Genomic DNA, 72,089 nt, shown 5'->3' on the forward strand with positions numbered 1-72,089 from the left:
TTTTGAATGGTGTAGGCACCTCTTATTAGAAAGTCAAACATGGGATTTATCATTGTAATGTGTTGCCCCCCTGAGGCAGATGTTCATGTAAAACAGAAAGAACCTCACAGAGCACTCTATGTACTTACAGACAACAAATCATGTTTGGCAAAAGTGACAAACGCAGCATGTGGGAAAGAATTGAGTGGGCTGCTGCAGTGAGCTTAAACATACCATCCCTAAAGCGCACCATCATCACCCCTCTCTGCAGTCGCTCTGGCATCAGAGGACAGGATTGGAACTGTCTGCAGAGGACAACAACTTTGACAAATAAAGCCTATAGTCAAGCCTCCTGAAGTCCTGACTTTGACTTATTTTCATGGTTTGGTTGCTCTGCAGCCCCCTTCACAAAAATATTACTATTACAGCACAATTTGGGAGTCATTTATCAAATAAGACACAGGATTAATTAAGCCTGAGGACTGAATTAGACTCCCTCGTCACTCGTCAAGGTGTACCCTTGGCCTGGGGTTGGTGATGGGGGGGTGGGGGTTCCACACCGGTAATGAAGGGGGTTGGGACAGTAAGTTTATACCACGAGCAAGTGTTTAGTACAACACAGACTCATGCTTTTGTTCCCACTTTGTGTATGATGAACGACAATTTCTTTCAAAAATCCGTGGGGTGTGTTCATTACATATTAGCTTTATGTCACTATATTTACCAGACTGACACGTCTTTAGGCAGTTTGAAGTGACTAATATCCATTTCCTGCAAATGCATTTTTTTTTAGTTAAAAAATTAAAACCCATGAATATTTTCTATTCACACTGGCCACTGAGACAAATCGATACTACAGCTGGCATTACAGTCTTTCCTCTTCATTTTTTGTTGGAATATTTCATACCTACCACTCCAACACTGGCTACAGTTACATGATGTTTTTGAATTTGAAATAAGTTATTCATTTGGAATTAAAGTGTTCTGCTGCGTGTTTACATGGAAAATCGGTTTATTCGGCTTTAATCGCTTCTGCTTTAGGTAAGGGGGTTGGGAAGGGCTTGGATCACCAGGAATAAATATTTGCTCCCTGGTAAAGACAGTAGCTCCAACAACAGGTACAATGATAAACTTGGTGATATTACAGCCTGTGAATGCAGTACGGAGCAGAATTACTTTGTCTCTGGGTCTTAGTTTCAGCCGCCCGGTGAAGCCTGCTCCATTTACCGAGGTCTGTGTGTGTGGTATAAGTCTGCATGTTTATGTTTCCATCCATCCACTCTTTTCATTATATTCATGTCTTCTAAGGCTCTTTTTAAATAAATAGTCCCAGTTCTAGTCCGGTGTCATTGTCGGTCGTCACCAGCTCATCATTGCGGCAAGTCGTGCAAGCGCAGAATGACAGGAATTAACTTAAAGTGGAATTAAGTGTTTGCAAGATAGAGGAATTATTTAATTCAGAATTAAAATCAGAATAAGCCAGCCACCTATTTTGGATTTAAGTTGAATTCAGAATTAAATTTGCAATAGGAATTAAGTGTTTACAAGTTTAAATAGGATTTTATGTTTATTCTGTTTTAAAGAGGAATTAAAGCTCCCATGTAAACGTGATCAATAACAATAGGGACCAGAATAAAAACAAGGCTGCCCTGCTTGTTGTGTATTTTATTATTATAGCTTATGGCAAGTGAACAATCCCCTTCTCATGTAAAAATATATGACAAACACACACACACACACGACACATAGCGCATGTGTTCATTAGTCCATAGCATCCTGTTCCAGACAGGAAAGGGTCACGCTTTTGATGAATGGACTGGCATGTAGCCTCAGGCTAGGAATCAGCACCTCAAGAGGCCGAACACCCCAACTCTGAACGGAGCAGAGAAGGACAAGAAAGAAATGACAAAACGAGGGAGAGAAAGAGATGAATTTGGATTACCCACGAGTTCACACTCCCCTGAGTCTGGCATCCAGGATACATTAGGAATCTAATGCGCTATTATTCTCTATCGCCCCGTAAGCCTAAAACATCTGTCCTTGGGGTGTCTGCGGTAATAGACGAGGGCTTGCGGACCCTTCGCTAAGACAAGATATCTGCTTCTACAAGGGCCCTTGACGTTGTGCCGACTTAATCTGCAAGTACTTCCACAAAATTGACATTGCCTAGAGAGTATAGCAATCAGCACACAGGGTGTTATAGAGCATTTATATTTCAGCCATGCCTGCACAGATCATTTCTGGCCTGTATGATAAAGTGTCATTCTCTTATTTCTAACTTGGAGAATAGTTTTCTTTGTGACTTCAGATCCAAGGTCAGCAATAAAAAAGATTTTTGGAAGCTGTGCGAGGCAGAGAAAAGGGATTTCACTACCCAGGCAGCAGACCATAGGTTTAATTTGACGAATATTCACATCTTTTTATACACTTAAATATTAATCAACTTGTAAATAAGTCTTGTCAATATTGATGGGAGGCCAGAGGTGTAAAGAGTACCGTAATATTCTACTCAAGTAGATGTACTGTTAATTGATTGAAATTGTTATCAAGTACATGTAAGTCATACATAAAATACTTAAGTTTCATTAAAAAGTAGCTCAATTAAAAAGTAATTTAAATAAAAGTTACTAGTTACTTTCACCAACCATGTTTTTTGATATTAAATCTTGCCACGGTTCCCTTGCATACAGTAAACATCTCATGTATAAACTTAAAAGGAAGAGATGAAATCTTGCACAATTACAATCTGTATAAAATAAAAGGTTTGTCAAAATGTACAATTCTTTTTTTCTTTTTTAAATAAAATAACGCCAATGAAATAAATAATTTAAAAAAAAAACATATATATATATATATATATATATATATGGCTCTAAGTATAGCTAAATTTATAAACTCTTAACTGAGAAAATAACCTCCATTCAATGCTCTTTTGGCGCGGTGCACTACGTTTAATCTGATTGGTCGGCTATGATGTGATGCGTTTGATAGCTGTCTGGTCATTTCATTTTTTTGTAGTTTCACAATGTCTGTTGATCATTTTAAAACAAAAACTAAATTATTTTAAAATGTACTTCAGTGGAAGTAAAAATATTGTAATAACAAGAAACCATAGAAGGAGTCCAACTGCTGAGCAAACAATTCAACAAATAAAAATAAAACATGTTTTTAATCATTGGCGTTGGTAAAAAGAGACCATTCCAAAAGTACAGTGAGAAACTAATAGTAAAGGATTAGATTAGTGTGAATATTTCTATAGATCAGACATAGGCAACTGGCGGTCCAGGGGCCTAATGCAACCATTGGTCTAATTTAATGCGGCCCCCAAAGTAAACGTACAAAAGGACAGAAAGTAAACACAAAACAAAAGCAAGAATACATTAGGAATCTATTCCTACATCAGGAAAATACAGTAAGAGACAAGAAAAAAAAAAAACAGAAAATATTCCAAAAACACACAAAACTACAACAAAAAAAGCAAAACATGAACAGTAATACACAAAATTACTAAGAAAATATATATAATGAGAAAATGACAACAAAAGTACACAAAAACTAGAAAAACATGAAAAATTACTCAGCAAACCCACAGTACTCAAACGAGCAAAACGACAACAGAAGTACATAAACATTCCTCTAAAAAAAAAAAAAAAAACAAATGACACCATGAATACACAATATGACTCCAAAAAACATAATTTACAGGAAAAAAATACACAAAAGGACTACAGAAATGCACAAAATGCCTCACAATGAGCAAGACAAGAACAAACAGATAAAAACACCATTACTATACAAACTCTGTTCTTTCCTGTATTAAGGCTCAGATAGTTTATTATTCTAGATGTTGACATGAATGTTGATCATGTGGCCCTTCGATCAAACACACACATTTTTGTGGCCCCGCTGTGAAATGTTGCCCACCTCTGCTATAGATTATAGACAGTCATATTAAATTGGTTTCTTTCAATTAAAACAAAACATCAGCATCAAAAGAAAAAAAAATTTCTTAATTTTTGTGTCTTTGACATCAGAGAGCAATTGTTTCCACATGACCAAAAATGCAATATTCATGACACTCATTTTCAACATGAAAGCGCCGTTAATGGAGGCATAGTATTTGATGTTGAATTTCAACTAATTGAATTAAATCTAGTCAAAGAGCAGATACGTTTGTCTTAAAGGCTTTTGCCCCCCAAGGCCTGATTAGAAATGCATCCTATTAAATAAAAAGAGTATCTCCATTCATCAATTATTAAACAGAAAATAGCGTTGAAATACTACTATTAAAGTAATTTCTCATAGTTACACAAGATAGCCATCGCAACCACTACGCTGGTAGAATAGCTGAAATCCCATGGATCCCTGGAACAGTTTAGAAAGCAGACAATCTGTTTAAATATCAAGTCTTTACTAAAGAGATGAACAGATGGCCACACCACTGCTGTTTCTTTAGAGCAATTAAAAGTTTCTGCCTGTTTTTCTCCCGTCCCAACCTCCAAAGTACAGATTGCAAACATGATAAGAGGTCAAATATCTGCGAGGGAAAAAGGAGTGGAACAACTGTTTCCCCAAGCTGCGCCAGCCACAGCTGCTGTGCACCAGGACGAGGATTCACCTGAACGAGGACTGGCGATCACCCCACATGTACCGAAGTGAATAATTAGTGCATTAATTACCAGGCTTAAAATGAATCAGCGCGCTGGTCTCTTTCACGGGGCTACGACGGATAACAGGTGTTGAAAGTGCCTCGAAGGGACAGAGATTAAAGATCATTGTGATATCCTGGGCCTCCTTCAGGCGTAACTGTCGTGTGTTTCATCCATGTCGTCCACACCGAGGGTCATGTGGGGGCTTATTTTCCTTAGGCTAGGCAGTTTTGGGAGCCGTGTGTTTTGACAGAGAGTGAATGCTATTTAATCTGCGAGTGTAAGCCGTCCTTGAGCTTTCTGGACACTTATGTTCACATAACCTCCAGCTACGTGGATTTGGGTGGTAGTTATAGAATTTGCCACGATGCCTTTTTTTCTTTCTTGTAACGATAATTTCTGCATTGAAATTAAACGACAGATGTCAAAGTGATTTAATTCAAAACAACTTCCATAGTGATAGTGATTCTTTGATACCGTTCTCTGATTTCTGTGGCGGCCCGTTGGCTGCGTGTACCATACTTTCTGTTTTGACTGAAGCAATGAAGCAAGTGAGCCTAAGGGTGTTTGTTCTTGTAGGAATTACTTAAAGACACAACTTGTGCTTCCCAGGCCCTTTTCTTTCTGTGTTAGTTATTCAGACTTTCTGTGTGTTTTTGAAATTGCTACAGCAGGTGTAACACATTTTTGACCGGGCAAATAAAACATTTGTTTCCGATGCTTACCAAAGTAAATGAGAGATGTAGTAAATTGAATGCAGTGGCTATCCGTACAGCTATCCGTACGCAGCGCCCCTATTTGGCCAGTTTAGGCCACGTGATAGGTCAGTCATTGGCCAGTTTAGGTTGTGTGACTAAGACTAGACCTTACCCTAAACCGAACCCTAAAAATTGTTGCGATATTTGGTTACCTAACCTAACCCTAAGACACGACGTACTTGTACTTCGGTAACCGTACCAATAGCACCGGGGGTTGTTGGTACGAAAACTGTACATATAGACACTTTCTAAAATTAAATGAATGTAAATTACCTTGATTTTCAATGTATCTGTCAGCAGCAGTGTTAAGTTTGATTTAGTTTTAATCATTGTTTTTTTTTTTTAGACTAAAATACAATATAGTTCTAGTCAAAAAAGTACAGGATAATAGTTTATGCAAGCTTCCATTAGCATTGATCAACCTGATATGGGATGGTAAATACACACGGACATATTCAATGCGATCAATATATAAGACCACTTGATCACAATTTCTGATTGGACTTCGTCCCATGTGATAAAATTATAGTTAAATATAAATATATTTCAATACAGTTTTAGTTAACATGTATTTTCATTAAATTAGTTATAGTCTAGTTTTTGTCTCTTTGAAAAATTTAGTCGACGAAAACTATGACAAAAAATTTTTGTCGACAAAATGAACACTGGTCAGTGCTGTATATGTATCTACAGTATATGGGTATAATGACAAAAATTAATCAACCGATTTCTTGATTATTTGACAACTTTCCAAATTAAACTCATTGTAAACAACAATAAGTGGACGAGATAGTTATTTTTGGCACAACTCACTGATGACATTAAAAGGCAATGTTAAGAAAGTTCAACAATGGGATCGTCAAATTGATACTTTTGCACTAAACACAAGAGAGGGTTTAGACTATAGAACAGTCAGTAACACATAAACAACAAATATGAAAGTATTGCTTTTAATGTGATGATAGGGAACATGATTTACCAACCACTGTAGAGCAGAATATCCAATAGTGCCACACAAAGGGATTCATCTGGAAATAATAAATACATGTATGAGGTCTTTTCAACAGTGACTAGTATATGTGAATGTCTATGCAAAATCAAGATGAATGTGTGCTGGAAATAGACATCGGGAGATACGAGTTACGAGTATATACATGACATCCTACACTTTATCTTTCACCCTGCCCTGTTGTCTGATAATGTTGTATCATTAGTTTCAGTGACAGTGATTTAGCATGCAACCATCTACCCCATTGACCTGTGTTGTGTTTAAATGTAACCTTCTTTTAGCCCCCGCCATCATTCGTCACCTCTGAGCTGTCAAAAGCACACAAATTGGACACATGCTGCCATGGTCAGTGACAGCCATGGGCGCAAAGGTTCCTGCACAGCAGTAGCAGTAGCAATCAGCTGCATCCTTCACATTTACATGGTCTGGGAAGGTTAGCAAGTTGTTCCTGAAAGATTACCACCTCTAATTTCTTTGGGGAGGGTGGGACCTTGGTTTGGCTGCCAAGCCCGCGTTGCAGGTCAGGGCTTCATGAATCCTGAGCGTTAACTAAAGACCCAGGAGCAGGACAAGGCACTACAGAGGAGGCTGGTTGTGTTACTTTTACATCAGTGGACAGCAAGTCATGCAGAAATGTACCATTAATCTTTTGCAAGATCCTTATGATCCATTGTGATGCAGGTCTGGAAGGGTTATTCAGGTACACTTCTGATGCATTTCCTACTGTTAAAGGGTACCTCTAGTAAAAAAGTATTTTACAAAAAAATTGTTTAAGGTCCAGCTATTTTTCACCCATCTCCATTTGTTCTAAGAAAACCCAAAAAACATAGTGGGGTTTATTTTCCCAAACTTCCAGAGTTTTAGCCCTCTGAAAAGTCAGTTTAATGTCTCTTCTAAAAACGGGCTGTTTTAGGGCCTTCATGCATATTCATCAGTGGGTGTGTCTATATAAGCAGACTCCACACAACAGCTGATCACTATAAAAACAACACTGAGATTGTGCTTTTGATGGCAACATAATTATTATTTAGTTATCTAGGTCAGAGTTGAATGGTTTTCTTACTGTATTTTGGCCATCCTCCAAGTCTCTCCCCCATCATTCTCCCCACACGCATCTTTCTCCTTCTCCCGGACCTGCTGAGTGTCAGTGCTTTCCACGTTTTTATGATCGTTTTCTCACCATCGCAACACTCAATAGTCCACTTAGTTCCACACATGCTCTGGTCGAGTTTGCACTGCTGCGCTCTGCTATGAGCTGCTGGGAACTTCAACATCAACTCTCGTAGCGCCATTTTCTGCCTCGTAAACTCTTTTCCTCTCCCTCTGAACTCTGCCCATCATGGGTGATCTCTCATCCAAATGTGTGCTGCTGCCACCTACATGGCACCAGTTGGTCACTACATCATGGTACAACAGAGCTTCGTCACACTGTCTCCTAGCAACCCCAGCCGCAAAACACAATTCACGTCTATAGACGTGAATGGCACTCAATGAATTAGGATAGTGTGTTGTGTTTTAATATAAACAAATATATATTCAATAAGAAAAATAATTGACTAAAGAAAATATTTCAATTCCAGGCGACCCAAGGTTGCAAAACACTGCCTTAGTTGATGGAAATTATTATTCTTATGAGGACAGTGAGGCCAAATGTGGAGCAGTTTGATCTCAAGTGGGCCCCAGATTTTAGGTGGAAAAAAGAGAAAATTCCACATTAATGTGCCCTAACTTGCACTTCCTCGTGTAAATAATATATAACAAATATAATACATTTTGTGAAATTGCAGGATTTTAGAAAAGTTTAGTGGTCTTTGAACAATTATTAATTAAAAATTACTTTCATCATGTGATATATGTATGGGAAAATTGTGAATACTGGAAAATATTGTAGTTTCATTGAATTTGTACATTTGGAAGGACTGAGATACAATCTATACCTGTATTATTTGGTATTAAACACAATTAATCATGTTTTCTCTCATGCACACTTCCTTGTGCAGGCCGAATTGGATGCTCTAAAGGGTGAAATACAAGAATCCCAGGTATTATTATTAACATTCAGCATCGACTCTTGTTTATAGCTATTAGATGGTTTAACCATTCAAACCCATTTACAACAGTTTTATACCATACAATTTATTTCAAATGTTTGATTAGATGAAACTGAAAGAACACAATAATTCCTGACGTTGTTTTATCTAAATTGGTTTACAATAAAATGGCCAATTAAAAACAAATTCATTACTTTGTTAATAAAGCCAAGGACTGACTCAAGGGAACACTTCATTGGAAGTTAATTAAGCAGCCTGGTGCTATCAACTGTTCTGTGCAAATGTACAGTCAGACTATAAAGCTGTTCTGTGGCTGGTTTTAATTTTATATTTGCATAATAAGGAGAGAGAGAGCCATGTGTTTAGCTGCCACATGCAAATGCTACACTTGTTTAGAAAATGTGCCATGTATTTATTTATTAAAGTGATGCACAAGCAGATTATCATCATACCTCACTGGGTAGTAATCCCTAATGTTTGATTTTCACTCGTGAGTATAATCATGTATTAATGCTGTTGGTGCACGGTGAAGCACAAACACTTATTTACATTGTATGTATAAATATGTTTACTGTATATGAGCACTTTGCACAGCCTGCTATGGGGCGCCAATTGTAAAGTTGCGCATGCGAAAATTAACAGTTTTTTTTGCAGCGTTTAGCAAAACACGTTTAAAAAACATGTGAATTTCTTTATGTAACTTATGACAAGATTTACAGCAATATTTGTGATATTTTCTTTTCTCTTAAAAATAGAATGTTAAATATTAAATCTAAATGTTAACTATTAAATGTAAAATCCAAATTTTAATATTAAATCTAAATGGTAAATCTGAATATTAAATGTAAATCTAAATGTTAAATCCATCCATTTTCTGACCCGCTTGTTCTTGTTTTTCACGGGGGTCTACCGTTGCCTATCTCCGGCTTATACTGGGCACTAGGTGGGGGTACACCCTGGACACCCTGTTAACTTTAAATCAAAATGGTAAATCTAAATGTCACTGGTGAAACTAAATTTTGACCTAATATTCAAATTCACCAGAAGTCCCAAATTAAAGCACACATTTAACTTTTATATTTAGATATATCATTTAGATTTAACATTTAGATTTGATTTTTACTGAAAAAAAAAAACTACACATCTTAAATTTCACAAATATTGCTGTACATCTGGTCAAAAGTAAAACAAAAAAAATTCAAATACGTTTTTTTAAACTTGTTTTGTTGCTAAATGTTTATTATAGCATGCGTAACTTTATAATCGGCGCTCCATAGCCTGCATCTTGAGTCTGATCAAAGGCAAATAAAAAAAAAAGTCTCCTCAATGTTCTCGCTCGTCTTCATTCAGCTTTTCTGAGGTAAATGATGCTTGAACACGAGGAAGCAGCGCTCATTGTTAACCATACGATTTGGTGCAAAAGGTCACCGCTGTGTCTCAGGGTTAATATCAAATGTCCAAACAGAGACTAGAGGGATTCATGCATATTAATGACACCACCTTCTTTCTCCCTTGTGCAAAGAAGAACGAATGAATGCCAAACCTATATTTTCCCTCTTCACGTCACAGTGAATACACACTTCTATCAGCGTAAAGATCATCTGTGAATGAGGACTTGCACTGATAAACTTGATATTCTTGCTGGGGTCACATAGACTCAGTGGTGGACTGGGACAAAAATTAAGCCCTGGTGTTTTCTGTCCAGACCAGTCCACTACATTATCAGACACCACGTAAAAGCTGTTATTAAGTCACTGATGATAAACATATTTATGTCTTCATTTTTATTCCCCCAGTAAACCTTAAAAGGGGGAACACCTTTTTACCCATTTCCATTTTGCAACTTCTTTTCCCCATTGTTGCCCCTATTCAAAAAGTTCTGACACTTTTTTTTAGACTTTAGTTACATTTTGCAATAAAGATTACTTGTTTTCCTATTTTTTGTCCCTTTTTCTATTCAACACTTATTAAATTTTTGTCCTTTGTTTCTTTTGGGCCACTTTTCATCAAAATAAGCTGACTTTTGTGCAATAAATATCACTTGTTTCATTTTTCATTACCGTTTGCCACATTTTGCTCACTAAAACTACTCTTAGTCATTACATACCACCTGGTTCCTCTTTATTTGCCCCTTTTTTGACCACTCTTGACTGCTTTTGGCCCATTTTAATCACTTTTCACTCTTTTCTTGCCACCTGTTACCATGTCTGCCTCTCATCGCTAGTCAAAAAAAAAAAGAAAGTGTGTATTTGCACGGTTGCCGTACGGACAAACCCCGGTGCTATTGGTGTGGTTACCAAAGTACAAGTACATAGCGTCTTAGGGTTAGATTTAGTCACGTGACCTAAACTGACCAATGATTGACCTATCACGTGACCTAAACTGGCCAAATAGTGGCGCTGCGTACGGATAGAATGTCGGTATATTGATATGGCAACCGTACGGATAGCCACTGCCAAAAAAAAACAAAAACAAAAAACAGGTCGCGGACCGGCCCACTTCTGGTCAACCCCTGCATAAACTGATATGTTCTTTAGCTCACCCAGTGTTTATATCCATAAACATGACAGCAGTAAATGTAGATTTTAAATCTGTTTTTCTTAGTCGACACGTCTCTTTACATTGACAGTGAATGGGATCACTCCCCTCAGCTACAATGAGAAATATTGTCTTTTTGCTGCTCAATTAAAAACCCGTGGATGCCCAAGGCCAACCTAACATTGTGCAGAAGCCTGAATGCTTTCATGCAGATTGTAGTTTTCTGAACAAATGTGCAAAACACAACTAAACTATCACTTTATGCAAGAATTAGCAAACAGTTATTATATCTATGACATAAAAGGCTCCATGCTAACATGGAGCGAAATAATAAAATATTGAAATGTCTATGAAACATAAATGTGAATTCTTGCTACATCTGTCTCTTGCTAATTGAGTTGCTACCAAGAATGTTAGTACTCTGGAGAATAATTTGTCAGTGCAAAACATCGAATGGACCAATTTATTGATCGCTGCAGGCTGTAGAGTTCCAACAGTCTTTGATCAACCTTTTTAGGTCAGTGTCTCTCTCTCGAAAATCAGCATGGAGAATTACACAGCAGAGAAAATATTTCATCTTTTCTAAAGACAAGGAAAAGTATTCTTGTAGTTACACTGTTTGGTTGTAATGGTGAATAAATTCTTTAGAGGGCTTGAAGGCAGAAAGTAGAAGCCTTTGTGCACAGTATTTATTGTTTTGTGTGGATGGTAATTTAAACATTTATTGTAAAAAATAAAAAAAAGTGACGGAAAGAGTAATTATAAGTTTTGCTGCTTCTCATCCCTCACTGGATGTAAGACACGCACTGACAGCTACCTGCTCCGACGCCGAAAATTAAAAGTGCGCTTCAAAGAGTTTTGTGCTGGCTGTGGCTTTGAATTTTTGAAAACCATCTTTCTGACAATAAATGTGCCCGGGATTGTTTGATATTTTTGTCAGGTGTCAAAATTATACTTCGCCTTAATAAACTTTTACTGAAAAACAAGAGTTCTACTGCGTGAGACATGTGTCCTCAGATAACTTAGGTTAGTTATCTGAGACAAATCTCTTTACATTAACAACGTGTGTACAACATTAATATACATATTTGTGTGTGTGTGTGAACCGCAGCAGGGTGTGTTAAAATTGTGAGTGCGTGAGGAAAATCTTTGTAAACAAAGAACAACTGAAGAGTCTATGGTGGACGCAGAGCAGCTACAATCAAAATCTTAAGTTTTTGACACATCCAGAGTATCTTTTGCCATTTTACTGCATCTCACCTTCTATGGTTTGATGCACAATTAAAACTGCTAGGGACAATCATTTTTAATCAGATATAGACATAGGCTGTGTTCGAAATTGCATACCAACTCATTAAGTCTGACGTCAAAATGAGTATGTAGAGCGTTCACATTAGATAGTATGAAAAGATTGAGTACGTGAGAAATACCCGGTTGTATACAATATCGGGACATTTTTTAAGTATGCACAGTGGGCACACTAGTCTTACTCAACCGCCCCATGATGCATTGCGAGCGGAACATAAAAATCGGCCTCGGACCCGGCTTCAAGCTAAAAATCAAACAAAGAGTATCTCTTCTCATCTTCCATTAGTTTTGTGACACTGTGGTAAATAGGGCTCTTGTTTTGAAGTCAACCGGAATTTTTGTCAGTAGCACAATGGAGGGTCTTTATAGCTCAAATCAGCACATGTTGATATTCAACTTCTTCACTTAAAAATAATTTCAGAACTTTCAAAGGTGGAAAATCAGTGGAGATATTTAGCCTCAGTGTGCTTCAGGTTTTGGTCGTTATAGATTCCAAATGCATCTTGGGAAACTTGAAAGTATACTTCAGTGGAAACTCCTCATCCTAATCATACTTATTGAAAATACTCATTGAGTTTGTAATGCATAGTACGGAGTATGTCATTTCAAACAGAGCCACAGTGTTGAACTCAAATCAATAAATCTGAAATCTTTAGCTATAGAAAATATGTAGAAGGCTGAAATTGTGAGTCAAAAGTATGTTTTGATCTCCACTTTAAATACTCGGTGTATTAACATTGTCGGGAAAGTTTTGTGCATTGCATTGTTGGATTTGGAGTCCCATAGACGGATGTATTGAATTGTTTTTACTTCATTCTTGGCTGTATTTTTTGTTTGTCTCCAAAACAACTGACTTTGACACATTTCTGGCGTTTTCTCAGACTGAAACCTGAGGCAAAACAATGGCGGATGTTAAGGTCTTAAAGAGGCCTTGCTAATGCAGTCTAACTACCATGTGCCTGTACTACAAAGCTGGATATCTCTCCGTTAGCGGGCTTCAACGAACCAAACATTCTCCGTCAGAGAGCAGCTGTACTACAAAGCAGGATATAAAGACGTTCACTTAAGATAGATAATTTCAGCCTGGCTAGGTGCATGCTCTAGTGAAATGCGTGCAGATTGCAATGTTAGACCAATCACAAACACAGAGAAACTCATTAAATTCATTAAAAATATGAAGAATCAAAATTCATAATTCAGACTAAAAACAACACTGTTGCGAGAGAAAAAGCAGGAAGGAAGGAATGCAGGAATTGATGACTGTTAATGCAGAAATGAGTGGAATTATACAATATTCATCAGAGAAAACTCTGATGAGTTTCACTTTATTAACAAAAACACACTAGTATCACAAGTAAATAAACCCCAAACCATTAACTGTCTGAATATATGAGAATCGTTATTATGCAAAACACGCATCCTACCTTTTTATCGTTGTTATTAAAAACAACAATCTTTATAATTCATCCTTAAAATAAACAAAGACTGACAAGAAACTGAATTTTAAATATCAACATACGGATACCCTAAAATAAGTTACATTAGAACTGTACCGTGAATACTAAAAGCCCTACTACTGGTATTCTTCTAATAATAACATGGCTGAGAGTCTATATACAGTACATGCAGATCACCATTTTATCCCATTCATTAACTGAATGGTCCCATGGTCACATGGTTGGAGATTACACTGTTTCTAGCAGAAAAACTGAGACATGCATTAAAAATAGCTGAATTGCTTTAATTAATTTAGAAAGAGGAGACTTAGTAGTGGAGGTCTGGTCTCTGGCGTACCTCAAAAAATGCTGTCTCAACACCCTGGCTCAGTTGAGTTGTGCCCACATAGTGTACACTGTACATTCCAAAGTATTCCATCGTGAAGTGAATGTATACACAGAGCAGTTGTACGCTGGTTGTAAACCAAGGTACTAGGTTGTGCAGAGAAGCACATCATTAGCTCACACAGTCTCACACATGCAGCAACGTCTCAGAGGACCTTTAATTTAAGTAGGAAAAGTCTGTTCCTTCGCTGTGAGGTTAAAGAGTGGGTGACAAGTGGAGAAAATCACAGCAGAATGCAATAATTAGGAAGACCTAAAAGCATATTTATCAAAGGCTATGCCATATGGGAATTATCCTGGAAAGGATCTAATAACGACAGAACAGGTTAATAGAATAAAAAGCCTTGACCAGAATGTGTGCTTATACATAAAATATCAACTGGATCTCACATGTAAATGGATCATTAGGAAACACATATTAAACCTAATGGCAAGAAGATTGTTAACAATGGAAGTGACCTTCATATGGGTTGACAGAGGCTATTGGCTTTTTATGTTCTCTTTGATTAGGATGTCAGAGACTTTGACTTCCTTTAATTCCGTATAATTTTGTATAAAACGTTGGTTCAAATCAAGTAGAATATGTTGAAACAAGAGCTCAGAGAACGCAAACTTCTGCCAAGTGTCAAATATCAATTTTTGCCAGATATTCCCAGTTATCTGGATCAGTGATCCTTGTCATGGGACCATGATCATTCACATTTTAAAAACTATAGAATAACAAATACAGTACGTCCCAATGTATATGGCACCCACAATTTTTGGGGGGAAAATCATGATGAAATGCGCAATCTAGATCCAATCTGTACGGACCTTGATGGTGTAATAGAGGAACTAACTCAACATAAGAGGGATTTAATCGAATTTTTGAAATTTTACCAATATTAGAGAATTAATCCAGAAATGGTATATTGATGGGGACCCCTCCAAAATATAATGGAATCTTCTTGGTCTATCTTTGGATAATAATCCAAACAAATAAAATATTACCTCCGTAATGAAAAAAATGTAAACAGTAGGTACTCAGGGGGCTTAACAGTTGAGTGTGAGTGTGAGTGTAAACAGAAATATAATATATATAGGGGCCAAAATTTTCATTAGGGGCACATTTAGGAAAAAATATGCCCGAGCCTGATACTTTTTAACATATTGTTTTCAGGAAAAAATGTACCCACTAAAATATCAAGTGTGTATTGCTTAATAAAGCAGGAAAATCTCAGCTTTCTAGTTTTGCTATTTTTTTTTTTTTTTTTTTTGTAATGCAGGTTTAATTGAGGATTTTCAGCACTTTTTCGTTCGCTTTCCACTCCGTTATCATCAAACGTATCTATGGAAACCTACGAACAAAATTTTCAAAAAAGGCAATGAAGGAACCAGTGAGTTATACCACAGTTTGTGATGGCTAGGACCAACTTTCATGTTCTTCATTCCACTCCGTTACCACAAAAAGGTAATGGAGTGGAACGACCTTCATCATTCGACCCCATATTTAACAAAAATTAGGAAGAAATCATCACTGCTGCTATGCTGGTATCGCACAGCTAACATGGAAAATGAAGCTATTCCAACCTTTAAATTCCATGTCTTTCATCATCCCAAATGTGCCCCTAATTAAAATGTTGCTTTTACTGTACATCATTTTTATACTATAGTCTATTTTTGCCAAATGTTGTGGGGGACTGATCCTGGTCGGCGGCCCAGGCGTGACAACTGATTGAAATGGTGTCAATCACGTGTGAATAAGCAAGCCTCCGTCCCGGGTAGTGTTGACTGATGGCCCTTCAGCGGCGATTGAGACAGACGGAGCTGATTGAGGGAGCTTATCTTTATGTTGGAGCCATGGAAGTGTTAACAGGATGTGATAGGCTGCGTCCGTCCATTTGAGCTGGGGAAATAAAGCTGTTCAGCTCGGCCTGACTCGCCATCATTCACAGGGGTAATGGTTTCTGTCTGGCTTGGAGTCATGCCCACAGGTTAGTGAGGACACAATATGGCAAATTTGGTAGAAGAAGAGGTTTAGTGACAATTTTGATATACTGTTATTATGGTAAATAAGGGGCTCGGTCAATGGAGTGGGAGGGTACGCTCTGAGGTGGACAGGGACTGGCCCTGGCATTTTGTGTCCAGACCAGCCCACTACATTATCAATGACACCATGTAGAAGTTTTTAATTCAGTGATGCTCAACATGTGGCTCTGTATGTCATGTCTTCATTTTAATTATTATTCCCCCAGAAAACCTTAAAATTGGGAAACATTTTAGCCCTTTTTACCTATTTCCTTTGGTCGATTTGCAACTTCCTTTGTCTCATCTTTGACCCTTTTCAAAAAAGTTCTGAAACTCTTTTCAGATTTTAACAATGCCTTTTACCAATAAATATCCCCTTTACTCTATTTTTTGTCCATTTTGGCAAGTTCATTTTGGCACTTTTGTCACTTTTTGTCCAAAGAAGCTATAACTTTTGCCCAATAAATACCACTTGTTTCCTTTTTGTTCCACATTTTTTCCATTTTTCACTATTGTTAGCCACATTTTGCCCTTTTTTGCTATTGTTTGCCATTTTGCCCATTTAAGCTACTTCATACCCATTTTTTGGCCACTCTTGACTGCTTGTGGCCCATTCTAGTCCTTGTCACTCTTTTCTTGCCACGTTTTTGCCACTTTTGGACTATTTTTGGTCACCTGTTACCATGTCTGCCTCCACTCGCTCTTCAAAAAATTTTTAAAAAAACAGGTAGCGTACGTACTGGCCCACTTCGGGTCGATGGTCCATCGGGACAATGCCTGGCATGCTAGATGGCCAGTCCACCCCTGGGTACGCTCCTGTTCAGCTAGAACATTGTGTGGACCCCAAATGGCTCAAACCACTTATTTTACCTTGTAGGATACACTCCAGCAACTCACAAAAGTGATCAGAACATGTGGGATTAGAAAAAAGTGCCAAGATGCTTCAGTTTGGAGATAAAGATCAGTTTACACCTTTTAGACCAGGGGTGTCGAACTCATTTTAGTTCAGGGGCCAAATACCCACCAGTTTGATCTCAATTGGGCCACAGATTATAGGTGGGGGGGAAATTATACAATCTTAACATCATTGTGCACTAGTCTTTAATAACAGTTCAATTCATTTAAAAAAATATTGACTTTGTTACCAGTTTTTTTCTGTAATTTAGAGGAATTTTGTGGAATTGTTAGTGAGAAATTGCAAGATTTGTGTCCACAATTAGCAATTAAAAATGACTGAATTCATGTTGTATAAACAAAGTTTATACAAAGGAAAATGCAGGCCCCTAAAATATTGTGTAGTTTCATTAAATTTGTGAATTTGAGATATCTACAACTGGATTATTTGGTAATTTAAACAATAATTCATGTTTTCACTGTCATTTTGACTTTATCCTGCGGACCAAATTCATTGCTCTAAAGGGCCGGATTTGGGCCCCGGTCCTTGAGTTTAACACATGTGCTTTAGACCTTTGATCCACTCTTTTTTGACAAAAATCCATACATGGTCTAAACATTGTTATTTCATGAGATTATCATACATTTGAGTTGAAAACAATGATCCCTTTCTTTAATGGAAAAATAAATAGTTAAAAAAAAAAAAATTTAATAATTGTAGTGATGATTTATGGGAGGATCTAAATGGATGCTATGGAGTGTTTGAGAGGAAGCAGTCAAAAGATGTGGCTGCACTCAATTATCTTCATTAGGATTAATTAATCAATTCAGAAAGCACATCCAAGTCTCAGAGGCGTCTTTGGGATAATTGTTCTCATTGACTTGAATAATTATTTGTTTGCTGATTTAATTATTTTGCGCATCTGGAGAAACAAATGAACGTGTGTGTGTGTGTGTGTGTATACATAACAATCCACTTTATTTTTATTTTTTTTCCTAAAGGTAAAAATGACAGTGTGCACAAAACCATAGGACTGAAATGTAAAAGTAATTTATATTAACATCTAATCCAATTTGAGTCATTGTTTTTTTTTTTTTTTTTTTTTTGGTTTGTTATTGTAGTTTTATATTAACCTAAGCAGTCAAGTTGACATAAATACAAACTTCCAAGAATGAAAGGCTAATATTTTTCAGACAGGAGGTTAACTCTGGTTTATAGCAACATATTGTGCACATTCAGTTTAGTGTCATGTGCTTAAAAAAAATTAAATAAAAAATTGTCAGAGTTTTCAGTTCACACTCAGTCTGAATGGGACCTCACGGCTACGGCAACAAATAGCACAAATTACGAAGAGCCACTTTAATGGCACTCACTACTATTTATCATGCTGTTTTAAATGTTTTTCTCATTTGTTTCCATTAAATATTTCATATTCCCTTAAATATTCATTTAACTTCCTCTTTAAATTTTTTACCAGTCTCTTTGCAGATGTGTTCTCCATGCCTCGCTTTTAGGCTTTCCAATCATAAATAATTATTCATCTACACCCAAGAAGAGATTGCATAAAACATGCACATGAATCCCTTTTTTGTCTTTTCTCATTAGTGATATACTTCGAGTAGCCTAAATACTTCCCGCAACCCTACTTATTTAAATTGGTTTGAGAACCTTCCCAATGATTGTGCTTTACAGCTAGGACACAGCCTTGGTTTATGATCCTAAACTTAGATTTCCCATTGTGTTAGAAGGGTCTGGTATAGGGTCTTCATTTTCATGATACACACTCACATAAAAGTAGACAATGCTGCCTTGGATTTCACTAGGAATTGTAGTTATACTGTATATTAATATCGCTTTATTATGAACCATCTGTAAAAACACAAGGCATTTGAATTGATTCATTGTATTAACATTTAACCTTATTCTTACTAACATTATTTCTTGCCCTTTCACAAATATTTGTGAACTGTTTGGAAAATCTCGACAAAAGGATTAAAAATAAATAAATAAATAAATAAATAAATAAATAAATAAAATGTATTCTAACACACAAGGGTATTTTTTGATTAATGTTTATTAAGGAATACTTTAAGGTAATTTTTCATAAACATGTGGACATTTTGTTTTTGCTTCATTATTATTATTATTATTATTATTATTATTATTATTATTATTATTATTATTATTATTATTATTATTGCTATTATTGAATCATGTGTTCTTTTAAATATAACTCATTAGCTCTGCAGCACCACAGTGCAGGGGAGGAAGTAAAGGAAGCCTAAAACTTTCAAATTGCCTGGATTATCCTTCAATAATGAGGCCTAATGTTCCAGCAAAGTAAATAGCAATGTGTTAATTAGAAATGATAATGAATGATCTGCAGCTCTGAGAGCCTCGGCCCTAATGTGTCATTATCAAAGCTCTGGTTGCATTTTCATTTTCTTGATGGATTACAAGTGAAAATAGCATAAACCATGCGTTCATTGTTGGGAAATGTTGGTGTTTATTTTTTTATTTTATTATTATTATTATTTATTTTTTGTGTGTGCAGAAAACCACATTTCTAGATTGCAAATGTATATACAGTATATGAACAAATGTAATAAATACAGCAACACCACAAACAGAAATTGGACTAAATATTTTTAATAGGCTGATAGGGTATAGGTATTTTATCCCTATCTTTATTTTATTTTATTTATTTTTTTGAAAATGCATTATTCTTTTTTAAAAGTTTTGCTAAAATAGAAAACGACAGTGTTTAGGTGAACATGTGCTTCCACCTAGTGGCAAAAGTCTGTCACTTGAAACATTGTAATTTTATACCTTTAAAGCTCATTCTTATCTTTTATTTCTTGAGGAATTAAAAAAAAAAAAAAAAAAAAAAAAGATGCCCTCATAATGTGTATTATTATTTTTTAGTTCACTCCAATAAAAACTGTCATAACGCATTTTCAATTTGTGAGTAATTTTAAGTTATGACTTCATTTGTTGTAATCAAAAAAAGATAATGAAAACAAATGTCCGATTTATTTAAAACGATCGATCGATTGTACCGTAATACATGTAAAGGAGACGTACCACAAAACACCTTGAAGTCCATCAAACGCCGAACAAAATGTTGACTTACTCAAGAAAGTGAAATAACAAGTTTGGATTAAAACAAATGTCCTTCTGTCAGTATGTTGTCAAACAAGTAAAACGTGGTTTTCTCAAACGATCCATAAAAACCCAACCTTTGTGTTAACTTGTTTTGAGGTATGCTGTTGTGCATCTATTGGTCACCAATGATAGTTAGTGACCTACTTCCGGTATGTAGCCGGTGACGTTGACTATGAAATGTGGGCAGGAAAATCAGTGTCAACATGGAAAATTCGTTTATGTAAAGAGAAAATGTCGAATAAACTTCAATTTTTTTTTTTACTATTTATTTGACAGAGACCACACAATTCAACTTAGATATAAAAGTTTGCAGCTAATGTGATGCACAGAGTATATAGCTAATTTAGCTAATGCTAGCTCACGACTCATGTCCTTGGTTAATATTAAAGTTAACATGATTTAAAGTGGTACTATTCTTGCACTTTTACGGATAAAGTAGAGATTCTTATTTGTTTTAAAGATAATATATTTGTATATTTGATCATATATTTGTATTATTATTATTTGTCTATTGTAATGTGTGCACTTGTATTTAATCCTGTCTTTTACTTCATTATGTATGTTTTCTTTTTCATGTTTCTTCTTTTCATTTGTAGTATTTCTCGAGCCTCTGTAACAAAGTCATTCCCCCCTTTGATAAATAAACTATTTTTATTTATTTATTATTTAGAAATCAAACATTCAGCTATTGTAGTTAATTAAAGATGATGACATTTACTGCTGATTTAATGCAATACAAATATGTATACGATTATTGATTGATATATAGTTTATCATTGAGGGTTCTTATTTGATTTATTTGGTATATGTATATGAGTTGTTTAATGTGTATTAAGTTTAGTGTTTAAAATAGAATTATTTGTTAATTATTTAGATTTTTTTGGATTTTGCTTTCAAACTGTCTTTTAGTGATAATCTGACTGTGACAGTTGTTTATATCTGATTTGTCTCATCGCTTAGTTACAGTTTGTGTTTTTGATAGAATTTAAAGTTTTAATTAAAATAAGATGTTATGAAACTGAAGTTGGCCTGACTGTGGATATATTTTATTAAAAGGATTATTGAATATGAACACATGAATAATAATTCACATCAACGAAAGAAAGAAAGAAAGAAAGAAAGAAAGAAAGAAAGAAAGAAAGAAAGAAAGAAAGAAAGAAAGAAAGAAAGAAAGCACACTCCACTAATATGAAAGCCATAAAGACTTTTGATTTATGTGTTCTCTTCAATATTTTTATATCATGTTTTATTCTGAAGCTGTGCCTCTGTATGTTTTCCCCTGGCAGTTATTGCACTATTTGTATTGTACTGTTTTAAATGTTTGAATAAAGTTTGAAGCAAAAAAAAACCACGGAAGTGAGCCATCGTTTAACTAACATACCAGCAGATCCATAACACCACTCTTGTGGCGCTCCGCTGGAGAACAGAGCGACCCGGAGGAAGGAAGGAAAGAAGCCGCTGAGGAGGATCAACTGCCGGCCGCTGTGTCGCATTTAAAACCAACGCCATTTGTCACCACAGAGTTCACAGCGGAACACTTTTAAAGAAAAGGAATTCCCCGAGAGACTTTTACACCCTTTGGTTGAAAAGATGTGTTGTTTTTCGGCGGGGCTAGCTGTTAGCAACTCTTCTCTTTCTTAGCTAGCCTGCTAGCCTGAACTTCTGAAGGAGTCCTGTAAAAGTCTGCTTCCAGCTACTCATACGTGAAGGAAAGTGTCCAACTCTTCTCTCTACCACTGGACTGACCAGGACGGACTGATAATGGCATCGGATGTAATTGAGAGTGAAGTGGTGTTAAAGGGTGTAAGTGATCCCAGGCTGAACAATAGCAGCCCGGATTGTGTCACACCCAGCAGGACTCACGCTGATCCGGGACACAGGGTGGCTTCTAGCCCCTCATCGTCCGGGGTTTCAGGGGAAGGAGAGGAGGACGATTTGAGCGAACTACAAAACAGCAATTCTTCTTCCACAGTGGGAAATGGCGAGGAGGTTTCCCCAGACAATCTTACCAAAACAAGTAGGAGTCCAGGCCATGTTTCCAAAGAGCCGGGAGAGAGCACCTCCACACCGGTTAGAGCCCCACAACAACCACCGCCTGGCCCCAGAGGAAGGTCTGTATCTGTAGCTCTACATCACTCAAGTATGGCAAGCTGTTTTACCATTTAATCTGTAATGTTTACTAGTTGCAATTTTAGTTTTCACTAGTAGGAATTACTTAATTTTAGATATGTGAAAAACCATTTTGACATGTTACAAATATATTTTGACATGTAGTAATTACATTTTGACTACTTAAAACTCATGTACAGATATCAGTAATTCCTTTTTCATATGTAAGAATAACAATTATAGAATGTGTACAATTCAATTTCCACATGTTAAAAAAATAAAAAACCCAAATTGTAACTACTGAAAACGTATTTTCCCATTATTACTAGTTGGAATAGAATTTTAAATATTTAAATTTAAACAATTGCAACTAGTTAAAATTATATTATGGATATGTGGACTTGGAATTGTAACATGTCAGAATGGAATTTTTGATATCTGAAATTAAATTTGAGTGAAAGTCAATGGGACATTTCAACTAGTTGTAATGAAGTGTTGGATATCTACAATGGTGATTTCCACTAGTAAGATTTGAATTGTTGATATCAATAATTAGAATTGCAACTAATCAGAATTATATTGTGGATATGTGGACTAGAAATTACAACATATCAAAATTGAATTATAGTTATCTACAATTACAAGTACCACTACTTATTAAATGTTAAAACTGCTTGCCATATTGGAAGCAATCTGTGCTTTGTTTTGTTCCACTGTTGGGACAAAGTTATACACTATGGAGGCCTGTTTCCAGCCACTTAAAAAAAAAGTCCCAATGGCAAGTCATAATTATAAGTTAGTAAAGTCATAATTATGAGATACAAACTGAGCATTTGCAGCAGTCAACTCTGACCCTTACCATTTTTAATGACACTTTGAATAACAGTTCATTCAAAACACATAATTTATCTTTTTATTCAGTTCTTAGAATTCAACACATAGGACATAGTGTAGAAAATAGTGGAAGTACATGAATACGTCTTTATTGCAAAAAGGACACATTTCTGTTTGTTTCTTTGCAACTTTACATTAAAAAGAATTTTCTCATAATTATGACTTTCTATCCCACAATTATGACTTTCTATCTCATAATATTGACTATTTCTCATAATTATAACTTTTTATCTCATAATTATCACTTTCTTATATTTTTACTTTCTCATAATTATGGCTTTCTATCTTGAAATTATGACTTTCTATTTCATAATTATGACTTTCTCATAATATTGACTGTCTTTTTTATAATTATAACTTTATTTCTCATAATGATGATTTTTTGTCTCACAATTATGTATTTATATCTCATAATTATGACTTTTTTGTCATAATTACTTTCTCATAATTATTACTTTCTCATAATTATGGATTTTTATCTCAAAATTATGACTTTCCTTCTCATAATTATGACTTTCTATCTCATAATTATGACTTTTTCCTCATAATTGACTTTTTATCACATAATTATTACTTTCTCATAATTATAACTTTTTAATCTTGTAATTATTATTCTCATAATTATGACTTAATCATAATTATGACTTTCTCATAATTATGAATTGACTAACTTCCATATATACCCTAAAGGCAACTGAGCCTGGTTGTTTTCATCAGAGCAGCTGACTGATTTCTTTTTAGGTTTGGTAAAGTTATGGTTAACAATTCTTCAGGAAGGAGAAACAGCAGTTTGCATTTCCTTACTGAGCATGTGCAGATTTCCTTTAAAAATCCCTAAAGTATTAGCTGCTGCTGGTGGTCATTTTTCTCCAACAGATTGCTCTATATTTTCTTTTCTCCAACTAAAATGTATAGACACAAACATGTACATAACTGGTTATCAAAATGCAACTCACAAATCTAAAATCTATAGCATCATGTTCTTCACCCCAGATTATCTACCTACTTTAGTAGAATAACGCTCTTTCTCTCTGTGGGTTTTTATCTTAGGTCAGACAGAAATTGTCCACTTTGGTGTTTCTTCACCTAAAATAAACCAGATGTTTGCTGGTCCACCAGTATAGACATGTACAATGGTGATTTGCCTAATTTATGTTGGCTAGTTGAGTTCAGTAACACTTTTTTACACATTCCAAATCCCACTGAGGCTTTTGAAATAAGGAAAACCATCATATATGGATGGGTAACCTGCTGATACTAATGCAGAGAAAATTGGTTCTACAGTGGCGATTAGGGATGTAACGATTCACTCAACTCCCGATACGATTCGATTCACGATACTGAGTTCACGATACGATTCTCTCACGATTTATTTTACAAAATGGGACTGTAGACAATTTTTTTGGGGGGGGGAAAAAACTAGACAATACTGTACTATTTTCCTTTTATTTTTCATTGTCAAAAGAATTCCTTGATAAACTATTCAAAACAATGCAATTTAACTAAAAAAAAATCTTGAATGAAATAAATAAAGGAATAATACAAATGAAAATGAAGCCTATTAATTTAAATTCTGGTTCTATAATAAACAATGCAAAACTGCATAATAGTTCTTTTTCTTTAAAAGTGCAACTGAAAATGTATTTTGTGCCTTAACAATTGGACTTTAAAAAAAAAAAAAAAAACCGTGATTACACTGATTTACGTCGTATTTGTTTGGACCAGCAGAGGGCGCTGGTAACACAGTGGTCGTTGGCATGCAGATATCTTGCAGTGAAGAAGAGAAGCTATGCTAGCAGACAGAGCTAATAGAAAAACGTGACTTTTACAGATATTCAAGTAATATTACAGATATTCTTTCGGTGCTAAAGGGGCAATGAATCATTTATTAACATATTTAAGAGTAGAAGGCGGCCAGAAAGAAAGCATTAGCAGACTCCGCCCGCCGCCTACACTTGTGGATAGCGCCCTCTGCTGGTTAAATAAAGTACTGCGATTCAATTATCAGAAAATCGATATCAACCGTGATACCTATGAATCGATTTTTAACTGCCTTACGATTAATCGTTACATCCCTAGTGGCGATACCCGGGGGACGGACGCAAATCCAAACACTCCTGAATCTGACAAAGTATTCTCATGCAGCTCTGCAGAAAGTCTGGTAATGAGCTCGACACATTCTCCCACTAACTCCTTCTAACCATGGCCAGTAGAGCAGAAACCATTAGGCTTCCCCATGCAGAAACCAAATAAATACACCAAGTTCTAAGGATTATGTAAAACAGTCAAATCATGTATGTGACTATTTGCTCTCTTGGTGCAGTAATTGGAATTTAATTACTCAAACTGTCTGATCATTTAGTCTTTCCTGTTTAACTGGTATTTAGCTTGTGTTTTATGGTTATTCTATGCATTCTGTGCACTTGAATATCAACTTTTCTGTAGTAAAATACCAACCATAATTAGTGCCACTAAGCATACAGGGACGACTGAAGTGATTTTCTATGAAATGTTGTGTACAGCATTCCCAACCTGCTTTTGTCTGTAGGTGCACGAATAGAGTCATGTATGTGATTAGTGCATCAAAGAAACCTCTGTGCATTAGAGACACAGATACTGTGGCTGAACCAGCCTTATCTGGGTTATATACTAAACTAAGCTCTCAACCTAAGCTTGTAAGCCATTCATGAGGCCATTGATCTGATTATGTGGCCAGTTTGCGGTGATTCTCGGACTCGGTACCAGTCAAGTCCCGTCCCTCCATGCCCTGTCAATCCATGTACCGTTTGTTCTTTGGTTATTCCGTTTTTAAACCAAATCAAAATAACAAATAAACGGTGTGGTTGTTTTGTTTTACAACTTTATTAAACCAAAATACAGAAAAATCAAAAACCTGTTTTAAAAGGAAATCTTGTTCTGCTGTGTGATATTTGAATATTTAAGGGAAACAAGGACGAGAGCTTCATGTTTTAAGCTCACCACACAGAGTGGACCCACAGACGGGTGCGGACAGCAATATATAAATGAGAAAATTAAAAAAAAAAAATGGGTGTTATGAAAAGCATGCACATGATAAGTGATTAAAGGAACCAGAGGTGGTGTAATGAATCTACTGGTGCTCATTGTTTTTTGTGATCAACTTCCGTGTATGTTGGCGGCTGCTGTTAGTGGCTAGCAGTATTAAAATGTGCAAATAAGTATTTTTACTGCCCTCAAAAAACCTGTAATTGTTTTTGCAAAAGTGTCAAATGGTAGAAGTGCTAACATCTTTTGTTCCTCACAGTCGATAGTCAGTCAACTGTTTATTTTAGATACTATTTGTACTGTTACACCATAAAACAAAACATAAATGTGAGCTAAAACATCCCCAGACTGCATGAAAACATGAGCAGGACCAGAAAACTTCTGAAATAAATCCTAAACAGTCCTATTGTGTGTGGAGACCTGTGTGCAGCGAACTTCAGTTCTTGCTCTAATTTTCCCACAAATATCCAAATAACTCACAAACGGAACAAGATTTAGTTTTAAAACAGAAAAATGCTGCTTATATTTTCTTTTTTTTTTGTATTTCTGTTTTGGTTTTCAGTTGGTAAAACAAAATAACCACACCATTTATTTGTTATTATGACTTGGTTTTAAAATGGAATAACCAAAGAACGAAGGGTACGTGGATTCCTGCACTCTATAGCTGCAGCTCCCTGTGACCCTTGGTAGGGATAAGCGATATTGACAAAAAAAAAATTATCCCGATAATTTCTGGTTTTATTACGATAACGATAAAAATCACGATAAATAAAAACTATAAATAAAAAATAATAATAAAAAAATTCAAAACTTAGTGTAAACAGGTTCTTTACAAACACAATAATAATAAATGTGAATACATCAACATTAGACATTCCATTTTATGGAATATATTTGTGCATGTGGGTCACTATTAGTGTTATTGTATGTAATTAATTTATTTCATCATTTGAAATAAAATTATTTTCTTGTAAAAAAAAAAAAGCACATAAAAAGCAAAAATAACTCCATTAGTGTTTTTACTGCTGCTAAATCTTGTTTCATTTATCTGATAATGAGTTACATAAAGTCATGATTGATAAATAACTCTGATTTCCTGTAATTAAACCAGATCAAGCTGATGATTTAATCATTCAGTATATTTAGGTGTAATAATCTCAATAGTTACATTAGTCTAATGGGACCAGCTTTGTCTGTCAACACGTGAAATATAATTAAAAAATATTGCGTTTCACAAATTGGGACGGATTAATAGTGACATTATTATTGATGCTAACATTTATTTCACACAACGTGACATGTTTAGCTTTTATCCTTCCATAGTAAAGTGTTAAATCTGACCATAAACAAATCTGTGGCTCTCTGTGGCTTTATGACAGTAAGACGTGTTTTTTTTGCTTGGTCTGTGTATCGGTGTGTTAGCTTAGCATAGTTAGCTTTAGTTGAGTTTCGAGTTCATAATTGTTGCTACAGGTTCATCTCTGTCCCTGTGTTTGTGGAATTTTGGGTGGATCTGACGGAGGAACTTGGATTGGTTCCCTTTGTTGGATGGTTGTCTGGTTTTAACCAAGTAGTGGTCCATGATGTGTCGCAGCACGGCAGCTTCAGGTAGCTGTGACGAGCACCTCACACACACACAGACGGCGGTGTGTGAAGGTGGCAGTGCACGTCAGAGCTCCACAGAATAATAAGTTGACAACAAACGTGCAGTTTTGGCCTGTGGAACACGTTTTTTTTGGGGCGTTCTTGGCTAAATTGAGGGACAAATGGCCCGTGACCCTCGCTAATTTCCGACATGGGAATTTATCATTTCTATCGTGGGATGACAAATTCTTACCGGTGAGAATGTTTTTGACGATAAATCATAAACGATAAAATATCGCACATTCCTAACCCTTGGCTGGATAAATGAGGTAGAGCAGAGAAATAAGCAATTGAATTTACTGATATCGAAAAGTTGTTGTATAAAGCATAGTTCAGTTCAGTCAGAGCTAAGTTGGAGCACTTTGATCCTGTATTGCTTTGAGTGTAGCTAATTCTTTTCTTCACAATGACACGATTATCGGGATAATTTTTTTAGTCTATATCGCCCATCTTTAATGTTTCATCAAATTTAACCCAGAATTGTCTTTCTGATCAGACTTTATTTTAAATAAAACTATCAAGATTTATATCATATCTCCATTTTGACAAACAACTTCGAGATACGAGTTTTGGTCCATATCGTTCATCCCTAATACCAATGTGGACCGGTAACATCAGTGGGCTGATAATATTGTCCAATTCTCTTAAAATGTGCAGAGGGAAAGCAGTGAATAGAGCAGGTGTGTGGATGTTTGGAGAAACTCACCATAATAACCAGGTTTTAGTGTGTTTAGGGCAGGCCGTGCTGTTAATTTTTCCCTGAGTGCTGCCTGCAGGGATGACAGACTGTGACGTACTGATTAGAAGCAAGTGATTGAGTCACTGACGTGCTTCACCTTCACCCTGTTGCTCTTTCTGCGTTTTACTGCTGGAAATCATATCCACACTGTACAATTTGAGATGTAGAGAATCATAAACAAGCAACTTTGTAACTGATAGGGTTTTCTTTGTCATTTTGGAGTGGATCAAAAAAGTGCACTGTGAACACAAACCAAATTATCAGCTGTTCTGCACCTTTTCGTCCAGAGTCGGGGACAATAACTGTGTGAAAGCAGCCTTGGTGGATCAGTAGCCAATGAAGGGATTGAAAACGGTGCCTAAAGTATGTCAGGTATTCTCAGAGCCATTTGTAACAGGCTTCAGCAGCTGCTAATGCTGATTTAAGATAAAGGGTAATCAAGATAGGAGGTCAAACAGGAAAGGCTGATTCACGTAATCATTTCCTTTTGTCATTAAAAAAATAAAATAATGAAATTGTGTCCACTCCCAACTGTCAAGTTAACTTTTTAACTAATTTGTACAAGATTAAGGTTGGAATCTCAAAAACAGGAAACAAAAACTTGCTCATGACTTCTGGTGGATTAGCAGAACATTTTCCCCTTGTAATCCTTAAATAATTGCACAAGTTATTGTTGTAAAACACATTCATCAAACAAATCATTTGTTTTGTTCACACGACTCCAAAGCGTCTGTAGCAAAAAAAAAAGAATAGTTCATGAGCAATAAACAATGGATGATGGTTATATAATTATTATTTTGTGTTTACGTTGCAGCCTGGAGCGCCAGGAGTCAGTCGCTACGACAGAAGCTCGTTTAAGAATGGAGGGAGTGGAGCTCAAGGAGGAGTGGCAGGACGAGGATTTTCCACGGTATTCACAATCTGCATGAATCATGCTACACAATTTTGTAACACACGTTTGTGTTTTAAAAGTCTGATAATCTGCTGTTGCAAAATGACCTCGTGGTTTCATTGGTAGGCCACTCCCAGAGGAGGAGGAGGAGCTTGAAGATGGACTATTTGCAGGAACCTCTGAAGAGGGAGAGCCTGGTAATTAGAACACAATAATAACAGACATGGTCATTCAGCCATTCATTCTTTATTTTGATTCTGAAAAAATGCAATTTTTTTGTATACTATAATTTATCAGTAAATACGTATATTTAAAAAAAAAAATGTAATTATACCAGAATATAGCTGATTGTTAATTTTGTGGCTTTATTTTTTAGGATTAAGTTTAAACATATTTGTTAAGACAAGTAATCAATCAATTTTTATTTAATTGTTTTTCTCCCTCCCAAAAAAACTCATTAAAATGTTTTCAGACATTCATTCTTTATTTCGATGATAAAAAGCATTTTAGTTTATATACTATTGTTCATCAGTAAATACGTATATTTATTTATTTATTTTAAGTGAAATTATACCAGAATTGTTAGTTTTATGGCTATGTATTTTTGGGTTAAGTTTAAATATTTGGTTTTTAAATTTCAAGTAATCAATCTATTTTTATTTTATTCCCCCCCTCCCTCCAAAAAAAAAGAAATAAATAAAAATGTTTTTTTTTTTTGTATTTTTTGGTTTGTTACAGAAAATACATAAATTATACCACGATTTTTTGTTTTTTTCATTGAAGGGCCAAAATGAATCGCAGTGGAGGGGAAAGGCAAATAAATTAATGCAGTGGGCGCAATACATTTAATCAAACCAGGAGCTGTTTGCGGTGACTGTTTTATGCGCTGAAAATAGTACGACCCACGAGCAGGTGCAAACTCACACACAGATCATCGCTGCCCTGAATGTTGACACAAAACACAGTGGAGATAGAAAAAAAATGATCCAGTCATAAGAAAATAATTAAAATAAAACAATAGTCATTATTAACAGCCACTGAATAAGAAAATGCAGAGTAAATTGTGAGGGAGAGAAAAAGCTGGACACCCGAGGAGGCGCGTGTGGAGTCTGGTGTGGCTGTAATGCAGAGGGTCGCTGTGGGCGGGGCTCCATGGATGTCGCTCCGGGCGCACCGCTCCAATGAGCTCCTGTGTCTTAGATCATCTTTTTTATATTTAAAAAAATATTAAATAAACAATTTCAAATATTGGTAGCGGGCCAAAACTAATTTTGCTTGCGGGCCAACTTTGGCCCACTGGCCCCAAATTGGACGGCCATGCAATATACTGTACAGTAGAAATTACATAATTGATTTGGAATTGCCCCGCGACCCTGATAAACGGGAATTGGCGGGTTTGAAGATGGATGGATGGATTTGGAATTGTTACGACAATACAAATGAATGATTTGGCACATTTTATTCTGATACATGTCTCAAAAATAATGCTATGCAATAGAAACAAATTGGTTTTCATAGAACAAGAAAGTAAAGGAGATTGCTGACCTCAAGGTTCTACCTCAAAAACTGAAGCTTACATTTTTCGTCTAGTCAATTTAAATAGTTTTAATAGAAACAGTACCTCTATGATATGCATGGGATTTGTCCTCTGCTTTGCCTCGTGTATTATCGTTGACCTGAAATATTCTGTCATGACTAAATTGTTCTCACAAGTTTTCTAACTAAGAGTTGGTCGTGGCTTCCCCTCAGGCTACGCCATGACCCACGGTAAGAAGGCCAAGAAAAAGCTGGCAGCCCCCGATATCAGCCTCACACTGGACCGCAGCGATGGTTCCATTCTCTCTGACGAGCTGGATGAAAGTACAGAGTTGGATCTCGATGACATAGAAACACCTTCAGACAACAGCAATGAGTTTGAATGGGAAGGTAAGAAGGAATTAAAAGTCACGTCTTGGCTTCAGCACATAGTCGTTGACCTTGAGGTGTAGATTGATAACAAAATCCGTGTAAAAAGCCTTTCTGATAAGATACATGTGATGTTCATTTTGGATAATTTACTGTTCCTTTTGTTTCATGGAGCTCGATAAAGTCAGAAGTGTAGTGAAAGTGTGCTTTGTTGTTCTTGTGTTTTCACACTGCTGCCTTCCACTTTCCCACATGGAAGACTTGTTTCCATTGTGTGCCTGGAAACAGGCTGCAGGCCTGCAGCAGGTTTCTCTCTTCCTGTGGTAAGGTCTCTACTCTGGGTTGACCCTTATTTCTTTCAACTATGAATCAGTCGCCACCATGTTGTCAAGATCATTTCATTAATTATTAAAGGAAATCTATTATTTTCTCTACTTTCATTTGATTTTCGTCCATTGTTCCTCAGTGTTTTTGATTTCCACAAAAATAAAAGGGCAGCTTTTGTTTGTGTCCTCCTTGGAAATGGTGGTATACAATAACACACCAGCAGCTCAAATGGTTTTGTGGTTTATTAAGACAAAATGTCACAATATGAAATACAATTACATTTCCTTAAACCAAGTTATCTGACTCCATGTACCCTTTGTTCTTTAATTATTCCGTTTTTAAACCAAATCAAAATAACAAATAAACAGTGTGGTTATTTTGTGTTACTGACTTAAAACCAAAACCAAAATACAGAAAATCTAGTCAAGATGAGCAGCATTTTTCTGTTTTAAAATTTAATCTTCTGTTTGCGTAATCTCACCACACAGAGGGGACCCACAGACGGGGGCGGACTTTAGCTCTGCTGCGTTTGATAAAATGCTCTTGTATCATGATTCATGTTGTCCACCTCACACCGATGGCAAAGAGGTGTAATTTGTGTGTTGATAACGTTTTGTTAAAGAGTTATTGATTCTGGAAGTCTGAATCTGTGAATATCTGCCAACTTTACCTAACAGTGTTATGATCTAAATAGTATCCATATAAACAGGTGACTGACTATCGACTGTGAGGCTGGTGTGAGGAACAACAGATGTTAAAACGTCTACCATTTGACATTTTTACAAAAACAATTACAGCTTTTTTGAGGGCTGTAAAAATATATTTTTTTGCATGTTTTAATACCGCTAATTACTAACGGCAGCTGCCAACACACGGAAGTTGATCACAAGAAGCACCTGTAGATTCATTACACCACCTCTGGTTCCTTTAATCACATATCATGTCCATGCTTTACGTAACTACCACTTTTTTGTTTTGATTTATTTATGTATTAATAACGTTTCAATTCACCAGTTCATCAGTAATGTAACTAATGTGTTGCTCCTTTTATTGTCAGGGAGTCAAAGTGTACCCCAGTCTGTGGGTCCCCTCTGTGTGGTGAACTTAAAACTTGAAGCTCTCATCTTCGTTTCCTTGTAAATATCAAATGGAACAAGATTTAATTTTAAAATAAAAAAAAAAGCTGCTTGTTTGGTTTTTTTATTTTTTCTCTATTTTTGTTTTGGTTTTAAGTCAAGTAAACAAATTGTTTATTTGTTGATTTGATTTGGTTTTAAAATGGAATAACCACAGAACAAAGGGTACACGGATATATCTGCCATCGTCGGCATAGGTCTAGGTATGGATAATAATCTAACATTAGCATTAAGACCACCCGTTTTGAAACTGTATCATATCTTTCCTTCCAAAAGCTTTTACTGAAACTCTACACATTCATATGAATGATCTGCAGCTATGCAGCCCCGTAGACCACTCTCAGAACCAATATTATCATCTTCAGCAATATGAATTGTCTGTTGGTTTGGACCACATGCCTCATCTCTCCACACGCCTAAATCACATTTGAGAGTGAACTTTTCATTGTTTTCACTTCGTGGTCCATCTCAATCTCTGCTTAGAAGACACTTTAGGACTCAGATATACTAAAACACGGCCTCTCCGCGGACACGTTGGCCCGTATCCAGACAAGCGTGCGCTGACTGCAGTGTTTGCCCACGTCAACGTCAGCATCCCCTTTTTGGCTGGATTGTTTCGGTGGAAAAAGCCGAAAATGGCGGAATTTTGGGTGCATCACTAATGATAACAAAAATGCACCTCTCACCTCCAGGATTTCCAACAGTGATTTGTGGCCACCCCACTGTCGCTTTTTGACCACCCCTGTAAAATTGACCTGGACACGCCCCTGGTATCATCTTGCAAAAGTTACACTCTAAGCTATCATTTAGAATTCTTATTAATCTGACAGGGGTGACGGTTGTTATAAATTTGTCTCCTGGTGTATTGCTCTGCTAATCAATATTACAGTGCTTTCAAAAGCATCTACTTTTAAAAGCTCTATTCAGTTGTCTAATGGGATTCTGTTGCACTCTTTTGATTTTTTTTTTTCAGTGCATGCTGTATGTCCACATAATTATTTCCACTTTTCGTAAAGACTGCACCACATAGTGATCAATAAACAATATGCAACACACGCAGCACTGCAATCAGCAAAGGATGCATGGAAGCTCTCGTGTTTTTCAGCAGTGGCGCTGTTGTGCTGTAAGTGGAAAGAGTCCCCCGACTCTTGTGTTGTCATTTTTTCTCGTCACTTGATAAGGTAATGTCGAACTGTCCACGATGAATGTATGAAGACACAAAGAATCAGTTGTGATTATCAGATTTGATTCATAAAAATGGCATGCTGTTGGGATGCAAAGGAATGACGTTTGAATAGTTCAGTGCATTAAACTGAACGCTGCAAAGTGAATGACTGGGTGATTTTAAAGGTTTACGTTAAATTGGCTGCGACAGACGTCCAGCAGATGTACAGTGTACATTTTCAGACATCTTCAGAGGTATCAGGAGAAACTTCCGTCAAATCTAATGGCCTCACATTTCAAACCAAGCGCCATCAAATGTCTCGACTGCCTTAAAACATGACATGACGTTGTATTTGAAAAAAAACAGAAATTCACATGACGTCATCAATATGTGCTGCTTTAGTAAGTTGGAAGCTGTTATTTTATGTATTTATTTTCAAAGGTTAAGCAATGTTTTGTTTAACTATGTATTTATTAATCAAACAATATGTTGACATACAACTTTTTAAAAAATAAAAGGAAAGAACAGCTTTTTAACTTACTTTGTCATGTATACTTTCGGTTCCTTCAAAATAAAACCGATGTCATGTTTTAAGGCCTGAAGCTGTTGAGCCTGATGACTTTTATTTTGAAGCCTGAGGCCGTGCCATTTGACGGCGCTTGTTTTCATCAAGTGTAATTGAAAGTTGAAGTGCAATAAATGTAATTTGACTGAGGTTTTGCTGAGTCATGAGTCCATTTGGTATGACAAAGGTTCTCCTGATACCTGATACCTCACTCTGAGACCTAAGGATGTCCTGAAATGTACACCGTACAGATGAGAGATTCTCACTGCCCTTCGCTCCCCCCTCAGATGACCTCCCCAAACCAAAAGCCACAGAGCTGCTGCAAAAAGGCATGGAGTCGGTCCAGGAGTTATCAGCTATGGAGGAAAGGGAGGAGGGTCGCCGCTGGAGGGTGTTTCGCATTGGAGACCAGGAGCACCGTGTGGATATGAAGGCTATTGAACCATATAAGAAAGTTATCAGTCATGGAGGTCAGTGGCATTAATTTTATAAGACTTTGAAAATTGATTTTCTATGAACAGGTTAGGAATTGATTGTAGAGGTTTGTATTAGGGCTGGGCAATATGGACCAAAACTCATATCTCGATATTTTTTTTCTCAAAATGGCGATGTACAATATAAATCTCAATATTTTTAACTTGATAAAGTCTGACCAGAAAGACAATTCTGGGTTAAATTTGCTGAGGAAAAATGCCTCACAGGCTCATTTATTAACAAACAGCTGCACAATATTTGCCACTTTAGTCTTTTTCTCCTGTAAGAGACAGCACGTGTGAGTGAGTTCTGTAGCGTGGCTAGAGTGGGGCTCACTCATACACACACACAAACCCATCTACACTCACACCCCTGACTCAACGCCATCTTTGTCCTTCCTGTATATTGTATAAATCCAAACAAGTAAAAAAAATATATATCGTCATTTTCTATGTCGCCAAAATAGAAAAGTCGATATATCTTGAATCATGATATATTGCCCAGCCCTAGTATGTATATTAAAACAATAGCACAATAAATGATTTGTTTTGTCATTTTGTCAGGTTACTATGGAGATGGATTGAATGCCATTATTGTGTTTGCCGTGTGCTTTATGCCTGAGAGCAATCAGCCCAATTACAGATACATAATGGACAATTTATTCAAGTGAGTGTTTGTCTTATTTTCCATTTGCATCTTGAGCGCACATTTCAGAGGCAACAATGTGGCCCCTTTTGTGTTTCAGGTACGTCATTGGCACGCTGGAGCTTCTGGTAGCTGAGAACTATATGATTGTTTATTTAAATGGGGCAACATCACGGAAAAAGATGCCAACTGTCGGCTGGCTCAGAAAATGTTACCAGCAGATTGATAGAAGGTGAGGCGTGGTCGGGCCATCAAATTAAACCAGGTTTGCATTCATTGTGTGAGCCTTGTTTTCCAAATGGCTTTGATAAATAAATATTGACTCTTTTTCTCAGGTTACGGAAGAACTTGAAGTCTTTGATAATTGTACACCCATCCTGGTTTATTCGCACGCTGCTTGCACTCACAAAGCCATTCATTAGGTAGAAAAGAAGTTTTTATTGCATTATTACTTTTTATCCAAGTACTTTAATGTATCTTTGAGTCTCACATTACCTGCTTGTTTCTTACAGCTCCAAATTCAGTCAGAAAATTAAGTTTGTATACAGCTTGACGGACCTGGCTGAACTGGTGCCGATGGAGTATGTGTCTATACCTGACTGTATCAAAGAGTAAGTATTTCAACATGTGGACCAGTTAATGAGTTCTTTCAAATGTACTCACAAGTTCCTGTAAGAAACTGTGTGAATTAGCAACTTATCGAGTCACAGTTCTAATAGAAACCTGAGTTAGTTAAAGGGTACCTGTAGTGAATTTTAATTGTAAGATATATTAAAAGATGATATATTACGCTAGAGGTTTAGTCGGGAAACTTTCTTTAGAACAAACCCAGTTGACACAGGCTGTGTTTAAAATGTCATACTAATGTTCTACTCATTTTAAGTCTGTCATCAAAATTACTATGTAGTGCATCCATATTAGTCCACCCATATTACTGTGGGTGCTCCGATGCACAATTAGAGCTCACAATAGCAGCTTCATACACTTTAGAAGGAGTCCCAACAAAACACACATCCTTGTTTTGTCCATAGTAATAATTAAAACTATATTAAAGGAAATGTAGAGAAAAGCATTACAAAATATAAATAAAGAAAAGAAAATCAGAGCAATCAGGACACAGGTTTACCAATGTAAACACTGTGTATAGGAAGCCTTGACTTCACATCTGTCCGAGCATGGCTGCTCCCATTGGATTTTATTTTAAGGTAGTTAATCATGCAAAAAAAGTACTTTAAATGAGTTTTTTCTAAAAAGAAATAAAATGCATGAATGTGCACTTGTGTTTATTTGCAATTACAATAAACACATTTTATGTTAAATACATTTCCATTACAGGTATGCTTTAAGGTGAGGTTAGATTTCCCTCCCTCTCTTTGTCTGCCTCTATATCAGTTAAACTGTCCCACAATGGGTCATCCAGGGTACAGGTTAGAGGCATAATTATTATTCTGCCTAGAGATAATTCCCTGTATCTAAATGAAAAACATAATTTTCTGTCTTGTAGCTTTTATTCCGATTAGTTGTAACATAACCTTATACATTGCTTTAATATAGCTTTGAAGGGGAACACCATTTTAAGCAAATTGGCTTAAGTTATGCATCACTTTTCCTTTTTAAACTTTGAATTTTGTCACCTGAACCAAAAGTTATTTGTTTTCCAGTTCAGTGCAACTCCTCAGCTGTCATGATTCCTCAGTATCTGTCACTGGTTTGAAAGCTTCAGATCTTTTGCTGGGAATTTCTGCTTCTTTTTCTTCTGTTCTGCTCCAGCTCGACATCGGGCGGATCTAATGGCACGTTCACACTAAACGCGTCTAAAGCATCAAAAGCGTCAGGTGTACAAAGACAATATATGGTGGACGCTCTCCTAGGAGCGTCAACAGGTCCCGCTGCTCGTCCCGCGCCTCCATTTTGAAGCTTTACATGCGGTGGACGCTGCGCGTTTTGAGATTTCAAGCTTTTGACGTGCGTCCGGCGCCTCCAATGCAGCCGACACTAGAGTTGGGATTGTTGAACTTTTTGGGCATATCGAGGCGCGTCGACCAATCAGGAGCTTTCCCAAACCGTGACAAATTCAGAATGATGGAAAATAAACACTAACCGAAAACAGATGGACAGGCGCTCTTCTGCTAGAATAGAGCGCCTGTAGTTGGTGTCCTGGTAGGAGATGCGAGCGCCGATGCGGGTTGTCAAACTGGGCATGGGAGAGACAGAAGAAGTGCTGAAAATGACTCTGATCCGAGCACAGCTCTGGTGAATCCAGAAATGGCGCCAAGGCGCCCTTCGATGACGTTGTCTGGCTTTATTTATCAAATTAAGCCAAGCCACTCTCTGGGGAAATGTAGAGCCGATGAACGGGAGTCGGAGGCTGCTTGATCAGCAAGAAACTCCAAACTTTATTCTCCATTCAACCACACTTCTCTATAGCCTCTAACATCACAGTGCACACACTGAGTCACACCAAAATACATCCAACTGGAAACACAGCCTTCTGAACAAAATAATGTTCCCCACCACTTCACAGTCACTGGGTGAATTATAAACAAAACTGATTGCCACAATATCATCCATTGTATGAACACCACCGGCAACAGAGAAGCCCCTCCCCTAAATGCACTCAACGGACTCTCTTCCAAAGTTGTTTGGATGTGCGTCTAGAGCGTCTGATTCAATGAGCTCTAGGGGTATGAGGCATGATTTTGATGCCCGAAACGCGTTTGGTGTGAACATAGCAATACAGTTTCATGGGCTTTATGAAGCAGCGCTAAAACTTAGACCGACTGAGCGCCCTGTGCAGCTTTTCTGGATTTGTGGTTTCTGCTGGCTGTGTTTGTTCCCCTCCTGAACCTCATTTCCCTGCCCCCTTTTGAAGGTTTGACGACGAAAAGCATAAGAAAAGCCGTAAAAGGTATATGCACTTTCACCGAGGGTCAGTCTCTGCATTCTTTGCCTCTTATTAAACTAACAATGCAGTGATCAGTTTTCTTTTTTGTAAATGCACCAAGACACCTGATTTTTTGCACGCTTTTCTGGTTCAAAATCCACTTGCGCTTTCTCACATTAATGTGAACTAATTCAGGATGCACAAACTTAATAATCTATCTTTATGATTCATACTTTCTGTGTGAAATTAGGACAAATTTGGTTTTCTATAGTTGTTACATCATACGATGGTATGTTGTCTTCAGGGTTGGGATCAATTACATTTTTCAGTTACAGTTGCACTTTCAATTACCCATGTTCAATTACAATTACAGTGACCAGCATTTTTTCCAATAATTTTTTATCCCGAGCCTTTAATAAATAACCTAATAAAAGTTAACTTTCCTCTTGTGTTAGCTTTCTGTTAGCATCTCTTATAATAACGGTACATAGAACTGTAACATGGTTCCACAGTTTTGCATTAAATTATAATTAACAATTTTTATAGAATTTATTACTATGATTGACAGCAACACTACAATTGTTTCATTATTGTAATTATTGATCAATTATGCGATTAGAAATATAAAGGACCCCAACCCTGGTTTTCTTTGTAGAATTTATGCTCATAAAATCAAACCATCAATGCCTTTTTTCAAAAGATATAGTTATATATATATATATATATAAAGTATTTGATTGCATCAAATACAAGCTTTTTATCAGTCAAGGTAATTGGATGGCAAATAATGGTTTCTATTTACATTTAGGGTGTTACAGCAGTGTCACTTGGAGCTTGTAAAGTGGTTTCTAGTCCAGTGTGACTATAGAAGCTGATGGCACTTGTGCTTTTTACTGTGACAATTTGGAAATAAAGCATCTGACTCTGATATCAAGCTCCAGGTCCTAAACATGAAGCGGTAAATTGATTGATAAAGTAGTTAGTTTAAGGCATCTGAATGGAGTTGCACATGGAGGCACCACGTGTTTGCTTTTCTTGTGTGTTGTTCCACCTCCTTGGTTCTCACTGGCTTTCACTGAACACTCGGCTTGTTCACCCTTGTTTGCATGACTCACTGCATACCCACTCCCAGCTGATGTTTGCTAATAGACCCTTGTCAGCCTTGCTTATGCACACAGGAATATTTGGTTCTTTGTTACTGAGAGGGTAATGAGTTGTGTTTGCATTGCCGAGGTGATGAGTTTCCAGAAATGAGATTAGAAAAGCCTCCACAACTTAGTCAAATAGATTCCAGCTGTAATTCTATCGTAATCTAACTTTATTACACCTAACACGTTGATAATAAAATCTCTCAACTCGGTGAAACTTAGCAGTCATCCATCTTTTCCCCATCCATCATGTCTACAGGAGAAGGAGCTGCAACGTTTCTAATATGTCTTAAGGACATTTAAAGCTGCTGGGGACAGTAACTACCATTTACCATTAAAAACATAGTGTACCCTCATGCAGTGGTTCTCAACCTTTTCAGCCCGTGACCCCTAAAATAAAGGTGGAAGAGAGCGGGGACCCCCACTGTAGCTGAAGGTGGTTGAACACAGACATGAACATTGAAGAACAGCCATGTGGAGACAGGGTCATCTATAAGGGGGAATAAAGGGGAGAGATTTTTGGGTCCATCCATAAAGTCAGCAGAATGATGGTCCATTGTTCTATGAATCTGTGATAACTACATTTATTTATGTATCTGAATAATAACCATTGTTACCCAGGAAGGTTATTTTTATTTGTGCCATAGTATATAGTCATCTTAAAGATGTAAATCATTGTTTTAATCATAAATAATGGGTTAAAAGTTACCAAAAATGTTGGAAAAGGTGGAGAAATGGGATTTCAAAAACTACAGAAATTGGTTAAAAGTTGCAAAGTTGAGTGGAAAAAAGGGTTCAAAGTGTCAATATTGGAACAATTAGTAGGAATATGTAGTTTAAACAGGCAAATAATGGGCATGACAAATCATGAATATGGTTAAATTGGCAAAAAAAAGCATGAAATATGGTGAAAAGAGGTTAAAAGTGACAATAATGGGTCAACATATGTGACATTAGGTGGAAAAGTGGTGGAAAGGGTTTCTAAGTGCCAAAAATGTCTTGAAAGTGGGAAAAAAAATGTGCAGAAAAGGCGTTGAAATTTGATGAAGTGGCAAAAATGGGAATAATGTAGCAAAAATGCATTAAAAGGAGCAAAAATATGGTAAGAAAAAGTGATGAAAATAGGTTTAAATATGACAAGTTTGGTGTAGTTGCAGAAAAAGGGTAAAAATAAGCAAAAATTCAAATATTCCTAGTTTTTTTAAGGCATCTGGCGACCCCCTCCCAGTGTTTTGTGACCCCAAAAGAGAAAACCTGAGAGATTGAGAACCCCTGCTCTCATGGATCAATACACTGAAGGCATTTATTCTAAAAAAATGTGGGAATTTACTCGTGAAGGTTGAAATAGTCACTCGGAAGATTGTTTTTGACTTCTTCATAAGCAATCGGTTTGTTGACAAACCGTCATGTGACTTGGACTTTGTATAAGTTTCGTGCATTGCGATGTGGGATTTTGAGTCCTGTAGGAGAATCCAGAACGGGAAAAGTTTCTTTAAGAAGTGTTTTACTTTATTCTTACCATCATTTCTTGTATTTCTTTACCAGAGAAGACCTGTCCTGCTTTATCATGTTCCCCGTGAAATACTGTACGTGGTCTCTCCTATTTCATTTGTATTTGGGTATTTCGGTGGAAGACACAATATCAACATCCCCCATTGGTTTGTCAGCAACTTTCAATCCAGAAGTGTCACTTTTGCAGCGGTTGTGGGGTCACACTGGCATCTGTAGTGAATTTTGGATGATTTATTGTCTCCAGCAGCTTTAAGGATGAAGCAATGCAAATTTATTTGTATAGCACATTTCATACAAGACAATTCACAGTGTGGTTTACATGATAAAAATTTTTTTTAACAGTTTCAAAATCAATAAGAACATTAAAATCAGCAGTAAAAACATTAAATCAACAATACACAGGAGAGAAATGAAGAGTGCCTTTAACTTGGATTTAAAAATGTTCCCATGTGATGCTGACTTCAGCTCTGCTGCAGTTTGTTCCACTTCTTCTTTGCAGCATAACAACTAAAAGCAGCCTCACCATGTTTGCTATGAACTCTGGGCTCCACTATCTGACCTGTGTCCTTAGATCTGAGAGATTAAATCAAGAGAAGAAAAATGTTGGAGGTTAACGTGAGCCTATTGAATACGATGGTTTTGAACCAGATCATTTAAAAAGATTAGTATTTATAACCCTGTGTTTGCCCTGACACACCTTATGCCTTGCCAAAAGGCACTCCAAATCTTCTCTTTTTATAGCATGCTTGCATAAAAACTATATCAGTCAGTCATATTTAACAGTAACTGAAGGCCGGTTAGGAAGTTGTCACTTTAAAACACTTGCTTGTAAGGAATTGACTTTCTCATTTTTAACACGTGTTCACGGCTAATGCTTTAACCAGTAGTAGATGTGGACAGTGTGTCTTTGTGCTAAACTAAAGCTGTTTCTAAATCTAGAGATGTAAAGAGTTCTGATATATCCTCTACTCAAGTAGAAGTACAGTTACTTGATTGAAATTGAACTCATGTACAGGTAAGTCATCCGTAAGATTCTCCACTACAAGTAAAAATTAGCTCAATTAAATAGTACTCAAAGTAAAAGTTTCTAGTTACTTTCGTTTATTTTTGGTAATAAATCTTGCCATGGTTTCTTTGCATACAGTAAACATCTCATGTATAAACTTAAAAAGGAAGAAATGAAATCTTGCACAATTGGAACTTCATTTATTTTCCACAAAGGCATCTGTACATTTTGACAAACCTTTGATTTTATACAATTGTTTTAAAAAATAAATAACACCAATTAATTCAATTAAAATATATATATACTATATATCAAGCTGAAATAACTGACGAATAATAATACTATGTAAATTGGAGAAAAAAAATAGTAAATAAATAAATGCAAAATTATAATAACTAATACAGTACGTGCTGTGAGAAAATAACCTCCATTAAATGCTGTTTTGGTGTTACGTTGAATCTGATTGGTCGGCTGTGATGTGATGCATTTGATTGTTGTCTGGTCATTTCATTTTTTGTAGTTTCATAATGTCTGTTGATCATTTAAAAAAAAAAAAAAATGATAATTTACTCGTAACGGTTGGGTGTAGAAATGTAAAAAATTACTTATTTTAAAGCGTACTTAAGTACAAGTAAAATGACTGATTTAGAAATATACTATATAAAAAAAGTACCCATAAAAGCAACTCAATTACAGTAACGTGAGTACTTGTAACCCATTTCACATCTGCTAAAGTACCACTACATGGGATGACTCCAAATCTGTCTGTAGGATCGACCAGAACATGCACGGCAAAGTGGAGATGGCTGCTGCTGCTGTTCCTGAGTGACCAGGCGATGATGATGATGAGATGAAGAGCGAAGAGGAATGTTTAGAACTGCAATCACTTGTATTTTAAAGCTGTGGCTGATGCGACCGGAGACATGCATTGTATCAGGAACGTGCCTTTATGAAACTATGCTGCCTGTTACACCACACCATGGAACTGTTCTGTGTAGCTGTTTAAAGCAGCTTATTGAAATGTTTTTAATTCATTTATGTACCGTACTCCTGTATATTGTGTCGCATCTTAACATGCTGGTTTTCCCCTTGTCGTTACTGATGTATTCACACTACCCAAAAGGCACTCTGTTGCAAGTGGTTGATGCATATTCTGCTTTATCACATTGAAATATATATTTATAACCAAAAGGTGTCAAAGGAAAGAAATTAATATATTTTTTATGGTGGTTTTGAGCTTAAACTGCTTCTTAAAGTGGCATTTCCTGACGTCGTTTGGTTGGCACCTTTTTCCACTGTACACTGCTGATGTTTTGTTCAGTCTCTGCCCCGGGGAAAATAAAGTTTTATTTTCAGCCCCTCACTTGAATGTAACCACCTCCCTACAGATGGTGATTTTTTTTATTTTTTAGACAAAGCAATAATCAGAGTTTAAATGTAGGTGTGTAAATAATAAGCCATGGATTCACACTAAGACTTAAAGGTTTTTATGTCCGTTGTGAAACCTGTTGTTTGGGGTGTAACGCGTTTCATAACGAGTGTAGGTTTCAACTTATCCACGTGGTGGAAAACAGCACATCTACCGGGGTTGGAGTCAGTTACAAATACATTTTCAATTACCCATGTTCAATTGCGATTACAGTGACCCACTTTTTTTCTTATTACAATTTTTTTCTATCCTCAGAAAGTTGATTACAAATACATCCTCAATTACTAAATTTCAATGACAATTACTGAGCCTGAAATAAATAACCTATTCAAAGTTAACCTCCCTCTTGTGTTAGGTTTCTGTTAGCATCTCTTATGATAGCGGATCATAAATCAGATGTAAAATACACTAAAAACATCTATCATCTATTTTTTTCCCGTATATTGGTTAGCTTGTTAAGGCTTCCTAATCAATGAAAATATAGGTTTTAATATTTTTGGTGTGTGTCAGTATATCTCTAGATTTTCTATTATTTTTTTTAATGGTAAAATGTGTGAAAGCTTGATAAGCAACATATTTTAATAACTGTTTACATATGTGTAGAACTGTAACATGGTTACCCCAGTTTTGCATTAAATTATAATTGACTATTTTTACAGAATGTTCATGGCAATTATCAGAACTCAATTACAATTTGATTATGATTACGACAGCAACAGATTTTTGAAATTGTAATTACGCCATAATTGTAATTAATTATCACTTACACAATTACAATTATTATTGACCCCCAACCTTGACATCTCCAGTATGCAACAAAGTTATCAGAGGAAAGGAGGCGCTTGTTGTGAAAAAGTAGAGGTAAAATGTGCTGTATTTCTCATTGTATTCCAGGTAAAAGGAATGACCTTTATCAAAAGTATGACCCAGGTTGGGTTAGGGTTAAAACCAGGTAGTTGACCATATCAGGACAAGGGAGCCAACTCGTATGGATCTGCACCACCAATAAACCGTAACTTTTCCAAATATTGAGCCCTTTCCTGCCGACCAAGGCCTTGCCTGGATGCCTTTAATCCTGTAACACATTTTGAGGAGCATTTCTGTGGTTTTGGACTTTTATCCATCGCAGTGTTTACCTCCGAATGCCACCAATATGGCCGCGGAACGTGATGTAGGTGAAAACCCTTTGTATAATCTATAGTGAAAGTTTAGGTATACATATCTGCAACATGAGTAAATCCTACTTGGGTGATAGAACAGGCACTTGCATTTTCTTCCAGAAGAGCAACTAAACCCTGAGGTTTTGGCTCACGTGCGTCTAACCTGGAAATAAAAAAAAAAAAAAAAACATCCAAGTTTATGGGCGGGGCTCCTGGAGCAGTTAAGACACGCCCAGTCTAAAGAATGTGTTTGTGGAGCAAATATCTCCCCAACGCAGTATCTCTTCGACCTGAAACTTTGTCAACGGCTTCCAAATACAGCGAGTATGTGCATCCGTTATTTTGGAGTTGCAAAACGTTCATTTTAGTTCTAAATTTACGGCTCCCTCTCGGTGTTTAGCTTGCTACTTCCGGTTCCTGGTCGTGACGTCACTGTGTTGTCGTTTGGGATTTAAAAAAAAAAAAAAAAAAAGGTCAATATTAAAAACGTTTTTGTACTGCTAAAAGTTATTTAAGTTAATATTTCGTGGTTGTTTATTATTTCGTGGTTATTTAAAATTATTCCCGTGATCCCAAACTTTCTTTAAATCGCGTTCCACTTCCTCCTCCGTCTCCATCAGTGTGCAATGCTACCGTCCCTGTCTCAAAAACGGGGCTATTTAAATAGATCATTTGAAACCATCAGCCACTAGTGAGTCTTTTGCCGACAAGTTTCCCATTGTTTAAACCATATAAATGTTCGTGTAATTGCTCATTATGTGCTGTTTCACGAGAGTCGGTATTGAACTCAACCCGTTCAATACTCCATCTGGAAAACTGCGGATTCTCTGCGGTGGAAGCTAAGCTCTGAACACTCGGTTCGAAGGTAAACAATGATTTTTGTTTCTAAAATAAGACTGCCGAAATGTAGATAACACTTTAATTTACATACTCACTCGTGTAGTTTGGAGCTTTACATTTTGTTTTGCGCAGTTTTGTTACTTTTCTGATTGCTGCTACAATGGCTAAGGAGTTTGGTTATCAGTGTCTCAAACATTTCACGTGAGCAAACACATACACGCCCTCGCCACACATAAGGTATTTATAATAATAATAATTATATATATATACATAAATACTAAAGTAAAGTGAGTAAAATAAAACAAAAAAAAAACTAAATAAAAAGTACACAAAACTACAACAGAAATGCCCAAAAATGCTCCAAAAACACACAAAATGATTAAAAAAAAAACATAATATAGAAAAATACACCAAACAAAAATAAAAATATGAAAATGACTCAAAATACACAAAATCACTCTAGAATCACACTACGATGGCAACAAAAAACAATAATTGCACAAAAGAACAACTGAAAGATAAAAAATACACATAACTAAAAAAAAGACAAAACATGCATTACAGAAAAATACACCAAACGAAAAAAAATATAAAAATTAGTAAAAAAAATAAAATAAAACACATTTATCTTACTTATGTCCCATAGAATTATACCCGGGAAATCGCACACGCTATTTTACTTTGCACCCGCAAATATACCCATTTATAACACTACAGAGTACAGCGTATGTACACCTCTTTGTACATCCAAACTTTAAACACATACTCATTTGGCCATAATTAACAACTCTACTTAAGCCCCTACTTTATGAATACATATTTCTGACGGGCACTGTGCTAATAATAATAATAATGCATCAATAGCGCTTTTTTGGACACTCAAAGTTGCTTTACAGAATTAAGGCATTATTCTTTCACTCCACACTTAGTGGTGGTAAGCTACTGTTGTAGCCACAGCTGCCCTGGGGCAGACTGACAGAAGCGAGGCTGCCATAGTGCACCATCGGCCCCTCCGACCACCACAACACTCACTCACACACTACATTCATACTAGGCAATGTGGGTAAAGTGCCTTGCCCAAGGACACAATGACAGATACCACTGGGGTGACTGTTTTTTACAACAAAATATGCTGAATTAGATACTTGGTGTTTGACAAGAATCAATCAACAGCACTATTTTATACCAAAATACATTTGTGTTCAGCAGATAAAAGTACTTTTGGGGTTTAGTTACTCTTTATCTTGTCAGCTTCTTTTTTTAAATTTATTCATTTTTTATATAACGTTTTTTTTTTTTTTGTGTCCACCAGCACACAAAATGTGAAATAATCCCATCCAGTCGTTTGTTTGTGGTCTCTGTAAATTTTAAATATTAATTCTAAATCTATATCTTAAATATTAAATCTAAATGTTATATCTAAATGTTGCATTAAATCTAAATGTTACATTTAAATCTAAATGTTAAATCTAAATATTAAATATTAAATCAAAACGTAGAGCGCAATCACTCCATCTAAATAGACCGCAGATCCCGCTCGTTTGAGATTTAACATTTCATATTTTGATTTAACATTTAGCATTTAGATTTAATATTGATATTATCAATGTTATTCAATTTAAATATTAAATGTTAAATCACTCCTAGACAGACCACGGATAGTGCTCGTTCATGTCAATGAGATTTTATTTTGGTACTTCCGTTGAATTTGCATCTTAGCTAAATATTTAGTTTCACCCGGAACATTTAGATTTAACATTTTATATTTTGATTTAGCATTTAGATTTCCTATTTAACATTTAGATTTAGATAACATTTAGATTTAACATTGACATTACATTTTGACAATTCAACAAACATTGCTTTAAATATGGTGAAAAGTAACATTAAAAAAATGTACATGTGTTTTTTTTAAACGTGGTTTGTTGCTGAATGTTGTGAAAAGTTGCTGATCATTTTAGCATACACAACTCTACAAATCGGTGCCCCATGCTGAATATGGGGCACTGATTGTGCTAAATAAATAAACAATAATAATTAAAAAAAAATACTGACCTTTACTTTAGAATGTAAAAAAAAAAAAAGTTAAATTACATCACTTTAATAGGAAAATTATGCCTAATAGTGGGGGGTTGATGGTGCAGAGAGATTATAATTAGGACTTCATAACAATTCTTGATTCAACTTATTTCTGGTGTAGTTGTTTTATTTGTACAAAATACAAAAGCGAATCACACTATACAATGCTGCAGTTTATGTAGTTTAAAACACAGCATTGTAGTATTCCACGCTTTAAATAAATAACTAATCAAACAAAATAGTCCTGAATACAAAGAGTGACGGTCAAGAAGACAAAGTCCAGAGTGACGATGATGTATATTTACACAAAGTCATGTAACCTTGGTATTCACAAATACTATGTAATCCATCTTAATTAAAGGTGCTGCAAGTAGGAGTTATTGTTTGAGGAAACTCTTTGAATCAGAAATTTAAACTGTAAACTTCACATTTCAAACAACTGTAACTTAACATTAATCTTGAAAATTGAAAAAAAAAATTAAGAAAAAATCTGTAAAAACTTCTCAACAGTGATGATTATACTTTGAAGAAAACTGATGCAATCTAAAAAATCTAAAAATATTGCGTCATTACAAGTACTCAAGTTAATATAATTGAGTTGATTTTATGGGTACTTGTACTTTTTTGAGTATTTTTCTCAATCAGTAATTTTACTTGTACTTCAGTACGTTTTAAAAGAAGTAAAGTCATTCATTACATTTCTACACCAAACCATTACTGAGTTAATTATATATTTTTAGTTTAAAAATGATCAATAAATGACCAAACAACAATCAAATGCATCACATCATAACCGACCAATCAGATTAAACCTAGTGCACCCCTCAAAAACAGCATTGAATGGAGGTTATTTTCTCAGTTTTTGAGTTCATAAATGTTTCTATACTTGGAGCCTGAGAATTATTTTATTTTGAATTGAATACATTGGTGTAATTTTATTTTTTAAAATGTACATTTTTGATGCCTTTGTGGGAAAACAAAATAAGCTCCAATTGTGCAAGATTTGGTCTCTTCCTTTATGCATGAGATGTTTACTGTATGCAAGCGAACCGTGGCAAGATTTATTACTAAAAATAAATGTGGGGGGTGAAAGTAACTAATAACTTTTAATATGAGTACTATTTAATTGAGCTACTTTTTATTTGTACTTGAGTTTTTTATGTATGACTTAATTTCAATCAAGTAACAGTACTTCTACTTGACTAGGATATATCAGTACTCTTTACATATCTGATAATAATAATGATTATAATATTATTAATAATAATAATATTAATAATAATAATGGCTTGGATTTATATAGCGCCTTTTTAGAGGAAACTCAAGTCATACCTGTGATTTTAAGCTACAATGTAGACACACAATTCATACCCATTCATACAAGGCAATGTAGGTGGAGTGCCTTGCCCAAGGTCACAATGACAATGACTCGGATAGAGAGGGATTGGAACCCCCAACCTTTGGGTTATTGGATGATCCACTCTACCACAGAGCCACGGTCGCCCAATGTTAGCTCTCCACATAATACAGTGTTAGTAAATGGTTGCCTCTTACTGTATTGATAAATGGTCGATACCTAAAGCTTTGAAGCGTAGAACTGACTCTAAACATCTGATAGTCACATCGTCAATCTCAGGATCAAACTTATTGGCCAGGAAATGTTGTTGTGTGAGTAGCCACAGCAGATCACCAGTTCCATACACACACACTGACCGTCTGTAGATACCAGTGCACGGGTAGTACGGGGCTCCTTTCTTCATGTCTCCTGCTGTGTAGCTCCACTTCACTGCTCGAGCCAGAGCCTGCATGTCTGACCTATCAAACTTATTGTGGTAGGGGTCTGATCCAGGCACAGAGGGCATCCTCTGTAGAGTGGCCCACAGGTGCTCATCAGGGCTGTATGTGTCCTTCTCCCACTCCAAAAACTCCTGAAGCTCTCTGTCCATCAGCACATGCTGCACAAAGGCTCTAGAGACCACAAAGTAGGCGTTTCCAGAGAACATGGGACTACTGATGGGTGGAGGGCTCTTCTTCACGTTGGTCTGAATCACCTGATCAGTGATGTTAAAGTGATACTGCCAACGCTTTTTCTTCCCCTCACTGGTTTCTTCAGACTCCAAGCTGTTTCTCCCGTTAAGGCTTTTCAGCGCCCTCACCATTTCTCTGTTGGTTTTAATGGGAAAGTCGGTGCCACAGGTGTTCAGCAGGTACCTCCACTGGACACGAGAGGCGAGCAGATCTTCCATGCAGTTCAGATCTGCCTGTACACGAGACCATGAGGCGTACACCACCCTCTCCAACTTGGAGGCTACAAACACGTTGGGAAAGCAGGAGACGATTGCTTTCACAGCATCCTGAAACTCTGCAGGGGATTTCTGATCCACGTGGACACAGTAGATGTTCTGAGGGGCGTAAACCGCTCGCAGGAGACGCTCAAACATCTCAATCTTCTCGTGAATCACCATAGAGTAAGCGATGGGAAAGTGTTTCTCCTCTTCACTGAGCGTCTCCATGATGAATCCTCTCTGTCCAGTGTACGACTGACAGTCCTGTGCAGCGTTCAGGTAGAAGTCCTCAGACAGAAGTTTCTGCTTTCTCCTCTTAGCCAACAACGCATGAAGGGCATCTTTCCTTCCCTCTACGTCTCCACTTAGGATAGCTGAACAGCCTGGGATGTCAAGTGTGAACTCCTCTGGTATTTTCAGCTCAGACAATAACTGCTTGTAAAAGCTGGTTTGCCAAAACACAAAATAAAGGCCTGTACCCAGGAAGAGGAGAGGGATTGTCTTCAGGAGCATCTGGATCCTCATAAATCTCCTAAAACGCATTTTTTGCTTTTATCTATTTTCCCGTCAACAAGCTCGTCTTTACTCCAGGTTGTAGTTAACACCAGTGGGGACAGGCTCAATTGTTTTATTGCTTCTTTACTGATCACAACCTTATCAAGCTCTCAGAGGGTGTGTAAGATGTGGGTGGGATCTAGTGATCTGTCTTTCACTGGCAGTATCTGACTCATTTCACATCTGAGTTACAGTATGAGCACATCTAAGAGAATTCCCAAAAGAGTACATTATTATTATTATTATTATTATTATTATTATTATTATTATTATTATTATTATTATTAATATATTAATATTTTTGTCGTTGTGATTATGATTAATGTAATGTTGTTGGGTACAGGGGTGGAGCAGCAATTTTAAAAGTGAGGGTGTTCTAAGGGTAGGGCAACCAATTTAGTTTATTAAATTAATTTAGTAAAACCATGATAAAGTGATACTCAACATGTGGCTCTTTGTCTTAGGTTTAATTATTATTTCCCCAGAAAACCTTATGAGGGGGGAAACTTTTTAACCCTTTTTTTTTTTAACTTTTTCTTTGGCCATTTTTCTACTTCCTTTGTCCCATTTCTGCCCTTTTTTTTTAAAAAAAAATTTGAAACTTCTTTTCAAATTTTAGCTTCCTTTTGCCAATAAATATCCCTCTTTCCTAATTTTTAAAACTTTGCAAGTTCTTTTTGAGACTTTTTCCAGTTTGTTGATTCATTAACCATTTTTTGCCCAATGAATAGAACTTGTTTCCTTTCAACCCTACATTTTGGATCTTTTTGTTCAACATTTTTGCCCTTTTTCACTATTGCTTGCAACATTTTGCTCCTTTAAGCTATTTTTGCTCCTTTTTGTCAATTTTTTTTGTTACTCTTGACTGATTTTGGCCCATTCAGTCACTTTTCACTCTTTTCTTGCCACGTTTTTTGCCACATTTGGGCTATTTTTTGCAACCTGTTACTGGTTTTTTTGCACTTTACTTCCACTTTGCTCATTGCTGTTATCTCTTTGTTTATCTTCTCGGAATGGAGGCTTGTACAGGATAAAGCAGGTATTGAAGACCATAGGAGATAAATGTTGTTGTGTTTTAAATTTTTTTTTTTTTTTATAGATTATTTTTCTTTGTTGTTGCACTACTGTAGTATAATCTGGACTATCCTAGCTTTAAAAAAGTACTTATTTGATGAATTTCATATACCTGTTTCTGTTACTGTGATATAACCTGGAACTAAGCATATCAACCCTGGAACAACCTTGTCACTGTGAATGTTCATGGACATAATTTTTTCATTTAAATGTTCACCTATTTGCACTACTCATCAATGCACTACTGCACTATTATCTTATTATTATTATTATTATTGTATTCTTATTTTATTCATTATTATTATTATTATTATTATTATTATTATTATTATTATTATTATTATTATTACTATTATTATTATCTTGTTATTTTTATTTAGTTTGCACATATTAGTCTAACTACTCTTATATTTATGTTTATACTTCTTTTTTCTTTTTCTTTTTCTCTATTTTATTTCTTTTTCTTTATTCTAGTTGATTGTTATTATTTAATGTTATACTACCTGAGAGAGCACAGGTCACCAAAAGAAATTCCTCGTGTGTATTCATACACCCCTGGCCAATAAAGTTGATTCTGATTCTGATTCTGATTCTGATATTAACAGCTTTCCTTGGTTTGGGTCATGGCTGGTCAATAAAGAGGGAAAAGAGGAGAGAGACAAATATAGTAATGATCATTGAAGCTCAGGGTCATAAACTAAAAATATAATGTAGTTCAAAGAAGCAATGGTTTGCTTTAAGTTAAAAAATGATGGTTTAGTTTGATGAATTTCAGCAGTATCTGAAGAGAAGATCAGTGCCTCTATATTTGGTTCATGTTTAGTTATGTTAGAGGAAGTTGTGTTCAGTTAGTTCCTGGTAATAGTGAAACTTAAAGACACACAGTTCACAAACTCACTTTCATTTCTTTGAAAATAGCAAGTCTGTTTATTACAAAACCGTAATAAGACCACTCCTGAAGATGAATAGCAGACTCTGTTCTTTGCAATGCCGACCCATTCACATAAAATCATAAAGCCCTGAGATAAGTCACACACACACAAACACGTCACACCTTATTACAGATTTATTTGAAGCAACACAAAGCAAAGGAAATATATAACAAATGGGACTCTTCTCGTGTATTTTATTTTCCTTCTAATAACAACAATTAATATTTATAATCCCCCTGATGATAGTTGCGTTCATTTCTCTTTGGAGGCCCCGTCGATATTTGTTTGAATCTTGTTTACAGTAACATTACCGCAAAGTGTCAATTGTTGATTTTTTAAAAGAATGGTCTCTTTTCTGACAATTGTTCCATATTAACTTCAGTTATTAGATATAACCACTGGTGTTTCTTTCATTTATAGCTGCTGCGCAACAATGGTCGGGGTCAGGCAATTTTAGGCAAAACAGGACAGCAGCTGTCAAAAATGCAGTTATTAAGACAAAAATACACAAATTTCATCTAAGCATGGACGTGTTGGTCATTTGTGTTTATTAATGATTCATTGGCTCCGTAAGTGGAAAAACTGATGTTTAATAATGCCACTTTTGCAATTAATCCAATCGTTTGCGTCAGAGCAAAATTCAAAATGCTGTAAATTCAGTTAGTTGTGAGATACAATTGTTATAATTTCCATACATCATCTACAATGACTCCAATTTTTTTTTTTATAAACATTGAAAGCCTGAAAATCCCAAAATATACAGTAGATTCTAGGTTTAATGAAATCTATAGTACAGATCCCCAGACTGAAGAAAAAAATTAATTTGTGGCCACAATTATTCTTATTATTTTTTTTCCACCATGTCATGTCTGCGGCTCCGTACAGTTTGAATCCCGAATATCTACCTTTAGTCCTTTGAGCTTTTGCAGGTGTCTAAATGTGATCCCTTACTATTTTCACTGTAACCTTTGCTTAAAACTCAAATATTGTTCATATTCCAAAAATGATAATATAATAATTTTATATTTTGATAAGCGCTATGAGACGACTTTGTTGTAATTTGCGCTATATAAATAAAGTTGAATTGACTTGAATCCAGCCATCATTACTGATGCTTTTGTTTGAAAGAAAATCATTTTTATTCTTCTTTGTTTTTAAACATGTTTTCAGAGAACACCTGTTGTGTTAATGAGCGCAAGCTTAATAATTAGTATTTTAAACATATTTAGTGGAAATATGCAAGTCAGTTTTATTTTCATCACTCACCTTCAGATATGAAACTATACCTTATCTTAGATTTGAAAACATTGTTCATTAATACTTCATATTGTTTTGGAGCTTGTGTTGATGGAGGAAAGAGTTACAGCACACGGATGATTTCAGGAGCAAATACACAGATTATTTTTATTGTATAACCACGACAAACTCAGAGAATAAAACTCCACCCTGATGCAATGTTCAAGGTCAAGTTCAATTTATTTGCCGTAACCATATACTAGAAGTAAACATTTGACACTATAAAGCAAGGCGATAAAAAACACACATATAGCCTCGTTAAAAAAATACAACAATAAAGCAATAAAGTGAAAGAACAGCCTTCAAAGTGCATTGTTCAGTCCTATAACGGCTTGTAGGAAGAAGCTGTTAACGGGACGAGATGTCTTGCATATCTTCTCCCGGAGGGAAGGAGCTGGAACATGCCTTTACCAGGGTGGCCAGTACCGGAAGAGTCGTTGATGATTCTCAGAGCTCGATTTAAGAGTTTGCAATCATAAAGAGCCTCCAGAACAGGCAGCTCAGTCTTGTTCAGAGCTCTCCTTTCTTCGGCTGTGATGTTACTGAACCACACAGTCATAGAGCTAACAAGCAGACTTTCTATGGTATGGTGCAGCGATAAAACTTAGAATTAGTTGTAAAGTTTCCGCAGAAAGAAGAGACGCTGATGAGCTTTCTTGACAATGCGATTAGTGTTTTTGTCCTATTTCAAGTCATTAGACAAAGTTAAACCCAGAAACTTGCACTCCTCAACAATTTGCACTTATCAATGACAACAGGCGTGTGAGTTACCATGGCTAAAATCAAAAACAAGTTCACAGATGTGTTCTTTACTCCACTGAAGAACATTTTTAAATTTCTGCTCTGTAAGATGAATCATCATTCTCAGTGATGAGACCAATAATGGTGGCATCATCAGCATATTTGATCATCAAATTGGAGTCAGAAGAAGCCACACAATCATGAGTGTAAAAAGTAAAAAGTAAAGGACTCACAATGCACCCCTGAGGAGATCCAGTGCTCACAAACACTTTGTCAGAAAGACAGTCATCGATTTTCACTCTCGGTGATCTACCAGTTAGAAAGCTCAAAAACTGTGAAGGTAGACATGTTGCAAAATGTGAGAGCTTGTAGAATGTGATGTGAGCTTGTGTATAACAAATTCACACACGTGAAATAAATTTAATGTCACAAATGTTGGGAAAAAAATGTATAGACTGATATTTACACATAAAGTTACAGCTGCAAACTTGTGATCTAACGTGTATTCACATGTTTTTGAATTACTTGCATAAATGATCAATCGTTTACAACCACAACTCTCCGGTTACAGCTTCTCCAATCGACCGCTACAGATGCACAAACTACTTTTCTTGTGTGAATTAGCTCTGCTTGAGTTTTGCAACACATTTTGCGAGACGTCTGTAGCAAAACTGATTCATGGTCGTAGAAATGGCCCCTCCCCTCCCTGTTCCCCCGTTTGTCAGACGACAACATTTTGCTCAGAAAACTGAGCAACTATAGAGCATAATGATGGAATGAATGAGTGATAACACACGTGTTAAAGAATCTCATTTTGTAAATAAGTGGAAAGAAACAATATTTAATGCAGTAGTTTGCAACATTCTTTGGATCGTGACCCCATTTTGATATCAAAAATTTCTGGTGATATCAAAGACATTTTTTTCTAGAATTAGTTTTTGATCATGTTTGAGCTCATATAAAAAAAACTGCATTGTAGTTTAACTAGATTTATATTTCACAGAATGAAAATATAGAAAAACAGTTGTTGAAGATTGTTTTCATTTTTTTTTTTTTTTTAAATTAAAAAAAAATCTATTTGAATTTTTTAGTAATTTCAGGCGACCTCACATGGGGTCCTGACCACAAGGTTGAAAAACACTCATTTAGTGGCTTCTGAATAGATTGATTTCTATAGTTTTTATCATTTAGACTGACACTTTATTTGTTATTTTCCCCTCTTTCTCTCTCTCTCTCTCTCGCTCTCTCTCTCAAGTACCTATAATGCACTCACGTACCTAGTACACATACCCCAATTTGAGAAACCCAGATCTAAAGAAAGCCTTGAATTTTACCTTTAAGGTGAAATGGCTTAAATAATGCTTAAAAACTCCACATACATGATGGTATGTTATACATATTAATAGAATGTTGGAGGTCTTTAGTTTGTATTGTCGTGTAATGAATGAATTTTATCAGCAAGCTTTGTTAGCATGGAAAGTGTGTTATTAACATAACTTTTCTCCACATGAATATATTATTTGGAACAACGAATGTATAACTATAAAGGAGCAGGTCACTCTATATGCAAAATTGGATTGGTAAAAGTATAATTTATTGAAAAGATTACTTAACTCTAATGTCCAACTACTTAGTCATACAGATTTTCACAAGGAAAAAAACATTTGCTCTCAAATTTAAATATTTTAACTCAGTAATAAACTCCATTCTCAGCGGTATGGTAGAATTAATGTAAGGCCATTAAAAAAAAAAGTACAACCTGCAACTGTTAACATTCTCAACTGTTTTTCTTTTTTTAATAATAAAAAGTTAACATTTTTTGGCACAAGGCATGGCTTGCTCCTTATGAACACCAAAAGTAATTGAAAGCGTAGTTGTAATTGAAAAATGTACTTGACCCCAACCCTGGATGTCACTGACATGATCATTGACAGATATTTACAGAGATGAACAAAGGATTTCAGTGAGAGACTGGTTTTTGCAGGTGATCCATGGAGTTTTGATATTTGTACGAATGCACTTAATGTTATGGTTTGAATGATTCCAGAAATGAACCAAAGTGACTCAGAAAAAACTGCAAACAAAAGCTTTAGTAAACGGTCGCCCAATGTTAGCTCTCCACATAATACAGTGTTAGTAAATGGTTGCCTCTTACTGTATTGATAAATGGTCGATACCTAAAGCTTTGAAGCGTAGAACCGACTCTAAACATCTGATGGTCACATCGTCAATCTCAGGATCAAACTTATTGGCCAGGAAATGTTGTTGTGTGAGTAGCCACCGCAGATCACCAGTTCCATACACACACACTGACCGTCTGTAGATACCAGTGCACGGGTAGTACGGGGCTCCTTTCTTCATGTCTCCTGCTGTGTAGCTCCACTTCACTGCTCGAGCCAGAGCCTGCATGTCTGACCTATCAAACTTATTGTGGTAGGGGTCTGATCCAGGCACAGAGGGCATCCTCTGTAGAGTGGCCCACAGGTGCTCATCAGGGCTGTATGTGTCCTTCTCCCACTCCAAAAACTCCTGAAGCTCTCTGTCCATCAGCACATGCTGCACAAAGGCTCTAGAGACCACAAAGTAGGCGTTTCCAGAGAACATGGGACTACTGATGGGTGGAGGGCTCTTCTTCACGTTGGTCTGAATCACCTGATCAGTGATGTTAAAGTGATACTGCCAACGCTTTTTCTTCTCCTCACTGGTTTCTTCAGACTCCAAGCTGTTTCCCCCGTTAAGGCTTTTCAGCACCCTCACCATTTCTATGTTGGTTTTAATGGGAAAGTCGGTGCCACAGGTGTTCAGCAGGTACCTCCACTGGACATGAGAGGCGAGCAGATCTTTCATGCAGTTCAGATCTGCCTGTACACGAGACCATGAGGCGTACACCACCCTCTCCAACTTGGAGGCTACAAACACGTTGGGAAAGCAGGAGACGATTGCTTTCACAGCATCCTGAAACTCTGCAGGGGATTTCTGATCCACGTGGACACAGTAGATGTTCTGAGGGGCGTAAACCGCTCGCAGGAGACGCTCAAACATCTCAATCTTCTCGTGAATCACCATAGAGTAAGCGATGGGAAAGTGTTTCTCCTCTTCACTGAGCGTCTCCATGATGAATCCTCTCTGTCCAGTGTACGACTGACAGTCCTGTGCAGCGTTCAGGTAGAAGTCCTCAGACAGAAGTTTCTGCTTTCTCCTCTTAGCCAACAACGCATGAACGGCATCTTTCCTTCCCTCTACGTCTCCACTTAGGATAGCTGAACAGCCTGGGATGTCAAGTGTGAACTCCTCTGGTATTTTCAGCTCAGACAATAACTGCTTGTAAAAGCATGTGTTCCTGAGAATACAGAAAAGGACCATCCCCATAAGAAGGAGAAAGATTGTCCTCAATGGCAGCCATCCCCTCCTGAGCCACATAAAGGACATCTTTTCTCCTCTCGAGTATAGCAGTCCACTGAAGACCATGTCATCATTGCAAGTTTGAGTTTTATACGGTCGGGTTAGACTCAATGGTTTCACCTAATCTTTTGTACACAAGCAGAAGTAGTTATCTAACCAGGCGTGTCAAACCAAGGCGCTCAAAAGCTTTCAGAGAGGAACCTGAAATAGGATCTGCCAAAGTTATATCCTGGACCAGTTATATTTAGTGAAAATTCAAATATGAGGATAGCTGGCTAAAACTAATGGATTACTTTGTTAGCTTTGTTGTTGATTCCTTAGTTCACCCTTACAAAAACCATGCTTGGTTGGAACATGTTGACTTTTTTAATGATTTGGCCATTACAATAAAGGTTTTTTAGTATCTCTTTCTTCATTTAGATTTTTTTAATTTTGGAGTGCCTGGTTTCCCCATTTTTTGACATTGGATTACTATTTAAAAGCTCTTCATTTTTATTTGTAATAAAGACGCATTTAATTGTTTCACAAAACATCTTTAATATTCAACTGACACAGATACCATACATTCAAACAACTATTACCCTCGTATGTTCAGTCCATACTCACTTTTCTAAAATCAGCCATTCTATGAATACAGGCACTTTGAAGAATCAAATATACAACCTCACTATGAAGTTAACTCTACAGTATTTATCTAAATACTCACTAGCTAACTTGTAGTTTACCTGTACTACCTTTCAGTAGGGCTGGGCAATATACAGTATAAAGATTCAAGAGTTATAGAGTTTTCTATTTTGGCGATATAGAAAATTACAATATTGCCTATATAAATATATATATTTTTAATTTGTAGCTTAATGTGTATTCAAATACTCATTGTAGGAGTTGCTGCTTTCTCTTCTTCTCACAACAGCATGAAAACCTCAGTTAGATGATCTCTAAAAGCGTCCTAACGCAGACCTACAACGAAACAAGCCACACGACAGAACTCACTCATACGTGCTGTCCCTTAGAGGAGAAAAAGCCAAAAGTGGCACATATTGTGCAGCTGTTTGTTGATAAATGTACCTGTGTGGCATTTTGCATCAGCAAATTTAACCCAGAATTCTCTTTCTGGTCAGACTTTATTGAGTTAAAAATATCGAGATGTGAATTTTTGTTCCTATCGCCCAGCCCTACCTTTCAGTATCATATGTTCTTTTATTACAACGAGCTTCCTTCTTAGGTCCTAAGCCTAACTAAGACATGTGTTCTCATCCCCATCCTGGTCTGGATCAGCGTCCTGCTCGTGGATGAAGCTGTAGCGTCGGTACACTGACCCACCTCTGCTCGTGTACACCACGTCCACCTCGTCTCCGCTGTCCGGCTCAGGCACCCCGTGGGGCATGTTCACGCTGGCGCTGCCGCTCAGCCGCTCATAACTCTGCTTCCAGCAAAACCTCTTCCTCACATGTGCCCTGACGAGGACAAACACAGCCAGTAGCAGGCCAACCGTTAGCAGCAGGGCTATCGGTAGCGCAGAGGAAGTGTGCTTCAGCACTCTGGAGGACATATTAGTGTCTGAGTCCTGCTCATCTCCTGTCTTAGGTTGAGGAGCCTCCACACACAGAGCTGGAACAGAAGCAGTGTCAGTGTTAGCGCCATTGTTGTATTAAATCAACTCCTTGGGGGCATTGCACAAAAAAAGGATGAGGATAAAGCCTGGGATAATCGTCTATCCTGGATAAACTTATCCCGAAGTTGGTTGAACGAAAGCCGGCAAAGTTTATCCAGGACCAGTATCCATGGTAATGACAATGTTGAAATGACACAGGGCCACATAATATAATCTGTGGCCCTGTGGATATCAAACTGCTCCATTTTTGGCCCCTGAACTAAAATGAGTTTGACACCCCTGCTCTATACCTATATCTATATGTTTTATCTGCAACATTATGAGAATGTTATATTGTTCTATTATTTTTGCCATATTTCACTTATTGTGTTGAAATTCAACTAAGTGGTAGATTTCTCGCCTCCTGTGTGGGACACCCAAGTTTGTATCTTGGCAAATATACTTTTTTTTGTGATTTTCCCCTCTGGGAGATAAATAAATATAGTTATTTATATATATATATATATATATATATATATATATATATATATATATATATATATATAAAACTCTCTCTCTCAAGTGCTCCCTGTAATGCCATCGCGTACCCCTAGGGGTACATAAACCTATTTTAGGAACACTGCTTTAGAAAGTTTTGTGGGGTCATTTGTAAATTTTTATTTGTCATTTCTAAGGTTATTAGGGAATAGTGAAAATTGAGTGGACTGACGGGGGAAGGTTGGTTGGTTTATCAATTATTATTATTATTATTATTATTAGTATTAAGGTAAGGAGCAGAAATGTAAGAATTTTATTCTCCATACTGCTCCTTTCCAACATTTAAAAATGTTTCATTTGGACTGTGATATAATATGATGTTAAATGAGGAATATATGTTGGTTTGCATTTTAATGAAAGAAACAAATATAAAAATATTTATAGAAAATAATTTTAAAAAAATACATGAAAAAATGACTACATAAACCAATAAACACATACACATAAACGAATAAACAAATAACAAACTAAACAAAAAAAATAAAACAAATAAATAAACAAACAAATACCTGAGCGGCTGTCGCACACACAGCAGTGTGAGTGGTTCCCTGAGGTCTGACAGCAGCTGGAACAGCGGCTCTCTACGGCGTGAAGTGCAGAACCACTGGGACACGTCAGGCACTGGTCGGGCCCGGGGCCGGTGCAGTGTCTGCATGAGCCGTCACATGGCTCACATGTTTCCTGACGTATAGGTTCAGACATTGAGCATCGCTTTAGTTCAGGCAGGCACGAAAGTCAATCTAGCCCCGCCCCTTTAAATGTCAGTAGCTGTAACAACATCATTATCAAATCTTAAAACTTTTGTTCCCCTACAATGAAAATGTTTAGGCTTGTATTAATATTCTACCCTAGGCATGGGAGGAAAAAGTGTAGGAAAAAAAGTTGTTCTATTCAAAACAATTTAAACACACACATGTTGCACATCGAAAAATAAAAAGCGACATAAGAATTATGTTAGATGTACACATTTAAATTGTGAGGAGCAGTACAACCTTTAAACATGCTTTCCTTTTTCTTCCACATAGATTTGATTCTTAAATGCAGTACAACAAGCCTGAGAATAAATACATGAGTCATGCTGTACCTCCTCTGAAAAGTATCGCCCCTCCTCACAGCGTGGATAGCAGACTTTGTCCCTGAGCGTGTTTCCCCAATCGCACGTCAAACATCCCTGAGGCGAGGCATCTAAACAACACATTAATGGCATCATGCAAAAAATTTCTCTGAGTTTCCACAACTTTCATATGTACCAGAGCACGTCCGACAGCTGGTGTGGCACTGCTTGCAAACATCCTCCACTTGATAGAAGCGACGTGGGCAACGTTCCACGCAAAGCTTAGTTCCTTGGAGCTCGAGAAGAGGAGGAAGACAGAAACGGCAGGACTCAGGTCCTGATCCTGTGCACAGCTCACATGACGGGTCACATTTCTGACAGTGGGAGCCCTCTCTGTAGTAGCTGAACGTGCAAAGAAAATGTTTTAGTTTTGGAGCAACAAAAAATTTGGACTTGAGTACAATTTCAATCAAGTAATGCTGCGTTCACACCGAATGCTTCTTCTGCGTCACCGGATGCGTCTGCCGCAGGTATCGTAGGATCAAAAAATGTCCCCATTCGCTTCATATGCACGTTTGAAGCGAAGCACCGCCCACCAGCAACACATCCAACTTGGTGAGTTTCACTGCCTGCTGAAGCAAGGAGCTGCACTCCTTTTTCGCCTCTCATAAACATAAACCACCAGTGAAAAAAGCTGGTGTGATTAGAGGCTATTGTAACCCTAACCCTAGTGTGAACGCAGTAAAACAGTGCTTCTACTTGAGTAGGATATACCAGTACTCTGTACACCTCTGGTGGATTATCACAAAGTTCTAATATTTCCAAGAATATGAAATATGGTACTCGTAAGGCCAGTACCCTGTGGGACAATGTGCGACGCAGAGATGGAGCAGACGCAGGTATCCTGTGGAGCAGGTCACACAGTCCCTCGGTGACGCCCCAGAGCAGGTGGAACACACGTGGTCACATGGCAAACAGAACCCCAGCTCTCTTCCACTGGCTTCCTGTCTGGAGGTATACGTACCAGACGGACACTCGCTCACACACGTGCCGTCTGGAACACAACATTCAAGTCAATTTACAGTACATACAGTAGCGCCAAATGGCATTTATACATACACTTTAAACGTTTTATAATCTGTTGCTACATCCGTGGGCGAGTATATTCTTGAATGTCCCAGCTGTGAGGAAGCGCAGCTCCCCCACTTGGCAGGGTTGGGGTCAATTACGTTTTTTAGTTACAATTATGTTTTCAGTTACCCATGTTCAATTACAATTTAGTTACAATTACAGTGACCAGCATTTTTTTCAATTACAATTAGATTACAATTATTTCTTATCCTCAGAAAGTAAATTACAATTACGTTCTCAATTACTAAAGTTCAGTTACAATTACCGGTAATGTGTTTTTGGAGAAATTTTGTGTATTTTTTGTTATTGTTTTGTGTATTTTTCTGTAATTTTTAAGTGTTTTTGTGTGATTTTGCACATTTACTTTGGGGGCTGCACAAAAATAGACTGAGGGCCAAATGTGGGCGCCATCTCTGGTCTATAAATGATCTATTTTCATTCATGTTCTGAAATGGTGTGTGCAAGCCTTACTTTGGAGGTATTTGGGAACAGCACATGCCTGACATTCATCTCTGCCTGGCCCTTCACAGGAGTAGCAATGAGGATGACAGCCCATGCAGGTGAACTGGTTGTCATGCAGGTATGTCCTGGGTGGGCAGTCCACGTCGCCCGTCACTCCACACAGTAACGTGTTTGGATCTAACACCAGTCCCCTCTCACACTGGATGCACTGGTTCGGCTCTGGACCAGTACAGCTGATGCATGTCTGGTGGCACTCTGGTTATTAACAACAGCATTAGCAAAACATGTCAACATCATGAATAGTGGGTTTTTTGAGTATTTAATAATTCTTTGAAAATATATGGTGACACTTGAAGTTTTATACATACAAGTCTGATATTACGCTGTCATTATTATGACATTACACCTGTCATTACAATGAACGAGGTGTTATGAAGGCTGTCATTAAGCATTGTTTGTTACCCTAACCCTTAACCTCAACCTTAACCTCACCCTAACCCTAAACCTTTACCTAATCTTTAGCCCTAACACTTAACCCTTAACCTAACTCTAACCCTTAACCTAACCCTAACCTTTAGCTCTAACCCTTAACCCAACCTTCAGCCCTAACACTTAATCAATAACCCAACCCATAACCTAAACCTAATTCTATCCCTAACCTATAAGACACCTGGTCCATAAAATGTACCTTTTAATATCCTTAACCATAACCCAACCCTAACCCTAACCACTAGAGGAAGCAGGCTCTAAACCTAAAAAAGAGATTTTACACCCTTAACCATAAATTAAAACTAAAACCTAACCACTTCTTTCTTAAAACTTAAATGATTTTTAGCCCTTGGGCCCTAAACCTAAAAATAATCTGAACTTTGAACTTACAACAAATGTACACAAAGATGAGTCTTCAAAACATAAAATGACAACAAAAATGCACAAAATGAGAGAAAAATAAACTAAACCACCACAACATACCACAAAATGATATTGATTGATTGATTATTTTATTCTAATTATTTAAAACCATTAAACTTCCTTTAACAACTATTTCTAAAAGCGTTATAAATGTGTTTTTATTTATAGTTGGTGTTTTGGTGCCTTGCCTTTGACTCCCCATACCAAACTCACCTGTTCTGGGGGTTTCATCAAAAGAAAATAACCACAAAGCTAACCCCTAACCTTAATCCTAACTAACCCAAAAAATGCCCACATAGCTCCAAAGATGTTAGTGAACAACACTTAATGACAGCCTTCATGACACCTTTTTCATGCTAATGACAGATAATGACAGCGTAATGTGAGTCTTGTGTTTAAAACTTAAAATAAAGAGTTACCAAATAAACCAGTGGAGATTGGTACAGACTATAGTCGTGTTTGCAGACGTTCACCTTGGCATTCTCTCGCTGCAGCCTCGTAGTAGGTGCCAGTGGGGCAATCCTTGTAGCATGCACCGTTGAAAAGCATGGGACTAAAGGTAGAGCAGCTCTCACAGTCGTCCTGCAGGGGCCCCGAGCAGCCACCACAGGTAGGGTGACACTGACCACAGCGGCCCTCGTCCATGTCCTCATAATAGCCCATGGGGCAGTTAGCTTTGCATGCTCCATTCAACAACAAGTAGAGAAAGCTGCACTCTGGGTACATAAACAATACAGATGTTGTGATCAGTGTTGGGCAAGTTACTCTAAAATTGTAATACATAATATATTACTAGTTACATGCATAAAAAAGTCAAATATTTGTATTACAATATCACTATCTCAAAAATGGAACTGAGTAACACTGCTTTAAGTTACTTTTAGCTAATTGCACATTTATGTTTTGTGAAGTCATTTTCAAATACTCATCTTATTTTATTGATACCATTACAGATTAATGTCAACAAATATGACACCACAAAACACCTTTTCTTTATATTTTATTGCCCTTTGAATCAGTCATCAGTACCTTAATATATTCTTATTTAACAATGTAAACATATAATAAATGCTTTAAAATGGGCACTATTTGCAAAACATAGCTTAAACATAGGCTAACAAAAACTTTATTAATACAACATTCAATCAGTCATCATAAAACAATTGACTGGAAATGTAAAATGTCACTGTAAATACATTTTTAATGTAATTGAAATAAGAGAATAATAATAATAATAATAAAATATGCCTTCGAGCCAAAAAGGCTACATACAAAATAAAAGTTTGTATAACTTCAACAAAAACCTTATGTCTAAATAATAGAATAACTTAGGACCGGAGCATAGCCAAATGGATATAAATATCACAACGTGGAGTTTCTTCTTCTTAACCACAGAAAGAGGTAGAATTTACGGCAGCGCTTTTTTTAGTCTTTTTTTTCTGTTTTCATTGGAATATCAGTGGAATTCATTAACGTCTCCATGTAACTTGTGTTACTGAGATTGTAACAAGAGTTTTGTTTCAATAATGCGTTATATTACTATGTTACTGAAAAAAGGAATACATTACAGTAACTCGTTATTTTTGTTCAACTCGCTGTGTAACACTGGTGGTGATATATATATATATATATATATATATATACATATAGTGTGATTGATCGCTGTGCAACTTATCTATAGAGGGTTTTCACGGCACGTCATCACCGCGTCATCAAACCGGAAGTCGCCATATTGGAGGTACTTAGTAAGTAAACAAAGCAGATCCCCAACATCGAACAAAAGGAAATGGTAAATTATTGCCTTGTTTATGACAAATCAGGGAGAACAATATCATAAGTTATCAGAGGAAAGGAGGCGCTTGTGGTGAGTGAAGCTAAACCAGGATCTACGAGTCAAAAATCTGAACAAAGTTCAGCCCATTTCTTGTCAGGTAAGTGAATTGTGAAAATTAACAAATTTTCTAGTGTGATGATAATAATATAATTCATATCAAGCTACTGCATGTAGTATTATTGACTTAATATAATCACATTTAATAGCCTGCTACAGTAGCAACATAGTTCTTAAAAAGTAGAGCTAAAATGTGCTGTATTTATCATTGTATTTCAGGTAAAAGGTCTGACCTTTATCAAAAGATGACCCAGATTGTGTTATGGTTAAAACCACGTAGTTGATCATATCAGGATACGCAATAGATGGAAGAATCTCCGGGTTGTCATTGATCCAAGACGAGGGAACCGACTCTGTGAAAATCCTCTATACTCAAATTTGGATATCCATGAAATTTTTAAATATAAAAAAAACTTACTAAAGCAGGTCCTGTCATCAGTGCAGATGTCACAGTGAGGAGAACAGCGTTTGCAGATTCCGTCATCTGCAGGGAACATCTGCACTGAACAGTTGAGTCGACACATGCCGTTCTCCAGGTAGAAGCCGTCAGTGCACGACAGACACTGGGACTTCATCTCACATGTCAGACACGAGCTGTCGCAGGGTTCACACTTCCCATCTGCTGCCTCGAAAAAGCCCCTGAAGGTTAAAGGAAAGGTTGGTGACATAACGAAACCAAAGCAAGAATACGGGTTGATTTCATAGCTATGTCTGTTCTTCTGCTCACTCACTCGGGACAAGTTGACCAACAGCGGCTCTGGTGAAGAAAAAGTGGGTAGGTTCCTTTGGAGCAGCTGATGCAGTTTTCACTGCTGCCCTCACAGGCCTCACAGTTTGGAGAGCAGACCTCACACAGTCCAGTGGCAGAGTTAGCAAAGGAGCCTGTTGGACACTGAGCTACACACGAACCATCCTGGTCCAGAAATACTCCTGGAACGCATCAATATACAGACATTAAAATGAAACACATGTTGTTTTAATGTGAACTCGAAGAAGTTCTACCTTTGAAACATGAAGAACAGTCCAGTGCCTGTGGTCCAAAACAGGTCTTACAGGAGGCGTCACATGAATGACACACTCTATACTTCCCTGCAATAAAAACAACAACAAAGGTATGGTTTAATCCAGGGTTGGGGGCAATTATAATTTTAATCGCGTAATTGATAGTTCATTACAATCATGACGTAAATATAATTGTAATTAAAAAATCTGTTCCTGTCGTAATCGAAATTAAATTGCAATTGAGTTCAGATAATTTTGTAATTTAATTGTAATTGCTATGACAATTCTATAAAAATTGTCAATTATAATTTAATGCTAAACTGGGGAACCATGTTACAGTTCTATGTACAGTTCAACACATGTAGTTAATAATTATTAAAATATGTTTCATATCAAGTTTTCCCACATTTTACCTTTTAAGAAAAATTTAAATCCAGTACACTGACACAAAAAAGGCTCAGACGCCCACACCATAAATATGAATCCCTATATTTTCATTGATTAGGAAGCCTAACAAGGTAATCAATAGATAGGAAATAAATTAGATAACAGATATTTGATTTTAGTGTATTTTACAGCTGATTTAGGATCTGTTACCATTAGCGATGCTAACACAAGAGGAAGGTTAACTTTTATTAGGTTATTCATTTCAGGCTCAATAATTGTGACTCATTTTAATTGAACTTAAGTAATTTCCTGTTTCACGTCCAACGGGCGCAGTTCTTACTCTACCCGGGAAAGATGCACATATTCGGACTCGGGCGGAGCAGACCTTTCCGCTGACACCATCCGAGCACTTTTGGAAATACTATCAACGCTGGAGCCACTTTCACGCTGCTCTCTACCATAGACACAGTACAAGGAGGCGGCGCCCTTCCTCCTGCGCGTGGGCGTGGTTCCAGCGCCTCTAATTGACACGCCCCCAGCATTTCAGAGCAGAGAGAAGTGCTTGTTTTTACATGATTTTGAGCAATTTTTTTCATCTTTCAAATTTGGCTCAGTGGTCAATGTCACATGTTTCTGTGACAAACTCATAACACATTTATTTCTGCTTTACGCAGACTTTAATAGCAATTGTAACAAGCTGGACTGCTTCACAAGCAATAGTAAAATTAAAATTAAAAAATGTCTGTTTATGTTCATGTTGTTAAATTAGTAGCTGATTATCTGCTGTTGTCATATTTTATAGTTGATTTTTAACCACAGAGACATCCACTTTTTGTATCGTATGATTGTTTCGAATGATAATAATTATGATGCATATGAGTCTTTATAAGTCTTTGAAGTTTTTTAGAATGACAAGCTTCCTTGTGTGTTTTGGGTAACACACTTATAGTTTTATTTATTTTTTTAATCAAAATATAACAAAGTAAAGTAAGGAGCTCTAATAATACAATAATAATAAAACTAATATGTTTTACAACAATAGCCCTGAAAAACAGAATTTAAACTCTTCATGTAATGAGAAGAGTTGATGTATATTGTTTTTTGTTTTTTTTTTTAAATCAACTAAACTAAAGTAAAATTAATATTGTATAGTGCATTATACAGTTCATGGTTAAAATATAAAAAATACACAATTTTTATTTTAATTGATGATTGTTGATTTTTTAGCATTAGGAATTCAAATACTAAAATGTTTTTGCACATGTTTAAAAAAAAGGCATATATTTAAATGAACTAGTAGCACCAAAAAAGACCAAAAACATGAGCAATGTCTTTCTTCTCACCATCAAAGAACTGGCCCAGGGGACAGTTCACCTGGGGACATTGTCCATGCAGGGAGGGGGTCCCCCCCAGACAAAGCTCACACTCTGTGGGTCCTGTTCCATGGCATGTCTGACAAGAGCTGTGGCAAAGCTGGCAGCGCCACCCACTGGGGTCACCGAAGCTTTGCTTTGGGCACTCCTTCATGCATTGGCCTCCTGACAACAAATGATGCACACAGTCAGGGGTGACTCAGAAATTAGTTTATTAAATTAATTTACTAAAATCATAATGAAGCTGTTATTAAGTCAGTGATACTCAACATGTGGCTCTGCATGTCTTCATTTTAATTATTATACCTATTTCTTTGTCCCATTTTTGCCCACTTTTTAGTTTTTTCAGATTTAAGCTTTCTTTTGACAACAAATAGTTCTTTTTGACACTTTTATCAAATTTTTGTTGATTCTTTATCCATTTTTTGCCACTTTACATCCAAATAAGCTACCTTTTGCCCAATAAATAACACTTTTTGCCAATAAATATAAGTTTTTCCGAATTTTTGTCCATTTTTGCAAGTTTTTTTGACACTTTTATTCAATTTTTGTCGATTCTTTAACCATTTTTTTCCGCTACTTTTCATCCAAATGAGCTATCTTTTGCCCAATAAATACCACTTGTTTCCTTTTTTCCCTACATTTTGCCTCTTTTTGTTCCACATTTTTGCCACATTTCACTGATTTAAGTTACCTTTTGCCATTGCATACCACCTGTTGCCTCTTTTTTGACACTCTTGACTGCTTTTGGCCCATTTTAGTCACTTTTCACTCTTTTCTTCCCATGTTTTTGCAACTTTTGGACCATTTTTTCCACTGGTTACAAAGTTTTCATGACTTTACTTACAATTTACTCATCACTGTTAACTCTTTGTTTGATGTCTTGAAATGGCAGCTTCATCAATTGTCTGGCTGTGATTGGCTTGATCACCATTCAATCAATATAACTGGACCAATACGTTTTCAACAATGAATCCCCCTGAAAACAGGGGGATGAATTCTAGGTTTTATGAAAGTGCGGGTGACGTATTCCCCACGAGTAGGACGCGCCTGCACACGTATGATTAAATTGTATGGTTTGACTAGAATCACAACACAAATGAAAGCATTATCCATGGCTTCCAGACATTCAAATTGAAAATATGTCAATTCTATTCAAATTTATTAAAAAATCCCCTATTTTTCTCTCACTCTCTTTATGCTTAATTCACATCTTTGTGTTTGAATTCTTGATTTCAGGCATGTCTGATTAAAACAGTCTGGTATGTGTATTTTAAAACTACCTTTTGAAGAGAAACTGACAATTCATTGCTGCTAGCTTAATGGCTAGCAGATAGAAAGATAGGTATAAGCAAGACAGATTATTACGTAGAAAATGGTGACCCCAAATTTGTGTGGCCCCCAACGTTAACACACAAAATGAGATAAAAAATCATACAAAATTGCCAAACAATATGCTACCCACGTAGCACGCATACGTCTCGCTGATGTCAGTCTTAGATCATGCGCTAATGACTCATTTTGTGCGTTTTTCCCCCAAATCGGTGATACCACTTTAAAATTATGTCAAATTGTCGAACTGTAAAATGTCACTTCCATGAAGCTGTTTTTGTGTTGGGGCTCTTTTGGCTATGCTGCTGAAAATACATTTATGATTATGAACTGTGTCTCTCTTTATTCTGTCATCATATAATAAGCTATTTAGTGGTAGTATATTGGTTTTGTTGTTGTTGTTGTGATATTGCCATATTCCTATCAGATTTAAGTGAATACTTTACTATGTATATGGAGATATTTATACTAATTGAATGATCCGAGCTAAATAAAGGTTAATATAAGCTGTTGAGAGGCCGCGCTGAGCATCTTTAATTCATCGGCCAAATGCCGATGTCTCTGCGAAAACCTGCCCAATGAACAAACGCTCTCCATAACACGTCTCACCGATGCAACTTCATTCATCGTGCCGACGTCGGCGAGATGTATGTGTGCTATCTGGGTAGACAACAATAACACACAAAACACCAAAAAAAAAAAAAAAAAAAAAACTCATACAATGACTAGAAAAAACACAAATGACTAAAAAAAACTTCACAAAATGACAACAAAAACATTGTAAACAAGAGCACCCAGAGAGCACAAACCTTCACCAAGTTTATTGGCGCAAAATAGGGCTGGGCAATATATCGAGACTCAAGATATATCAAGTTCTCTATTTTGGCGATATAGAAAATTACAACATTGCTTATATTGATATATACTGTATATTACCATTTTATGTGAAAGTATTCGTTTTAGATGTCGCTGCTTTTGCTACTTTCTCAGAGCAGCATGAAAAGCACAGTTAGGTAAAATGCCGAGTGCGTCCTAACCCAGACCTTCATCTAAACAAGCCACACGACAGAACTCACTCGCACATGCTGTCCCTTTGAGGAGAAAAAGCCAAAAGTGTCTCTGTTGCATTTTGCACCAGTAAATTTAACCCAGGATTGTTTTTCTGCTCTGGTTTTAATTTAATTAAAACTATTGAGATTTACATCATATATCGACATTTTGAGAGAAATGATTGAGATATGAGTTTTGGTCCATATCGCCCATCCCTAGCACAAATTCACCAGCAGGTGGTGCTGTAGAACCAGCCAAACATCCATATTATGCTCCAAAGTTTGTTCTGGATACTTTATCCATAATACCCGACACATCATCTCCAAAATCAAACCTAATATCATCATATCTTGGTGGAGGTAACGACACGTTTATACAAAAAAGACTCCAAAATCACAAACTTACAACAAATATACACAAAGATGATTCTAAAAAACATAAAATAACAACAAAAATGCACAAAATTAGAGAAAATAAAATTCACTAAACAACTACAACATACCATAAAATGACTGTAAACCAGAAAACTGATTGATTATTTTAATCTAATGATTTAAAACCATTAAACTATCTTGAACAACTATTTCTAAACGCATTCTAAATGTGTTTTTATTTATAGTAGTCATTCATTCTTTGCTTTGAAGAGGGTTCTTAATGGAGAAACAACAAGGCTATTCTTTTTACAATAAATGATAAGCAGTAATAAACACAAAACAAATATAAATTAAATTAAATACAAATTTATAACGCAAATACATATAGTTTTTACTTTTAGATTCACTTTGGCCTGAGATAAAGTATGTCAGACATAGACAACTGGCCCTCGGTCTAATTTTGTGCGGCCCCCAAAACAAAATTGTAATTCATGAAGTTGGATGTTATATGAAGCCCAACATGACACACGAAACTATATAAATTAAAAGCTTGTTTTAACGCTCAGATTGGTCATTTTTCTAAATGCTGACATGAATGTTGATAATGTGGCCCTCGGATCACATTTTTGTGGCCCCTGCTGTGATAGAAGTTGCCCATTTCTGAAGTATGTGATTCTGACCTGTTGATGAAGTTTCTAGTCTTTCTAATCTTAATATATGAGTGACAGGTCCTAAACAGTGAAGCTTGAAGGTTCCTTTAATATACTACTAAAGGTTAATCCACTCTGAAACAATATGTACTGAAATGTGCCCATACATTAATGTACATAATAATGTGTGCTTATGTTAACTCGTGTCTGCAGAAATAAAGAAACCATCCATTACTTTCAAATTAAAGTTCTTAAAC

The 72,089-nt window shown here is 36.5% G+C and overlaps 4 protein-coding genes across 6 annotated transcripts in view; 1 reads left to right on the forward strand and 3 right to left on the reverse strand.

The window, feature by feature from the left end:
* The first annotated feature begins 21,597 nt into the window (after positions 1-21,597).
* bnip2 (BCL2 interacting protein 2) lies at positions 21,598-43,632 on the forward strand. Of its 3 annotated transcripts, none has more exons than XM_028449519.1 (11): positions 21,598-22,311; positions 29,425-29,520; positions 29,629-29,699; positions 31,252-31,428; positions 34,888-35,070; positions 35,638-35,740; positions 35,820-35,951; positions 36,055-36,141; positions 36,232-36,330; positions 38,592-38,648; positions 43,041-43,632. In XM_028449519.1, exons 1-11 carry the CDS (start codon positions 21,962-21,964, stop codon positions 43,096-43,098), a joined length of 1,413 nt encoding a protein of 470 aa, XP_028305320.1. In that variant the 5' UTR covers positions 21,598-21,961; the 3' UTR covers positions 43,099-43,632. The 3 variants fall into 3 exon arrangements, with proteins under 3 accessions (XP_028305320.1, XP_028305321.1, XP_028305322.1); XM_028449520.1 differs by having other exon boundaries at positions 38,592-38,627; XM_028449521.1 differs by lacking the exon at positions 38,592-38,648.
* A 5,432-nt stretch (positions 43,633-49,064) lies between these two features.
* LOC114465475 (beta-1,3-galactosyl-O-glycosyl-glycoprotein beta-1,6-N-acetylglucosaminyltransferase 3-like) lies at positions 49,065-50,608 on the reverse strand. The gene has a single exon (XM_028450508.1). It carries the CDS (start codon positions 50,603-50,605, stop codon positions 49,328-49,330), a length of 1,278 nt encoding a protein of 425 aa, XP_028306309.1. The 5' UTR covers positions 50,606-50,608; the 3' UTR covers positions 49,065-49,327.
* A 6,161-nt stretch (positions 50,609-56,769) lies between these two features.
* Positions 56,770-58,090, reverse strand: LOC114465566 (beta-1,3-galactosyl-O-glycosyl-glycoprotein beta-1,6-N-acetylglucosaminyltransferase 3-like). Its single transcript, XM_028450664.1, has one exon. The coding sequence runs from the start codon at positions 58,087-58,089 to the stop codon at positions 56,812-56,814; it is 1,278 nt and encodes a 425-aa protein (XP_028306465.1). The 5' UTR covers position 58,090; the 3' UTR covers positions 56,770-56,811.
* A 579-nt stretch (positions 58,091-58,669) lies between these two features.
* The window catches only part of LOC114465208 (proprotein convertase subtilisin/kexin type 5), a 26,056-nt gene continuing 12,636 nt past the window's right edge, over positions 58,670-72,089 (reverse strand). Inside the window, exons 6-16 of the mRNA XM_028450052.1 lie at positions 68,397-68,591; positions 66,667-66,753; positions 66,396-66,594; positions 66,083-66,303; positions 64,247-64,489; positions 62,871-63,116; positions 62,127-62,322; positions 61,465-61,670; positions 61,299-61,399; positions 60,724-60,895; positions 58,670-59,673 (exon numbers count right to left, since the gene is read on the reverse strand). Coding sequence (XP_028305853.1) covers positions 59,297-59,673; positions 60,724-60,895; positions 61,299-61,399; positions 61,465-61,670; positions 62,127-62,322; positions 62,871-63,116; positions 64,247-64,489; positions 66,083-66,303; positions 66,396-66,594; positions 66,667-66,753; positions 68,397-68,591 — 2,243 coding nt within the window. The 3' untranslated portion in view covers positions 58,670-59,296. The remainder of the gene's footprint in view (positions 59,674-60,723; positions 60,896-61,298; positions 61,400-61,464; positions 61,671-62,126; positions 62,323-62,870; positions 63,117-64,246; positions 64,490-66,082; positions 66,304-66,395; positions 66,595-66,666; positions 66,754-68,396; positions 68,592-72,089) is intronic.

The sequence above is a fragment of the Gouania willdenowi genome, chromosome 6 (assembly GCF_900634775.1).
Source record: "Gouania willdenowi chromosome 6, fGouWil2.1, whole genome shotgun sequence".
Lineage (NCBI taxonomy): Eukaryota > Metazoa > Chordata > Actinopteri > Blenniiformes > Gobiesocidae > Gouania > Gouania willdenowi.

What these genes read in the sequence shown, in the direction of transcription:
- bnip2 (XM_028449519.1), top strand. Translation starts at nt 21,962, where the DNA reads ATGGCATCGGATGTAATTGAGAGTGAAGTGGTGTTAAAGGGTGTAAGT. An exon ending in CTCTGAAGAGGGAGAGCCTG is followed by an intron (nt 29,700 to 31,251) that starts GTAATTAGAACA and finishes GCTTCCCCTCAG; the next exon opens with GCTACGCCATGACCCACGGT. An exon ending in TATATGCACTTTCACCGAGG is followed by an intron (nt 38,649 to 43,040) that starts GTCAGTCTCTGC and finishes ATCTGTCTGTAG; the next exon opens with GATCGACCAGAACATGCACG.
- LOC114465475 (XM_028450508.1), bottom strand. Translation starts at nt 50,605, where the DNA reads ATGCGTTTTAGGAGATTTATGAGGATCCAGATGCTCCTGAAGACAATC.
- LOC114465566 (XM_028450664.1), bottom strand. Translation starts at nt 58,089, where the DNA reads ATGTCCTTTATGTGGCTCAGGAGGGGATGGCTGCCATTGAGGACAATC.